Raw genomic sequence first — 66322 nt, 5'->3', positions numbered from 1 at the left:
AGTCTTGGGTAGGGTAGCTGGGTTCCTGCCTCCCGTGTCGGGGCGTGGATGGAGCTCCTGGCCCCTGGTGTTAGCCCTGGTTCAAACCGGCCATGATAGGCATTTGGGGAGTGAACCAGTGGATGGAGCTGACTCACACACTCACTCTTTCTCATAGCCTCCCAAATTTTCAGAATTTAAAAATAGAAGATCAGAAACTCATAGGAAACCAGAGGTGGACCCCCGCACCACCCCAGGAGATTCCGTGGGGACATTGGCCTCGTCCTCACAGTGACAGGGGTTGACTCCATAATGATGGTCTGTGTTTGGAGAGAGTTTGTGTTGGCGGAGGTGTGGGGAGCCGGTCCCTGTGCCCCAGGACAAGAGAAGAAACCCAGTCTCAGGTGTGGACTCCCAGAGCTAGAGCGGCCCTGCCACGGTCCCTGACGCTGTCTCTGAAATCCAGCCACTGACATCTCCCCCAAGGTGAGTACTCAGGGCTCTGGGGGCACGAGCCAGGGCAGATGGGCGGGGCCTTGTTCGCCATCACTTTCAGGGAGCACAGAAAACCCGCCTTCCCGCCCCCACCCTCCCTCCTGCACCTGCAGGGAGATGGCCGTGGTCCTCGCAGTTCTGTAACTCAGAAAGAAGACGGAGCCCGCGCTCCCTTTTCCAGACAGGGGGAGGTGCTGTGCAGAGTCCCACATCTCTCCACGGCCTTAAGGCATTAAAGCAGGGGACACGGAACCCCCGTTCCCTCCCTCGTCTCCCCTGCATGTGGACAGCACGGTGGACCTCCCAGGGCAGCCCCGCGACTGCGCCCCTCGGTCTGATCCCCGCGTTCCGGAGCTGCAGATGCGCTGTGAACCCACGCGGGGTCCCTGCATTCACCTCCTGCAGCAGAGGAATGCACTCCCGGCTGCTGGAGGTCTGGGCTCTGCTAAGTGGAGCTGTGTGGATCTCCCTTGGAGCGCTGACGGGAGTTCGTGTGTGGACCACGAACCTGCGACCTGACGGTGACCAGTGAGGGCAGTTTCTGGTTGAGACGTTGGGTTCTATTTAGGTAGGATGACGTCATCAGCAAAGAGAGGTAGTCTTAGGTAAGATGGCGTCATCAGGAAAGAGCCGACATGGCTTCTTCCTTCCCAATTCGGACGCTTCTGCGGCTTCTTCTCGCCCACCTGCTCTGGCGAGGACGTGCAGGGCCGCGCAGGCAGCAGTCAGGGTTCACGTTTCCTACAAGGACCCGCACTCTTCCTCCACGGAGACAGCGGCAAAGCAGCGCGCACTCCCCTCAGTGACGTGTGAGCGCCGCATGTCGGTGTGCACCTTTGCAGGCATGTGTAAGTGTGCGCCTGCGCAGTCACGTGTCGGTGTGCGTCTGCGAATCACGTGGCTGGCAGCGCCTGCGCAGTCCAAAGTCCCTGTGCGTCTGCCCAGTCGCGTCATGATGCGCCTGCGCAGTCCAGAGTCGGTGTGCGTGTGCGCGAGGCCTCCTCAGGTGAGTCCGTGTCCGCCCACACGGGGAAGCTGAGGCTCAGGGCAGAGGGGTGTGTGAGGGGACGCAGTGAGGGCGCCTCCCCCGGGAGTCAGGGCAGGCGGCAGGGAGGGGGCGGCGCAGGTCCTGGGAGGCCTCAGGGCCCTGCAGCGGGGTGGTCGGGTCAGGGGAAGCTGTGGCTGAGGGGCGTGGGAGCGGCGTCCGCGGCGGAGGGGGCGTCCGGGCCTCCCCCGCCCTGGGTCGGGCCCCGGGACCTCCGGGCAGGGCGGGAGCGGGGCTGTGCCCACCTGCGTCCTCCGGAAGTGGCCGGGCTGCGACCCCACAGGAGGGGCTGAGGGCGGGGACGACCCCAGGGCGCATCAGCCCACCTGAGGGGCGACTCCGGGAGGCCCCGTGTCCTTGGTGCTGGGTCCTGGCCCTGGGAGAGGAGGGCGGAGCCGGCTGACAGGGCGGGGCGGGGCCTCATCCCTGCAGGGCGCCTGTGCCCCCATCCTGGGGACTGAGGGCCTGGCTGGGGTGGGGGCGGTGCCCCTTCCTGTGGGGCTGCGGGCGGAACAGCCCTGCGATGCTGGGAGGACCCGGCCTCCGAGCGTCCACACCCGGTGTGTGTCCGTGCCGCGGGCGCTGTGCCGGGGCTGGCGGAGAGGACGCCATGATCCCTCCCTCGTGGGCCTGCTCTGCCTGGGGAGACTGGAAGATGGGGAGGGGAGACCCTGCTCTGGGAGGGACCCTGCCCCCGCCCACCGCCCGCCCCCGCCCACAGCCAGGCCCTGCTCCCTGGAGACCCCAGGCTCAGGAGCCCCGGGGAGGAGAGGACCTGTGCAGGGGCAGGGGAAACCCCTCATGGGGAGCTCTCCTCCAGGGCTGTGCGGGCCCAGGACCCGAGTGCAGGCAGGTGAGAGTGCCCCCACTCTGCCGGTCCCCTCCCCCGCCATGGGACAAGGGCCACCCCGGGCTGCTGGGAGGGGACAGCAGCCCTGTCTGGTGAGGAGGGCGTCTGGGAGGGTCCTGGCCTGCGAGGGGACATGGTCCTGGGACCTAGCCACTAGTTTCCTTCCAGGGACCCTCCCCAGACCCAGCCTCCGGGCTGAGCCAGGCTCTGTGATCACCCTGGGCAGGCCTGGGGCCCTGTGGTGTTGGGGACCCTGGAGGCCCAGGAGTGCCGTCTGTATAGAGAGGGAATCCCAGAGCCCTGGGACAGAGCGATGCTCCTGGAGCCCGGAAACAAGGCCAAGTTCCCCACCCTCTCATGGCTGAGGTGTATGCGGGGCGCTACCGCTGTGTCTGCCTCAGCACTGCTGGCTGCTCAGAGCCCAGTGCCGCCCTGGAGCTGGGGTGACAGTGAGGAAGCCACACCTGAGCAGGAGCTGGGTAGGTCACGGGGACGCTGAGAGGAGGCGTAGATGGGAATTGGGTGCGGGGCCTGGGCTCCTGGGCCAGACACCCAGAGTGAGGGCGGTGGGACTGCAGGGCAGGAGGGAGAAGTGTGTGGGCGGAGCCAGGGTGCAGCCCCGCCCCTCTTCCCTCCTGACCCAGCAGGCCCTCGGTGGTCCCTGCAGAGGGCCTGACGGGGTCACACATGGACTCTGGGTCGGCCCAGCACCCTGGCCGGCTGCCCCAGGCCGGGCTCCCACAGGGGCCGGAGTAGATGCAGCGCTGGACAGGACCCCGCCCAGGACGGGCTTCACACCCCGGGGGCTGTGGGCCTCTAGACCAGACCAGGACTCAGACTTCTCAGGGCAATGGGCCCTGGCCTGACCTGCTCCTATAGGGAGAATCTCGCCAGGCTGTGGGTGCTGTGCGGCCCGGCCCCTGCAGAGCTCCGTTGAGGCCCCGGAGCACAGGGCAGCCCGACAGAGACCCGGAGGCAGCTCACCCAAGAGCCATGCTGAGCTGCGTCGTGAGACATGGGGGCCGGGAAGCACTGAGTATGGACCAGGCCGGTCTCCTTCTCCTCACTATCCCATCCCTGTGCTCAGGGGGACCGGAGCCCAGCAGCCCTCGCACCCCTAGCCAGGCTCCCCCGCAGGTGAGTGAGCTACAGGCTGGACTTAGGGCTCAGGCTGCTGCGGGGAGGTGGGACTCGGGTGACTGGGTCTGCCCCTCCTCAGTGACACCTCTTTGCACACCCCCAGCCCCAGCACCCAGGACCACACCCTGGAGAACCTCATCCGCATGGGCGTGGCGGGCTTGGTCCTGCTGGGCCTCGGGCTTCTGCTGGCGGAGGCTTGGTACAGCCAGAGAACGACCCGAGCCGCAGGCCAGCGATGACCTGGAGAGAGGACAGCGCTGGGTCAGAGAGGCTGTGCCCCAGGGAAGGCGGGAGGCCGGAGGCCAGGCATGCATGGTGAGAAGCTGTGGGGAAGTGGGCGGAGCTCACCTGGGGTTGCAGGAATCCTGCTCAGGGGCAGGGACCCTGGTGGGCCGCTGGCAGTGCTGCTTCCCCGGGCTCCCACGCGCATTCTGGGAAGGGGCCCCGGCCTCCCGCAGCCCTGCCCACCGCCCTGCAGGCTCCCGTGCGGTTCTGTGCTGTTCCTCTCCAGGGACCGCACACAGCTCAGTGGCCCTGAGTGTCCACAGGAGCGGGGTGGAACGGCCCATCGATAGGGCAATGCCGGGATTCGCTCCCCTTGACCTTCAGCAAGTGGGCAGGACGTGGGCGGGACACCTGTCACTCAAGATGGATTCACCATTCCACTCACCAAAAGGAGGCGATGACACGTGGGGTCAGATATGGGAGGTCACAATTAATGGATCTGGGCTGGCTCTGTGGTGTAGTGGGTAAAAGCTGCCACCTGCGGTGCCGGCATCCTCTGTGGGCACCGGTTCGACACTCAGCTGCTCCACTTCTGATCCAGCTCTCTGCTATGGCCTGGGAAAGCAGCAGAAGATGGCCCAAGTCCTTGAGCCCCTGCATCCATGTGGGACACTCAGATGAAACTCGGGGCTCCTGGCTGGGGATCAGCCGAGCTCCGGCTGTGAGGGCCCATTGGGACTGAACCAGCAGATGGATTCCTCTCTCGCTCCTTCTCTCTGTAACTCTGACTTTCAAATAAATATTTTAAAAAACTTGTGGCTCATCAAACTGTAAGGTAAAATCCCAGATGACCATGGGACTCCACCCTCCAAGAGGACGACTCAGAAGAGAAAGACTGAAAGTGTGTGCAGGGTTTCTTCCGGCACGGAACGTTCAAGGTCACCTGGATTTCTCAGTGCTCACCTAACATAAACCCCACAACACGGCGGTTCTGGCGGACGGCAGCACCTGGTGTTCTGGAAGAGTGCAGATGCCTGCCCGGCTTCCTCTGGTGGCTGATTACTCTGCTTGTCTGTGCGGTGCAAGTCTGCGTTTCCCACAGAGTTCAGTGAGGCGGGGTGGAGGGTGCGCCTGGATACTTCTCCCGTGTTTCCAGTTATGGGCTGGGGACTCCACCCCACCAGAGCGTAGCTTAGGGAGTAAAGCCAACACCAGCAGTGCCGGCATCACATATGGTATGGCCAAGTTGGAGTCCCGGCTGCTCCACTTCTGATCCAGCTCCCTGCTAATGCGCCTGGGAAAGCAGTAGAGAACGACCCAAGTGCTTGGGTCCCTGCACCCACGTGGGAGACCCAGAAGCTCCTGCCTGGCTCCTGGCTTCAGCCTCGCCCAGCCATATGGGAAGTGAGCCAGTATATGGGAAACCTCTGCCTCTGATTCTCCTCTCTCCCCATCTCTCCCTCTGAAATAAATAAATCAGTCTTTAAAAAAAATTTTTAAGCACTCCTAGAAGGAAATACCTGGCTAAATATGACCTCAGACTTCATCACAGTGTCTAAGCTATGATTCCGAAAGTACAAGGAACAAATGGGAAAATGGCTGATTTGATCATCCCCAAAACTTCAGAACTCTGTGCACCATGGACAGCTATCAAGGGAACAGAAAGACAACGAACACATTGTGTAAAGATCTGGAAGCCACAACAGGAAAAGCAAGGGTTCAGCTCAGTGCAAGAGAAGGGAAGTGAAAATAATGCCACAGAGAGTCACCCCCCACGCCCACCACACTGCTCACTTCTGGAAGACACAGTAGGCAGAGTGTGGTCAGGGTGTGGGGAAATCGCAGCCCTGAGACGCGGCTGGAATGTGCAGGGTTCGGCCACTGCGGCAAGAGGCTCATAGTTCCTCAAAGCACCAGACCCAGCGTCAGCACAGCACAGAGCAACCCACCCCCTGCATGGAGTCAGGCGCTCCCGTCGACCCACATCCTGGCAAGGGTCAGGGTCAGGTGAAGCGCTCACCAGTGTGCTGAGTGCAGGCTCCGTGGAGCGTTCTCACCACCGAGGGCCAGGACGAAGCCCTGACAACCATCCAGGGACTGTGCACACAGGCATCCATCCAAGCACGGCCGGCCAGGGACAGGAGCCGGATGTGCACCGGGGATGCTGGGCTCGGGATGGTGGGTCCCTGGCTCCGTGGGAACTCTGCTGAGCCCCAGTGTCGCTCCCCCTCTTCGTGGAGGAACGACACAGGACCCTGGACTGTTCTTTCGTCTGCTCGGCCCTCCCCGGGTTTGCTGCTGGTTCTTCCCGGGTTGGCTACTATCCCTTCCACCTCCGTGGAAGGGCAGTTCCCCCTGGCCACATTCCCCACTTCCGCAGGGGAGCGGCACACCGCCGGCCGGCTTTCTCGGGGGCTGCACGGGTTCCCTTAGATGTTCCCCATAGATGTTCCCGGTGCATGCCGTCTCTCTCCTCCTTTATAGTCCTCCTCCGCCAATCCTAACTCGGCTGCCCACACGCCGAGTACGCTGCTCTCCTCCAATCAGTAGCAAGTCCTACAGTTTATTGGTTGAACTGGAGGCAGCTGTGCGGAAGCTGTTTACTTCTCTCCCAGCGCCATATTGTGGGAGAGCAGATGCATAGAATAAGTCTTAATTCCAGTAACTTAGTACAGTCCGGGCTGCTCCCCACAGATCCCCCTTTCTTTTTATTTTTTGGCGTTGATACGCGCCTGTCTTCGGTGTCCCGCGGCACACACTCTGCTCTACTTGCTAGAGTTGCCACAGGCTCTTACAAGTCCTATCAATCAGGAAAACTGAATCCGGGTCCTCTCTTCGCCATTGTGAGGAGGTTTTTAGGCGCTGATGCGTGCCTGTGTTCGGTGCCCTGCAGCGCATGCTCTGCTCTGCCCGCAGGGGCTTACAAAACCTATCAGGCAAACCGAATCCAAGCCTTCTCATTGCCGTATTGTGGGGGAGACTTATTAGTGTTGGTTTGTGCCTATCTTCGGTGACCTGCAGCTCATGCTTTGGTCGAGCTGCTTGCTGGCGCTTACCGTCTTAAATCAGGCAGACCGAATCCAAGCCTCCTAATTGTTGCATTGTGGGGAAGCTTTACTGATGTTAATTCGTGCCTGTCTTCGGTGACCTGGGTGCATAAGCTGCTAGCCACCCAGGTGCTCATCGCCTCACTTAATCAGGCAGACCGAATCCAAGCTTTCTCGTTGCCATGTTGAGGGGAGGCCTTATTTTTCTCTATTTCTCTATCTCCGGGTATTCCTATTTCTCCCATTTTACTTCTATCTTCCAGCATTCCCATTTCTCTCACTCCACTTTTCTCTTATCCCTGCGGCTTTCCGGCACCTCGCCCTGCCGGCAGGCTCCGCCCCGAGGCTATTTCTCCGAGGCTTTCCAGCTGAGCCGCTTCAGCCCGCGCCTCTTTCATCTGCGCAGCTTCCCGGCTTTGCGCGGCTTGGCTTCGCGCGCTCCGCGGTCTCCACGCCCTTCGCGTCTGCACCACGGCCTCGCGCCAGCCCCGTTCCCTATCTATTCACGCCCCGTGCTCTCTCTGCACGCGGCGGCTTCCGCGAGTAACACAGCGTAGCTTACGTGTCCGCCACTAGCATTCAATCTAAGTTCCCCGGGCTAGCCTGGCGAATTCAACCCAGCATACGTCTCCGCCCCACGATCTGGCTTCCGTTTCAGCTTCTGGTTTCAACTTTTCGCCCCCTATTCCCGGGCTAACTTGAGAATCCCAAAGTGGCTTTCGTATCCGCCTCGGCCTGCACTCGCGGCTTCATTTTCCCTAACATTTTTCTCTACCCGGTATATTTCCCCCAGCTTTCCTCCAACAATATTCCTCCCTCATTTCTCCTGGCCTCTCCCCACAGTCCGCGTCCGAGTCTGTTTGTTCTAGCTTTCACTTTCGCTTTCGACCTTAGAGATTTCTCCCAGCTTCCCCCCGTAGTCCGTATCCGAATCTATGCCTAGGCTTTCAATAGCTTCTTCCGGCACCCTTTTCGTCCGGCTTTTCCCTAGGATGTTTGCTAGTCTCTCTCTCCGGTATTTTCCCAGTTCTTCCCGTTTCTTCCCTCCTAAGTTTCATATCCGTCCTAAGTTTCCTATCCGAGCTAGGTTTCCTATCCGAGTCACGGCACCATTATGTCGCTCCCCCTCTTCGTGGAGGAACGACACAGGACCCTGCGCTGTTCTTTCGTCTGCTCGGCCCTCCCCGGGTTTGCTGCTGGTTCTTCCCGGGTTGGCTACTATCCCTTCCACCTCCGTGGAAGGGCAGTTCCCCCTGGCCGCATTCCCCACTTCCGCAGGGGAGCGGCACACCGCCGGCCGGCTTTCTCGGGGGCTGCACGGGTTCCCTTAGATGTTCCCCATAGATGTTCCCGGTGCATGCCGTCTCTCTCCTCCTTTATAGTCCTCCTCCGCCAATCCTAACTCGGCTGCCCACACGCCGAGTACGCTGCTCTCCTCCAATCAGGAGCAAGTCCTACAGTTTATTAGTTGAACTGGAGGCAGCTGTGCGGAAGCTGTTTACTTCTCTCCCAGCGCCATATTGTGGGAGAGCAGATGCATAGAATAAGTCTTAATTCCAGTAACTTAGTACAGTCCGGGCTGCTCCCCACACCCAGGAAGCCATAGAGTGAGGATGCATGTGGCAGGAGGTGCAGCCACACACACAGGGCCCCACATAGCACCCTTCCCAGAAACACCCAGGGCAGGGAGCCCACAGAGCCCTGGGTCTGGGCAGGGCTGGCGGGGCTGATGGCTGCATGGTGTGGGGCTTCCTCCTGGGGTGAGGCCAGAGCAGGTCATTGAATGTCTGGGGCTTTACCGTGAACGCCACTGAGTGCATGCTTTGCCAGCTCCTGTTTGTGGGAGGGGGACTTCCTCCAACCAGACGCAGGGCTAAGTCAAGGACAGATGCCTGTCAGTGCCTTTGCACCCAAGGCTGTGACGAGCTGCCATAGTTCTCTCCTGGGTCCCCACCCCAGAGCAGGCAGCTGAGAGCCTGCCCTCTGACCTCCACCCCAAACACGGCTGAGGATGGGGTCTTCCATTCTGTCTGGGACCCGGGACCGCTTCTCATTCACCTCTGGGGACGGCGGGTGCTCCTAGGGCTTCTGAGGAGGGGTGCCTACCAGAACGGTGCTGTCCCCACGTCTGAATCTGGAAGGGACACTGCAGGACCCTGAGACTGGAGTGCTGCGGCCACGGCCACCCAGAGACGGGAGGTCTCGGGCATCCCTCCACCACAGAGACGCTGGGGGACGACGTCACCTGTTCAGGTCGCTCAGGAAGCGGCACCCCCATGTCATCCAGGAGCATGGAGCCCAGGTGCTCAGATCAGGGGAGGAGAGGCCGTGGGGGACTCAGGAAGCAGGTGCCGGGAATCCCCGGCCCCACGTGAGTGTGTATCTGCACACGGGCCCAGTGCCCTGCTCCCAGTCCCCTCTACCTAATGAGAAACCCGGTACAGTGCAGGCAGCACAGGGTGTGCGGCACTGGACCCCGGCTGGGCTGGTCAGGGCACCACCATATTCTCAGTTCCTAGGGTAGCTCGGGGCCTCTGCCCTCAGACACCCTCCCCTCCTCACAGCTGCTCGCCAGGCCCTGGGCCCACCAGCTCCCAGCAGGACCCCGCCCCAAGGCCGTGTCCCCTGTTGTGGGCCCTCCTGCACCTGCCACAGCCACAGCTGGGCTGCAGCTCAGCCACACCTCTGCAGTGTCTGTGCCTTCTTCATCCCCTCCTGTCAGCACCAAAGGCCTGGAAGGTTCTGTCACCCTCCCAACGGGATCCAGACCTCCCCCTCCCCTCCCCCCGCGCCAGCCCCCACAACTGCACTCAACAGCTCAGGAAGGAGAAGTGTGTGTCTCGGCCACCCGGCCTATGCAGGGAGAACCAGAACCCTAACCAGGCAGCTCCTAGGCCCCGCCCATGAGGGGCACCCCCTGGTGGGGCTGGAGTGGGGGGGGCGGAGACCAGGCAGGCACAGCACAGGGGGCAGCAGAGGTGGAGGCCTGGTCCCATGGTCCCCAAAACCTTTTCTGTCCTGGGCCCGTCCTCAGGGGAGGGGCTGCTCCCTTCCTGTGAGGCCGCAGATGAGGAACCCGTGACGTCTCCCCGGTCATCTCCAGCCGGGCTCTGGGCCTGCGCCCCTCACAGCTGCTCTGCTCCACGGGACCATGGGCGGCAGGGACAAGACCCCGGCCCTCACTGCCCTCCTCTGCCTGGGTGAGCCAGGGACACGGGGACAATGGGACCCCTACAGGTGCGGGAGGGGACAGCGCCCTGCCCAAGCTGGGACCCCAGGGCTCAGAGGACCAGGGCGGGCCTGGGCATCTCTGAAGGGGTGGGGAGTGGGGAGCAGCTCTCACGGGGACCTCTCTTCCAGGGCTGTGCTGGGCACCAGGGGATAAGGCACAGGCGGGTGAGTCCTCCCCTGACTGGGCTCAGCCCAGGGTCCCAGGCAGCTCAGGGTTAAGGAGCCTAGTGGGCTGTGCTGATGGTGATGGCTGGGAGGGGCTGGGAGTGGAGCTGGGGAATGGGGCGGGGGAGGGGCGGCACCCGGGGTCTGCAGCTCTGATTCCCTTCCAGGGACCCTCCCCAAGCCCTCCATCTGGGCCGACCCAGGCCCCCTGGTCGCCGTGGGGAGCCCTGTGACCCTCTGGTGCCAGGGCTCTCTGCAGGCTGAGATCTATCTTGTGTATAAAGAGGGCAGGCCTCTGGGCCGGGGTCGAGTTGGTTCTGAGCAGAGCCCACCCCCGCTCACACCACACTCATCTCCCGAAGCCTGCAGGATGCCAGCAACTCATTGGCAGGTCCCTCCAAGTCAGAGTTCCAAAACCGCCTCTTCTCATGTCCGTCTCTTGCTGGACAGCTCCTTCGGAGTCGGAAGCTCAGGCAGGTGCAGCTGTCACCTGGGGTGCACGACCCCCCTTTCCGCTCCAAAACCCTGTGGCCACCAGCATTGAGGCCACCTTTGAGGCAGAATGGCTGCTGTTGCTCCAGCCATCACCTCTGCTTTCAGGCTGGAAGAGAAGGAAAGGCAGACAGGATAAGAAACAGGCCCTAGGGGCGTAATGCTGCCCTTGAAGCCCCCTTTCTGGGAGTCTCAACAGTAAGGCTCTGTCTCACTGGCACAGACGTGGTCTCACGGCTGCACAGAACCGAGTCCAGGGTTCGTGAGCACGGCACCCCCAGAGGCAGGCTCGGAGCCCTGGGCAGGAATGGGGTGCACTCCTTCCCTTCCGCCCCTCACGAGCGGGACGGGCGGCTTCCTCCAAGGGGCGCTGAGCTCCCGTCTGCTCCCTCCTAGAGGCCTGGCCCAGTCCCTCCATCTCCGCTGAGCCAGGCCCCACGGTCCTCCTGGGGCAGCCCGTGACCATCATGTGTCGGAGCCCTGCTGGGTTTGACGCTGTCCGCCTGGAGAAAGAAGGAATATTGGTCAAGAATGAGTGGAGCGCGTCGCCTAACCAGAGGGAGGCGCGGTTTCCCCTCCTCACCATGGACGCAGACACGGCTGGGCGGTACCGCTGCCTCTACCATAAATCAGGCGCCTGGTCTGAGCGCAGTGGAGAACTGGAGCTGGTGGTGACCCGTGAGGACGTCCCCCGGGCCTCCGACCCCGGCCCCGTCTCAGCTGTGCCCTCAGGTCTCTGCCCAGTCCTGGGCCCTGGGCTGTCCTAGCAGCCACCTCTGTCTGCAGCCTCCCCGCCCCCACCCCCGCTCCACAGCCTGTCGTCCCCTCCTTGTACACGCGTGTGTTTCCTCTGCCTCCCACGCTGGAGCCCTGCCCTCCTCTGCTCACAGCGGTGGCCTGCACACAGCCCAGAGGCGTGGGCTTGTGGCCGGCCCTTCTTTTTTTTTTTTTTTTTTTTTTTTTTGGACAGGCAGAGTGGACAGTGAGAGAGAGAGACAGAGAGGAAGGTCTTCCTTTGCCGTTGGTTCACCCTCCAATGGCCGCCGCGGCCAGCGCACCGCGCTGATCCGATGGCAGGAGCCAGGTGCTTCTCCTGGTCTCCCATGGGGTGCAGGGCCCAAGCACTTGGGCCACCCTCCACTGCACTCCCTCGCCACAGCAGAGAGCTGGCCTGGAAGAGGGGCAACCGGGATAGAATCCGGCGCCCCAACCGGGACACTAGAACCCAGTGTGCTGGCGCCGCAAGGCAGAGGATTAGCATAGTGAGCCGCAGCACCAGCCTTGGCCGGCCCTTCTCACAGTCCGGGGGGCTGGGTCTCCAGATACGGGGCGGGGACTGACCCACTCACAAGCAAGCGCGTGTCTTTGAGCTCAGGGTCATGTGTCAACGGCACTTCCCACTGCCGTGGCCTTGGTTCCCCTTGGCGGCCCGGGCACTCTGTCCCCTCTGCCGTGGGGCGGGTGCCGGGGTGGACAGCCCCTGGCCGTGAGGGGCTGCTGCTTGGGGAGAAGCAGGGGGTGAGGTCCGGAGGGAGGGGCGAAGCGTGGGAATGGGGAGAAAGCAGAAGGGGCCGGAAGTGAGGGCGGTGGGGGCTCTGTCCCTGCGGCCGCCTGTCCCTGCGCCTGTGCGTCGTGCGTCTCTATCTCTGCGTCTGTACAGATGCACAGGTGCGATTTTAACTCACGAGGAGCCGCACAAAGACCGCAATGCTGGAGAGACGGGAGACACCATGAACGGGGGTGACAGGAACACCGCCTCCCTGTCCGTGTCCGGGCGGTGGAGTGGCCCCCGTCTAGACCGCCTGCCCAGCTGTCTGTGCCATTGGAAGGGAGCCTTCCCCACCCCCACCCCCACCCCCACCCTGGGGGGGCCTCAGGCCAGAGCAGGACCTACTGATTCGTGACGGTCTCCACCCCACGGGATCGGCTTCCTGGGCCATCCCTGGGGCTGGGACCCTGCACAGGAGCCGCCCCCCACCGCAGCCCTGGGCTCCATGTTCCCAGGAGACCCTGGATGTCGGGACGGGGGAGAGTCCCCGAGGGGAGGGTGAGCAGGGGTCTCACCAGGAGCTGAAGCTGACAGCTGAAGCCGGGGGAGGGGCAAGGGGATGGAGGAGGGACAGAAGTGCACCAGCAGGGCAGGGGCGCCCCGCCCCGCACCCCGGAGCCAGGCCCGCGGGCTCCGAGCCATGAGGGGCCCTGGCCAAGCCTGGCCTCCTCGCTGAGGGGAGCAGGGACTCTGCCTCCCGCGGAGGGGGTGGGCGCCACCCAGCCGTGAACTCTGTCCTTTTGTCCCCCAGCCCCGCTTTACTCCTGAAGAATCTGAGATCCAAGAGGGGGTGAACCACTCTGGCTCCGAGCTGTGGGCCTGGGGCTGGGAACCCAGGGATCTCTGGGTGCTGGGGTGGGGTGCGGAGAGAGCCAGGCCATGCTGGGCCACGTGCTCCCGATGAAGACGCAGCCTTGGGAGCCGTTGTCAGCCCCTCACCCGCCCGACTCCCAGGGGTCTCCCTCCCCAGGAGCGGGCCCCCGACTGGTGAGCCACCTGGGGACCCTGTCCAGGGGATGTGCCCCGGGGGGCAGTCTAGTCAAGAAGGCAGGGGCCAGCTCCTATTCCAGGAGTCCTGGGAGCGGCCGGATGCCGCCCACTGCTCAGTAACACCCCCTTTTGTTCCAGCCCCCACTTCCCAGGAGTACCCGGTGCTGAACGGCGTCCGCCTGGGCCTGGCCGGGGTGGTCTTGCTGATCCTGGCGGCAATCCTGGCAGAAGCTTGGCACAGCTTGCGCAGGGCCCGGCAGGGGTGTCTGGGATGGACACAGCAGGGCGCCCTCCAAGGAGTTTAGCCCCCAGGGCTCCAGGAAGGACAGCCAAGGGCTCTGGGCCAGGGGCCAGGGACAGGGTGCCCCAGGTGCACCTGCCAAGTCCAGACGGAGAGCAGCAGCGACGCCTCCCAGCCTCTCCTGAGCGAGCGTGTGCCTCGGCATCGCCACAGCCCCTTGCCCACTCCTTCCTGGGTCTCACCTCCTCCCCGTCCCATGGGGGACACCCTCTGCCCCGCCCAGGTCATTGCCTGGGTCCTCACGCCTGTCTGTGGCATCAGCACTTGGGGCGTCCCTGTCCCAGCTGTGCAGGCGACGCCCGCGCTGGAATCTCGCCCGTCTCTCGCTCCTCCTGGCACTGGACATTTGCAGCTGCTGGGAATGGGGGCCTTGTGACTCAGAGCCCTGAGTGACACCTGTCGGAGCGGCCCCAGAGTGCAGCTCTCTGTCATCAAGCGATGGCTTTTCTGTTCTGTCTGATACAAGTATAGCCGTCCTCGCTCTCTTTGGTTTCCATTTGCATGAAATAAAATGTTCACCCACTCACTTTGAGCCCAAGTGTGTTCCTGAAGGTAAACTGAGTCTCTTGTAGACGGCCTAGCAGTGTCTTCTTGTCTGAACCCAGTCAGCTGTTCTGTGTGTCTTTTGATGGAGAGTTTAATCCGTTTGTATTTAACATAACTATTAGATTTTCATGGTACCTTTGTTCCATGTTGCCTCTCTTGCTGCCTTATTGTGATTTGGTGATTTTTTTTTGTAACAGTAAGTTTTGATTTCTTTCTTTTTGTCTTTTGTGTATTTAGTGCAAGGTGGTGTGTGTGTGTGGTTATGGTGAGGCTTCCATGAAACATCTCATAAACGTAAGTACATTTCCACCACGTGAACTCTACACCTCAGCTTCCCCTCCTTCCACATCTTATGCTACTGCTGTCACAACTTGAATGTTTAATGTATTGTGTTGGGGTCAGCGCTGTGGCTCAGCAGGTAAAGCCGCTGCCTGCAGCACCGACATCCCATGTGGGCGCCGGTTTGAGTCTCGGCTGCTCCACTTCCCATCCAGCTCTCTGCTCTGGCCTGGGAAAGCAGTGGAAGATGGCCCAAGTGCTTGGGTCCCTGCACCCACATGGGAGACCTAGAGGAAGCTTCTGGCTCCTGGCTTCAGATCGGCGCAGCTCTGGCCGTTGCGGCCAATTGGGGAGTGAACTAGAAGTTGGAAGACCTCTCTCTTTTTCTCTCTCTCTCTCTCTCTCTCTGCCTCTCTTTCTCTCTGTGTGTATCTCTTTCAAGTAAACAAATAAGTAAATAGAAAAAAGGGCAGTTTCTGTGATGTTTACAGAAAATATTGTGTCCCATTAACAAACACAACAGCTGCAGTCACTTTTCAGCACTTTCGTCTGTTTACTTGTAGTTCCAGGTAAGAGCGGTACCGGCACCGTGATGCACGGTCAGGCTGTTCCCAAGCTGACTGCATTTCACCTTTGCGGTGCGCTCCATACCTTCTAGTTTTTATATTGCATGTATTCTGTTTTTATGACAAAATATTTATTTATTTCTTTTTATTTGAATTCAGAGTGACAGAGAGAGGGAGAAAGAGACAGAAAGATCTTCCATCTGCTGGTTCACGCCCCAGAGGCTGCAACGGCCGAGCCTGGAGCCCCATGCAAGGGCCCCACGAGGGCACAGGGACCCAGGCACTGGGCCGTCTGCTGCCGCCTTCCCAGGCACATTAGCAGGGAGCTGGGTGGGAAATGGAGCAGCCGGTGTTCCCAAAGGCTTGGTCCCTGTCCGCTGTGCTAAGTCAAAATCATGAGCAAGAGTTGAGGGTAAAGGAAGAAGAGTTTAATCTGTCATCAGATGAGGGCGACGGGAGACTGACGTCTTACTGATGCCTTCCTGCGTGGCTGGGCTGGGGCTGACCACAGGGCCGTCTCAGGCGCCAGCGCAGCTGCCAGGAATCTTGCTTGTGGGCTTGGCTGAGAGCAGAGAGACGCAAAGAACCGAGTGAGGAGATCCCAGGTTCCGGCTGTGGGGACGAAGCCCTCCCAGCCTGGAGCCCTTCCTGGCTCACCCCTTTGCGTTTTGTTCCGACACATTGAGACCGCGGCCTCGCTGACCGGGAGCTACGGCCAGATCCCGCAGCTTCCGCAGCCGGCTCTCTGCAGGCCGGATCCTGGAGTCCCAAGCAGGCCTTCTCTGTTTATACACATCAGCATCAGCGAGGCTCAGGATGCGGCAAGGAAAAGATGGATGTATTCGGTCCCGTTGCACGGACACTCAAACCGGCCCTCTGATGTGGGCCGCCGCCAGTGGAAGTAACGTGGACCCCCGCCCGTGGAAGTGACGTGGACCTCCGCCAGTGGAAGTGACGTGGGCCGCCGCCAGTGGAAGTGACGAGGGCCGCCGCCAGTGGAAGCAGCAGCCTAACCTGCGCACCAGCCCCAGCCAGCGCTCTGGTCCTGCTGCCCCGACTCCCGCTCACTCCCCGCGCAGGCCGGGTCTAGTGTGATGTGCTCCCTCCCTCGCTTTCACCAGGGAAACCTTTATCGCTTGTGTATTCCTGATGGACAACCTTGCTGGGCACAGAATTCTCCTCCCCCCCCCCCTGTTGCTAAGAAGTTTGCTTGCATCTCGCAGGGGCTCCGCTGGGGGAGGGGCCGCCAGTTGCTGCTCTCTGCTTTCGCATCTCCATTTGTCTGTCACTCTGCAGAGTCTGCTTACGGGGACACCCAGCGGAGACCCCGCCTTTCATCTCCTAGTTCCGCTCCTTCGTGGATCCGGACATTCACCTTGCTCTTCAGATTTATCAAGTTTCCGCCATTCTTCTTCTTAAAAGATCTCAATTTCAGGGGCTGGCGCTGTGGCTAGTGGGTAAAGCTGCCGCCCGCAGTGCCGGCATCCTGTGTGGGCTCTGGAGACCCAACTGCTCTACCTCCGATCCAGCTCTCTGCTGTGGCCTGGGAGAGCAGTGGAAGATGGCCAAGTGCTTGGGCCCCTGCACCTGCAGGGGAGACCTGGAGGAAGCTCCTGGCTCCTGGCTCCAGGTCAGCACAGCTCCAGCCATTGAAGCCATGTGGGGAGTGAACCAGCAGATGGAAGACCCCTCTCCCTCTCTCTCTCTCTCTCTCTCTCTCCACCTCTCCTCTCTCTGTGTAGCTCTGACTTTCAAGTAAATAAATAAATCTTAAAAAAAAACAAAGCGCTGGTGACTCGCTGAGCCCCGGGAGCTCTGTGTCCTACAATCACAGCCTCCTTGTGTTGAAGACACCGGGGAGGGCCTGCACCTGTTCAGGCTCGCGGTTGGGAACGTCACCCCCACGGCCGACTGCAAACCTGTGTGTCCCCTCGAACGTTATCACCCAGACCTGGAGAAGGAGCCCAGGGAGCCAGAGCAGAGCCGTGGGCAGGGCAGGAGAGGCACTGAGGGGCAGAAAAGACTGGGAGGTGGCGATGGAGGGAGGAGGAGGAGGCGCTGAGGAGGTCAGAGGGAGGGGGCTGGGAGAAACCAAACCACACGCCACGCCCTCTGAGTCCGTGGCTGTCATAGCAGCACCGCCCAGGGTCCCCTCCTCGGGGGCCCCGTGGACCCCTGCGTGGAGCAAGGCAGGCAGGGGCCCCTCATCACACCTGCTTCACCCGTGAACCCCGCCAGACAGCTCCACCCCAGCGGAGACACCAGTGTCTCTGCCCCTCGTTGCTGGTGATGGAGCCCCCACACGCCTGTCCCCGCCCCCATAGCAAACCCAACCACAGCCACGCCCTGGGCCCACGTGAACACTGGGGGTGCTGGCAGCCCCCTCATGGGCGGCTCCGTGCGGGGGTGGGGCAGAAGGGTCCTCGGACTGGACTCACGGCTGCTTCCTCCCCTGATGCACGGAAGGATGCACGTGGAGGCCTCGAGGGGTGCAGGAACGCAGGGTTCGTGAGTGCACCCCAGGAATCAGGCCAGCTGGAGCGAAAGAGGTGAGTACAGGGGCACAACACACACGCCATAGAGAAAACCCTCCATGGGGGCCTCAGCGATCCAGGTCATCCAGGGCAGGGGAGCACGCAACCTACAGGCCGCAGGAGACCAGGAAGTCCCGTGGTCGGGCCCTGCCACGGCCTCCATGTGGGGTCAAGATTCAAATTCCAGTGAGTCTGCAGCAGGCTGATAATCAGGTAGGGCCCGGAATGATGCTGCCAACATCCAGATGGCCCTTGGGAGAAAAAGCGTCCTCACCCACTCCCATCCCCACGCCCATCCCCCAGCCAGAGGCATAGGGCTCATTCTGGGGTGTGGCTTGATTGAGTATTCAAAGAGGGGTGGAGTTTGGGGCGGGGCTGCAGCACCACCCATTTCCAGGCCCTCTTTGGGAAAAGCCAGAAGTGTCAGGGAGCCCAGGTGCATGATGGGAGTGAGAGGATCCCCCCACACAGGAATTTCGTGGGAGGACCCCATGGTCGTCCCGGGGGTCCCCTCAGGCGGCCCTCCTGGCTGTTTCCAGCTGGCCCAGTTCTGCCTGTGCAACATCGTGGAACTTGTGGTTTCCCCGTAGGAAGGCAGCGCCTGGTGGCTCGGGAGCTGCTTGTGCAGGCCTGGCCCGAGCGGCCAGGCGGCAGGCAGCCTGTGGCTTGGAGCTGGCCAGCAGCGGTTGGGTTGGGGCCCTCGGACCCCAGCTGCTTCCCCCAGCCGCCCACCCTCCTCCCACCATAGCTGACTGTGGCAGCTTCAGCCCCAGGCCGCCCACTGCCCACTGCCTGCTCCTGTCTCAGCGCCCCTGAGAGCCCAGAGATGCCTGCCGGGCGGGGACACTGGGGCTCCGAGCAGCTCATCCCTGGATGCGGCTGGGCTTGTGCGGCCGATCCCCCCCCCAAAAAAGCCCCTCCCCCACACTCACCTGTTCTTGTGGATCCAGGCCCCTCTTTCTCCGACACAGCAACCTACAAAACCGTAGGAGGGTTCTCCACCATCTGAATCTGTTTTGTTAAAGATGTGTTTGGAAGGCAGAGTTAGAGAGAGGCAGAGAGGAATGTCTTCCATCCGCTGGTTCACCCCCTAAATGGCTGCAACGGCCGGAGCTGGGCCGATCCAAAGCCAGGAGCCTGGAGCTGCTTCTGGGGCAGGGCCCAAGCACTGGGGTCACCTTCCACTGCTTCCCTGGCCATGGCAGGGGGCGGGGTCGGAAGAGCAGCTCTGGACCAGGAAGCTGTGCCCATATGGGATGCCAGCGCACTACGCCACAGCGCCAGCCCCCACCACCCGAGTATTTGTCACAGCTCCCTGCAGGAGTCTTGGGCCCGGGAATTCCAGGAAGGATCCTGTCAGTTTCAGCCATGAAATGTCACACCTGGCACATGGCTACACATGGAGGTGCCCTGTGCCCGCTGGGGACGTGGTACCCGGACACGGCAGGAAGGAAGTTGGCCCTTGCGAAACATCTGGCGGGAAATGTGCCTGGGGCTGGGATCCTGCATGCTGTGTGCACAGCAACTGAAGGCGGAGACAAGACCCCCCGGGGCAGGAGTCAGCCCACTAGGAGGGCCACTAGGGAGGCCCCGTGTCCTTGGTGCTGGGTCCTGGTCCTGGGGAGAGGAGGGCAGAGCTGGCTGACAGGGCGGGGGCGGGGCCCCATCCCTGCAGGGAGCCTGTGCCCCCATCCTGGGGACTGAGGGCCTGGCTGGGGTGGGGGCGGTGCCCCTTCCTGTGGGGCTGCGGGTGGAACAGCCCTGCGATGCTGGGAGGACCCGGCCTCCGAGCGTCCACACCTGGTGTGTGTCCGTGCCGCGGGGGCTGTGCCAAGGCCAGCGGAGAGGACGCCATGACCCCGCCCTTGTGGTCCTGCTCTGCAGGGAGGGGGACTGGAAGACGGGGAGGGGAGACCCTGCTCTGGGAGGGACCCCGCCCTGCCCACAGCCAGGCCCTGCTCCCTGGAGACCCCAGGCTCAGGAGCCCCGGGGAGGAGAGGACGGGCACAGGTGCAGGGGCAACCCTCTCACGGGGAGCTCTCCTCCAGGGCTGTGCGGGCCCCAGGACCCGAGTGCAGGCAGGTGAGCGTGCCCCCACTGTGCCGGGTCCCCCCGCCGCCATGGGACAAGGGCCACCCCGGGCAGCTGGGGTGGGGACAGCAGCCCTGTCTGGTGAGGAGGGCGTCTGGGAGGGTCCTGGCCTGCGAGGGGACGTGGTCCTGGGACCCAGCCTCTGGTTTCCTTCCAGGGACCCTCCCCAGACCCAGCCTCCGGGCTGAGCCAGGCTCTGTGATCGCCCTGGGCAGGCCTGGGGCCCTGTGGTGTTGGGGACCCTGGAGGCCCAGGAGTGCCGTCTGTATAGAGAGGGAATCCCAGAGCCCTGGGACAGAGCGATGCCCCTGAAGCCCGGAAACAAGGCCAAGTTCCCCATCCCTCTCATGGCTGAGGTGTACGCGGGGCGCTACCGCTGTGTCTGCCTCAGCGCTGCTGGCTGCTCAGAGCCCAGTGCCGCCCTGGAGCTGGGGTGACAGTGAGGAAGCCACACCTGAGCAGGAGCTGGGTAGGTCACGGGGACGCTGAGAGGAGGGTAGATGGGAATTGGGTGCGGGGCCTGGGCTCCTGGGCCAGACACCCAGAGTGAGGGCGGTGGGACTGCAGGGCAGGAGGGAGAAGGGTGTGGGCGGAGCCAGTGTGCAGCCCCGCCCCTCTTCCCTCCTGACCCAGCAGGCCCTCAGTGGTCCCTGCAAAGGGCCTGACGGGGTCACACAGGGACTCGGGGTCTGCCCAGCACCCTGGCCGGCTGCCCCAGGCCTGGCTCCCACAGGGGCGGGAGTAGATGCAGCACTGGACAGGTCCCGCCCAGGACGGGCCTCACAGCCTGGGGGCTGTGGGCCTCTAGACCAGGACAGAGACTGCTCAGGTCAGTGGGCCCTGGCCGTGGCCCACGGTGGGCCCCGGAACTGCTCCTATAGGGAGAAGCTCGCCAGGCTGTGGGTGCTGCGCGGCCCGGCCCCTGCAGAGCTCCGTTGCGGCCCCGGAGCACAGGGCAGCCCGACAGACCCGGAGGCAGCTCACCCAAGAGCCATGCTGAGCTGCGTCGCAAGACATGGGGGCCGGGAAGCACTGAGTATGGACCAGGCTGGGGTCTCCTTCTCCTCACTATCCCGTCCCTGTTCTCAGGGGGACCGGAGCCCAGCAGCCCTCGCACCCCCAGCCAGGCTGGTGAGTGAGCCCTGGAATCAGGGCTCAGGGCTCAGGCTGCTGCGGGGAGGTGGGGTCCTGGGTGACTGGGTCTGTCCCGGCCTCGGTGACCCCTCCGTGCCCGCCCCCAGCGCTAGTGCCCCAGGACCTCACCCTGGAGAACCTCATCAGCATGGGCGTGGCGAGCTTGGTCCTGCTGGGCCTCGGGCTTCTGCTGGCGGAGGCTTGGTACAGCCAGAGAAGGACCCGGGCTGCAGGCCAGCGATGACCTGGAAGAGGACAGCGCTGGGTCAGAGAGGCTGTGCCCCGGCGGCGGGGGAGGGGTGAGGCCGGGCATGCTCAGTGAGAAGCTGCGGGGAAGTGGGCGGAGCTCACCTGTGGTTGCAGGAATCCTGCTCAGGGGCAGGGACCCGGGTGGGCCACTGGCGGTGCTGCTTCCCCGGGCTCCCACGCGCATTCTGGGAAGGGGTCCCGGCCTCCCGCAGCCCTGCCCACCGCCCTGCAGGCTCCCGTGCGGTTTTGTGCTGTTCCTCTCCAGGGACCGCACACAGCTCAGTGGCTCTGAGTGTCTACAGGAGCGGGGTCGAACGGCCCATCGATAGGGCAATGCCGGGATTCACTCCCCTTGACCTTCAGCAAGTGGGCAGGACGTGGGCGGGACACCTGTCACTCAAGATGGATTCACCATTCCACTCACCAAAAGGAGGCGATGACACGTGGGGTCAGATATGGGAGGTCACAATTAATGGATCTTGGCTGGCTCTGTGGTGTAGTGGGTAAAAGCTGCCACCTGCGGTGCCGGCATCCCCTGTGGGCACCGGTTCGACACTCAGCTGCTCCACTTCTGATCCAGCTCTCTGCTATGGCCTGGGAAAGCAGCAGAAGATGGCCCAAGTCCTTGAGCCCCTGCATCCATGTGGGACACTCAGATGAAACTCGGGGCTCCTGGCTGGGGATCAGCCGAGCTCCGACTGTGAGGGCCCATTGGGACTGAACCAGCAGATGGATACCTCTCTCGCTCCTTCTCTCTGTAACTCTGACTTTCAAATAAATATTTTAAAAAACTTGTGGCTCATCAAACTCTAAGGTAAATCCCAGATGATCGTGGGCCTCCGCCCTCCAAGAGGACCACACAGAAGTGAAAGACTGAAAGTGTGTGCAGGGTTTCTTCCGGCACGGAACATTCAAGGTCACCTGGATTTCTCAGTGCTCGCCTAACGTAAACCCCACAACACGGTTGGCTCTGGCGGACGGCAGCACCCGGTGTTCTGGAAGAGTGCGGATGCCTGCCCGGCTTCCTCTGATGGCTGATTACTCTTCTTGTCTGTGCGGTGCAAGTCTGCGTTTCCCACAGAGTTCAGTGAGGCGGGGTGGAGGGTGCGTCTGGATACTTCTCCCGTGTTTCCAGTTATGGGCTGGGGACTCCACCCCACCACAGCGTAGCTTAGGGAGTAAAGCCAACACCTGCAGTGCCGGCATCACATATGGTATGGCCAAGTTGGAGTCCCGGCTGCTCCACTTCTGATCCAGCTCCCTGCTAATGCGCCTAGGAAAGCAGTAGAAAACGACCCAAGTGCTTGGGTCCCTGCACCCACATGGGAGACCCAGAGGCTCCTGCCTGGCTCCTGGCTTCAGCCTCACCCAGCCATATGGGGAGCGAGCCATTGGATGGGAAACCTCTGCCTCTGATTCTCCTCTCTCTCCATCTCTCCCTCTGAAATAAAGAAATCAGTCTTTAAAAAAATTTTTAAGCACTCCTAGAAGGAGATACCTGGGTAAATATGACCTCAGACTTCATCACAGCGTCTAAGCTGTGATTCCGAAAGTACAAGGAACAAATGGGAAAATGGCCGATTTGATCATCCCCAAAACTTCAGAAGTCTGTGCACCATGGACAGCTATCAAGGGAACAGAAAGACAACGAACACATGGTGTAAAGATCTGGAAGCCACAACAGGAAAAGCAAGGGTGCAACTCAGTGCAAGAGAAGGGAAGTGAAAATAATGCCACAGAGAGGCACCCCCACGCCCACCACACTGGTCACTTCTCGAAGACAAGGAAGGCAGAGTGTGGTCAGGGTGTGGGGAAATCGCAGCCCTGAGACGCGGCTGGAATGTGCAGGGTTCGGCCACTGCGGCAAGAGGCTCATAGTTCCTCAAAGCACCAGACCCAGCCTCGGCACAGCACAGAGCAACCCACTCCCTGCACGGAGTCAGGCGCTCCCGTTGACCCACATGCTGGCAAGGGTCAGGGTCAGGTGCAGCGCTCACCAGTGTGCTGAGTGCAGGCTCTGTGGAGTGTTCTCACTGCTGAGGGCCAGGACGAAGCCCTGACAACCACCCAGGGACTGTGCACACAGGCATCCATCCAAGCACGGCCGGCCAGGGACAGGAGCCGGATGTGCACCGGGGATGCAGGGCTCGGGGTGGTGGGTCCCTGGCTCCATGGGAACTCTGCTGAGCCCCAGGAAGCTGTGAAGTGAGGATGCATGTGGCAGGGGGTGCAGCCACACACAAAGGTCACACATAGCACTGTTCCCAGAAACACCCAGGGCTGGGAGCCCACAGAGCCCTGGGGCTGGCGGGGCTGGTGGGGCTGGCCTCTGCATGGTATGGAGCTTCCTCCTGGGGTGAGGCCGGAGGTGGTCCTAGCATTTCTGGGACTTTACCATGAACCGCACTGAGTGCACGCTTTGCCAGCTCCTGTTTCTGGGAGGGGGACTTCCTCTCTACCTGATGCAGGCTAAGGAAAGGACAGATGCCTGCGGGTGCCTTTGTAACCAGAGGCTGTGGCGAGCCGCCATAGTTCTCTCCTGGGTCCCCACACCAGAGCAGGCAGCTGAGAGCCTGCCCTCTGACCTCCACCCCCAAACATGGCTGAGGATGGGGTCTTCCATTCTGTCTGGGACCCGGGACCACTTCTGATTCACCTCTGGGGACGGCGGGCGCTCCTAGGGACTTCTGAGGAGCGGTGCCTACCAGAACGGTGCTGTCCCCACGTCTGAATCTGGAAGGGACACTGCAGGACCCTGAGACCGGAGTGCTGCAGCCACGGCCACCCAGAGAGGGGAGGTCTCGGGCATCCCCCCACCACAGAGACACTGCGGGATGAAGTCACCTGTTCAGGTCCTTCAGGAAGCATCACCCCCATGTCATCCAGGAGCACGGAGCTCAGGTGCTCAGATCAGGGGAGGAGAGGCCGTGGGGGGCTCAGGAAGCAGGTGCCGGGAATCCCCAGCCCCACGTGAGTGTGTATCTGCACACGGGCCCAGTGCCCTGCTCCCAGTCCCCTCTACCTAATGAGAAACCCGGTACAGTGCAGGCAGCACAGGGTGTGCGGCACTGGACCCCGGCTGGGCTGGTCAGGGCACCACCATATTCTCAGTTCCTAGGGTAGCTCGGGGCCTCTGCCCCCAGACACCCTCCCCTCCTCACAGCTGCTCGCCAGGCCCTGGACCCGCCAGCTCCCAGCAGGACCCCGCCCCAAGGCCGGGTCCTCTTTGTGGGCCCTCCTGCACCTGCCACAGCCACAGCTGGGCTGCAGCTCAGCCACACCTCTGCAGCGTCTGTGCCTTCTTCATCCCCTCCTGTCAGCGCCAGAGGCCTGGAAGATTCCGTCACCCTCCCCACGGGATCCAGCCCTCCCCCTCCCCTCCCCCACCCCATCCCCACAACTGCACTCAGCAGCTCAGGAAGGGGAAGTGCGTGTCTCGCCCACCCGGCCTGTGCAGGGAGAACCAGAACCCTAACCGGGCAGCTCCTAGGCCCCGCCCACGAGGGGTACCCCCTGGTGGGGCTGGAGTGGGCAGGGGGGGCGGAGACCAGGCAGGCACAGCGCAGGGGGCAGCGGTGGCGGAGGCCTGGTCCCATGGTCCCCAAAGCCTTTTCTGTCCTGGGCCCGTCCTCAGGGACAGCGGGGGAGGGGCTGCTCCCTTCCCGTGAGGCCACAGATGAGGAACCCGTGACGTCTCCCCACTCATCTCCAGCCGGGCTCTGGGCCTGTGGCCCTCACAGCTGCTCTGCTCCACGGGACCATGGGCGGCGGGGCCCAGACCCCAGCCCTCACTGCCCTCCTCTGCCTGGGTGAGCCGGGGACACGGGGACAATGGGACCCCTCACAGGTGCGGGAGGGGACAGCGCCCTGCCCCAGCTGGGACCCTAGGACTCAGAGGACCAGGGCGGGCTGGGCATCTCTGAAGGGGTGGGGAGTGGGGAGCAGCTCTCACGGGGACCTCTCTTCCAGGGCTATGCTGGGCACCATGGGTTAAGGCACAGGCGGGTGAGTCCTCCCCTGACCTGGCTCAGCCCCCGGGGCCCAGGCAGCTCAGGGTTAAGGAGCCCAGTGGGGCTGGGCTGATGGTGATGGCTGGGAGGGGCTGGGAGTGGAGCTGGGGAAGGGGGCGGGGGAGGGGCGGCACCCGGGGTCTGCAGCTCTGATTCCCTTCCAGGGACCCTCCCCAAGCCCTCCATCTGGGCTGACCCAGGCTCCCTGGTCGCCGTGGGGAGCCCTGTGACCCTCTGGTGCCAGGGCTCTCTGCAGGCTGAGGTCTATCTTGTGTATAAAGAGGGCAGGCCTCTGGGCGGGGGTCGAGTTGGTTCTGAGCAGAGCCCACCCCCGCTCACACCACACTCATCTCCCGAAGCCTGCAGGATGCCAGCAACTCATTGGCAGGTCCCTCCAAGTCAGATTTCCAAAACTGCCTCTTCTCATGTCCGTCTCTTGCTGGACAGCTCCTTCAGAGTCGGAAGCTCAGGCAGGTGCAGCTGTCACCTGGGGTGCACGACCCCCCTTTCCGCTCCAAAACCCTGTGGCCACCAGCATTGAGGCCACCTTTGAGGCAGAATGGCTGCTGTTGCTCCAGCCATCACCTCTGCTTTCAGGCTGGAAGAGAAGGAAAGGCAGACAGGATAAGAAACAGGCCCTAGGGGCGTAATGCTGCCCTTGAAGCCCCCTTTCTGGGAGTCTCAACAGTAAGGCTCTGTCTCACTGGCACAGACGTGGTCTCACGGCTGCACAGAACCGAGTCCAGGGTTCGTGAGCACGGCACCCCCAGAGGCAGGCTCGGAGCCCTGGGCAGGAATGGGGTGCACTCCTTCCCTTCCGCCCCTCACGAGCGGGACGGGCGGCTTCCTCCAAGGGGCGCTGAGCTCCCATCTGCTCCCTCCTAGAGGCCTGGCCCAGTCCCTCCATCTCCGCTGAGCCAGGCCCCACGGTCCTCCTGGGGCAGCCCGTGACCATCGTGTGTCAGAGCCCTGCTGAGTTTGACACCTTCCGCCTGGAGAAAGAAGGAAGAGGGGTCAAGATTGAGAGGAGGGCGTCGCCTAACCAGAGGGAGGCGCGGTTTCCCCTCCTCGCCACGGACGCAGACACGGCTGGGCGGTACCGCTGTCTCTACTATAAATCAGGCGCCTGGTCTGAGCGCAGTGGAGAACTGGAGCTGGTGGTGATCCCTGAGGACGTCCCCCGGGCCTCCGACCCCGGCCCCGTCTCAGCTGTGCCCTCAGGTCTCTGTCCAGTCCTGGGCCCTGGGCTGTCCTAGCAGCCACCCTCTGTCTGCAGCCTCCCTGCCCCCACCCCCACCCCCACCCCCACCCTGGGGGGGGCCTCAGGCCAGAGCAGGACCTACTGATTCGTGACGGTCTCCACCCCACGGGATCGGCTTCCTGGGCCATCCCTGGGGCTGGGACCCTGCACAGGAGCCGCCCCCCACCGCAGCCCTGGGCTCCATGTTCCCAGGAGACCCCGGATGTCGGGACGGGGGAGAGTCCCCAGGGGAGGGTGAGCAGGGGTCTCACCAGGAGCTGAAGCTGACAGCTGAAATTGGGGGAGGGGCAAGGAGATGGAGGAGGTACAGAAGTGCACCAGCAGGGCAGGGGCGCCCCCGCCCCGCACCCCGGAGCCAGGCCCGCGGGCTCCGAGCCATGAGGGGCCCTGGCCAAGCCTGGCCTCCTCGCTGAGGGGAGCAGGGACTCTGCCTCCCGCGGAGGGGGTGGGCGCCACCCAGCCGTGAACTCTGTCCTTTTGTCCCCCAGCCCCGCTTTACTCCTGAAGAATCTGAGATCCAAGAGGGGGTGAACCACTCTGGCTCCGAGCTGTGGGCCTGGGGCTGGGAACCCAGGGATCTCTGGGTGCTGGGGTGGGGTGCGGAGAGAGCCAGGCCATGCTGGGCCACGTGCTCCCGATGAAGACCCAGCCTTGGGAGCCGTTGTCAGCCCCTCACCCGCCCGACTCCCAGGGGTCTCCCTCCCCAGGAGCGGGCCCCCGACTGGTGAGCCACCTGGGGACCCTGTCCAGGGGATGTGCCCCGGGGGGCAGTCTAGTCAAGAAGGCAGGGGCCAGCTCCTATTCCAGGAGTCCTGGGAGCGGCCGGATGCCGCCCACTGGTCAGTAACACCCCCCTTTTGTTCCAGCCCCCACTTCCCAGGAGTACCCGGTGTTGAACGGCGTCCGCCTGGGCCTGGCCGGGCTGGTCTTGCTGATCCTGGCGGCAATCCTGGCAGAAGCTTGGCACAGCTTGCGCAGGGCCCGGCAGGGGTGTCTGGGATGGACACAGCAGGGCGCCCTCCAAGGAGTTTAGCCCCCAGGGCTCCAGGAAGGACAGCCAAGGGCTCTGGGCCAGGGGCCAGGGACAGGGTGCCCCAGGTGCACCTGCCAAGTCCAGACGGAGAGCAGCAGCGACGCCTCCCAGCCTCTCCTGAGCGAGCGTGTGCCTCGGCATCGCCACAGCCCCTTGCCCACTCCTTCCTGGGTCTCACCTCCTCCCCGCCCCATGGGGGACACCCTCTGCCCCGCCCAGGTCATTGCCTGGGTCCTCACGCCTGTCTCTGTGGCATCAGCACGTGGGGCGTCCCTGTCCCAGCTGTGCAGGCGATGCCCGCGCTGGAATCTCGCCCGTCTCTCGCTCCTCCTGGCACTGGACATTTGCAGCTGCTGGGAATGGGGGCCTTGTGACTCAGAGCCCTGAGTGACACCTGTCGGAGCGGCCCCAGAGTGCAGCTCTCTGTCATCAAGCGATGGCTTTTCTGTTCTCTGATACAAGTATAGCCTTCCTCGCTCTCTTTGGTTTCCGTTTGCATGAAATAAAATGTTCACCCACTCACTTTGAGCCTAAGTGTGTTCCTGAAGGTAAACTGAGTCTCTTGTAGACGGCCTAGCGGTGTCTTCTTGTCTGAACCCAGTCAGCTGTTCTGTGTGTCTTTTGATGGAGAGTTTAATCCGTTTGTATTTACCATAACTATTAGTTTTCATGGTACCTTTGTTCCATGTTGCCTCTCTTGCTGCCTTATTGTGATTTGGTGATTTTTTTTGTAACAGTTCAGTTTTGATTTCTTTCTTTTTGTCTTTTGTGTATTTAGTGCAAGGCGGTGTGTGTGTGTGGTTATGGTGAGGCTTCCATGAAACATCTCATAAATGTAAGTACATTTCCACCACGTGAACTCTACACCTCAGCTTCCCCTCCTTCCACATCTTATGCTACTGCTGTCACAACTTGAATGTTTAATGTATTGTGTTGGGGTCAGCGCTGTGGCTCAGCAGGTAAAGCCGCTGCCTGCAGCACCGACATCCCATGTGGGTGCCGGTTTGAGTCTCGGCTGCTCCACTTCCCATCCAGCTCTCTGCTATGGCCTGGGAAAGCAGTGGAAGATGGCCCAAGTGCTTGGGACCCTGCACCCACGTGGGAGACCTGGAGGAAGCTTCTGGCTCCTGGCTTCAGATTGGTGCGACTCCAGCTGTTGCGGCCAACTGGGGAGTGAACCATCAGACAGAAGACCTCTCTCTCTCTCTCTCTCTCTCTCTCTCTTCCTGCCTCTCTTTCTCTCTGTGTGTATCTCTTTCAAGTAAATAAATAAGTAAATAGAAAAAAGGGCAGTTTCTGTGATGTTTACAGAAAATATTGTGTCCCATTAACAAACACAACAGCTGCAGTCACTTTTCAGCACTTTCGTCTGTTTACTTGTAGTTCCAGGTAAGAGCGGTACCGGCACCGTGATGCACGGTCAGGCTGTTCCCAAGCTGACTGCATTTCACCTTTGCGGTGCGCTCCATACCTTCTAGTTTTCATATTGCATCGATTCTGTTTTTATGACAAAATATTTACTTATTTCTTTCTTTTTATTTGAATTCAGAGTGACAGAGAGAGGGAGAAAGAGACAGAAAGATCTTCCATCTGCTGGTTCACGCCCCAGAGGCTGCAACGGCCGAGCCTGGAGCCCCATGCAAGGGCCCCACGAGGGTACAGGGACCCAGGCACTGGGCCGTCTGCTGCCGCCTTCCCAGGCACATTAGCAGGGAGCTGGGTGGGAAATGGAGCAGCCGGTGTTCCCAAAGGCTTGGTCCCTGTCCGCTGTGCTAAGTCAAAATCATGAGCAAGAGTTGAGGGTAAAGGAAGAAGAGTTTAATCTGTCATCAGATGAGGGCGACGGGAGACTGACGTCTTACTGATGCCTTCCTGCGTGGCTGGGCTGGGGCTGACCACAGGGCCGTCTCAGGCGCCAGCACAGCTGCCAGGAATCTTGCTTGTGGGCTTGGCTGAGAGCAGAGAGACGCAAAGAACCGAGTGAGGAGATCCCAGGTTCCGGCTGTGGGGACGAAGCCCTCCCAGCCTGGAGCCCTTCCTGGCTCACCCCTTTGCGTTTTGTTCCGACACGTTGGGACCGCGGCCTCGCTGACCGGGAGCTACGGCCAGATCCCGCAGCGTCCGCAGCCGGCTCTCTGCAGGCCGGGTCCTGGAGTCCCAAGCAGGCCTTCTCTGTTTATACACATCAGCATCAGCGAGGCTCAGGATGCGGCAAGGAAAAGATGGATGTATTCGGTCCCGTTGCACGAGACTCAAACCGGCCCTCTGACGTGGGCTGCCGCCAGTGGAAGTGACGTGGGCCGCCGCCAGTGGAAGTGACGTGGGCCGCCGCCAGTGGAAGTGACGAGGGCCGCCGCCAGTGGAAGTGACGAGGGCCGCCGCCAGTGGAAGCGGCAGCCTAACCTGGGCACCAGCCCCAGCCAGCGCTCTCGTCCTGCTGCACCGACTCCCGCTCACTCCCCGCGCAGGCTGGTTGTAGTGTGATGTGCTCGCTCCCTTGCTTTCACCCAGGAAACCTTTATCGCTTGTGTATTCCTGATGGACAACCTTGCTGGGCACAGAATTCCCCCCCCCCCCCGTTGCTAAGAAGTTTGTTTGCATCTCGCAGGGGCTCCGCGGGGGGAGGGGCCGCCAGTTGCTGCTCTCTGCTTTCCCATCTCCATTTGGCTGTCACTCTGCAGAGTCTGCTTAGGGGGACACCCAGCGGAGACCCCGCCTTTCATCTCCTAGTTCCGCTCCTTCGTGGATCCGACATTCACCTTGCTCTTCAGATTTATCAAGTTTCTGCCATTCTTCTTCTTAAAAGATCTCAAATTCAGGGGCTGGCGCTGTGGCTAGTGGGTAAAGCTGCCGCCCGCAGTGCCGGCATCCCGTGTGGGCTCTGGAGACCCAGCTGCTCTACTTCCGATCCAGCTCTCTGCTGTGGCCTGGGAGAGCAGTGGAAGATGGCCCAAGTGCTTGGGCCCCTGCACCTGCAGGGGAGACCTGGAGGAAGCTCCTGGCTCCTGGCTTCAGGTCAGCACAGCTCCAGCCATTGCAGCCATGTGGGGAGTGAACCAGCAGATGGAAGACCTCTCTCTCTCTCTCTTTTTCTCTCTCTCCCTCTCCTCTGTGTAGCTCTGACTTTCAAGTAAATAAATAAATCTTAAAAAAACCAAAGTGCTGGTGACTCAGCCCCGGGAGCTCTGTGTCCTACAATCACAGCCTCCTTGTGTTGAAGACACCGGGGAGGGCCTGCACATGTTCAGGCTCGCGGTTGGGAACGTCACCCCCACGGCCGACTGCAAACCTGTGTCCCTCTCGAACGTTATCACCCAGACCTGGAGAAGGAGCCCAGGGAGCCAGAGCAGAGCCGTGGGCAGGGCAGGAGAGGCACTGAGGGGCAGAAAAGACTGGGAGGTGGCGATGGAGGGAGGAGGAGGAGGTGCTGAGGAGGTCAGAGGGAGGGGGCTGGGAGAAACCAAACCACACGCCACGCCCTCTGGGTCCGTGGCTGTCATAGCAGCACCGCCCAGGGTCCCCTCCTCGGGGGCCCCGTGGACCCCTGCGTGGAGCAAGGCAGGCAGGGGCCCCTCACTCACACCTGCTTCACCCGTGAACCCCGCCAGACAGCTCCACCCCAGCGGAGACACCAGTGTCTCTGCCCCTCGTTGCTGGTGATGCAGCCCCCACACGCGTGTCCCCGCCCCCATAGCAAACCCAACCACAGCCACGCCCAGGGCCCACGTGAACAGTGGGGGTGCTGGCAGCCCCCTCACGGGCGGCTCCGTGCGGGGCAGGCAGCAGGGTCCCCGGACTGGGCTCGGGCTGCTTCCTCCCCTGATGCACGGAAGGATGCACGTGGAGGCCTCGAGGGGTGCAGGAACGCAGGGTTCGTGAGTGCACCCCAGGATCAGGCCAGCTGGAGTGAGAGAAAGAGGTGAGTACAGGGGCACAACACACACGCCATAGAGAAAACCCTCCATGGGGGCCTCAGCCATCCAGGTCATCCAGGGGAGGGGAGCACGCAACCTACAGGCCGCGGGAGACCAGGAATTCCGTGGTCAGGCCCTGCCACAGCCTCCACGTGGGGTCAATATTCAAATTCCAGTGAGTCTGCAGCAGGCTGATAATCAGGTAGGGCCCGGAATGATGCTGCCAAAATCCAGATGGCCCTTGGGAGAAGAAGCGTCCTCACCCACTCCCATCCCCACGCCCATCCCCCAGCCAGAGGCATAGGGCTCATTCTGGGGTGTGGCTTGATTGAATATTCAAAGAGGGGTGGAATTTGGGGCGGGGCTGCAGCACCACCCATTTCCAGGCCCTCTTTTGGAAAAGCCAGAAGTGTCAGGGAGTCCAGGTGCATGATGGGAGTGAGAGGATCCCCACACACAGGAATTTCGTGGGAGGACCCCATGGCCGTCCCGGGGGTCCCCTCAGGCGGCCCTCCTGGCTGTTTCCAGCTGGCCCAGTTCTGCCTGTGCATCATCGTGGAACTTGTGGTTTCCCCGTAGGAAGGCAGCGCCTGGTGGCTCGGGAGCTGCTTGTGCAGGCCTGGCCCGAGCGGCCAGGCGGCAGGCAGCCTGTGGCTTGGAGCTGGCCAGCAGCGGTTGGGTTGGGGCCCTCGGACCCCAGCTGCTTCCCCCAGCCGCCCACCCACCTCCCACCATAGCTGACTGTGGCAGCTTCAGCCCCAGGCCGCCCACTGCCCACTGCCCACTGCCTACTCCTGTCTCAGCACCCCTGAGAGCCCAGAGATGCCTGCCGGGCGGGGACACTGGGGCTCTGAGCAGCTCATCCCTGGATGCTGCTGGGCTTCTGCAGCCGCTCCCCCCCACCCAGAGAGCCCCTCCCCCACACTCACCTGTTCTTGTGGATCCAGGCCCCTCTTTCTCCGACACAGCAACCTACAAAACCGTAGGAGGGTTCTCCACCATCTGAATCTGTTTTGTTAAAGATGTGTTTGGAAGGCAGAGTTAGAGAGAGGCAGAGAGGAAGGTCTTCCATCTGCTGGTTCACCCCCTAAATGGCTGCAACGGCCGGAGCTGGGCTGATCCAAAGCCAGGAGCCTGGAGCTGCTTCTGGGGCAGGGCCCAAGCACTGGGGTCACCTTCCACTGCTTCCCCGGCCATGGCAGGGGGCGGGGTCGGAAGAGCAGCTCTGGACCAGGAAGCTGTGCCCATATGGGATGCCAGCGCACTACGCCACAGCGCCAGCCCCCACCACCCGAGTATATGTCACAGCTCCCTGCAGGAGTCTTGGGCCCGGGAATTCCAGGAAGGATCCTGTCAGTTTCAGCCATGAAATGTCACGCCTGACACACGGCTACACGTGCAGGCGCCCTGTGCCCGCTGGGGACGTGGTGCCCGGACACGGCAGGAAGGTAGTTGGCCCTTGCGAAACATCTGGCGGGAAATGTGCCTGGGGCTGGGATCCTGCATGCTGTGTGCACAGCAACTGAAGGCGGAGACAAGACACCCAGGGGCAGGAGTCAGCCCACTAGGAGGGCCACTAGGGAGGCCCGTGTCCTTGGTGCTGGGTCCTGGCCCTGGGAGAGGAGGGCGGAGCCGGCTGACAGGGCGGGGCGGGGCCCCATCCCTGCAGGGCGCCTGTGCCCCCATCCTGGGGACTGAGGGCCTGGCTGGGGTGGGGGCGGTGCCCCTTCCTGTGGGGCTGCGGGCGGAACAGCCCTGCGATGCTGGGAGGACCCGGCCTCCGAGCTTCCACACCCGGTGTGTGTCCGTGCCGCGGGCGCTGTGCCGGGGCCAGCGGAGAGGACGCAATGACACCCGCCCTCGTGGTCCTGCTCTGCCGGGGGAGACTGGAAGATGGGGAGGGGAGACCCTGCTCTTGGAGGGACCCCGCCCCCACCAACAGCCAGGCCCTGCTCCCTGGAGACCCCAGGCTCAGGAGCCCCGGGGAGGAGTGGACCTGCGCAGGGGCAGGGGCAACCCTCTCACGGGGAGCTCTCCTCCAGGGCTATGCGGGCCCCAGGACCCGAGTGCAGGCAGGTGAGTGTGCCCCCCACTGTGCTGGGTCCCCCACCCCGCCGCCATGGGACAAGGGCCACCCCGGGCAGCTGGGGTGGGGACAGCAGCCCTGTCTGGTGAGGAGGGCGTCTGGGAGGGTCCTGGCCTGCGAGGGGACGTGGTCCTGGGACCCAGCCTCTGGTTTCCTTCCAGGGACCCTCCCCAGACCCAGCGTCCGGGCTGAGCCAGGCTCTGTGATCGCCCTGGGCAGGCCTGGGGCCCTGTGGTGTTGGGGACCCTGGAGGCCCAGGAGTGCCGTGTGTGTAGAGAGGGAATCCCAGAGCCCTTGGACAGAGCGATGCCCCTGGAGCCCGGAAACAAGGCCAAGTTCCCCACCCTCTCATGGCTGAAGTGTACGCGGGGTGCTACCGCTGTGTCTGCCTCAGCGCTGCTGGCTGCTCAGAGCCCAGTGCCGCCCTGGAGCTGGGGTGACAGTGAGGAAGCCACACCTGAGCAGGAGCTGGGTAGGTCACGGGGACGCTGAGAGGAGGCATAGATGGGAATTGGGTGCGGGGCCTGGGCTCCTGGGCCAGACACCCAGAGTGAGGGCGGTGGGACTGCAGGGCAGGAAGGAGAAGGGTGTGGGCGGAGCCAGGGTGCAGCCCCGCCCCTCTTCCCTCCTGACCCAGCAGTGCCCTCGGTGGTCCCTGCAGAGGGCCTGACGGGGTCACACAGGGACTCGGGGTCGGCCCAGCCTGCAGCCCATGCCAGGCTCCCACAGGGGCTGGAGTAGATGCAGCACTGGACAGGACCCGCCCAGGACGGGCCTCACACCCTGGGGAATGTGGGCCTCTAGACCAGGACAGAGACTGCTCAGGGCAGTGTGCCCTCGCCGTGGCCCAGGGTGGTCCTTGGACCTGCTCCTGTAGGGAGAAGCTCGCCAGGCTGTGGGTGCTGCGCGGCCCGGCCCCTGCAGAGCTCCGTTGCGGCCCTGGAGCACAGGGCAGCCCGACAGAGACCCGGAGGCAGCTCACCCAAGAGCCATGCTGAGCTGCGTCGCGAGACATGGGGGCCGGGAAGCACTGAGTATGGACCAGGCGGGGGTCTCCTCCTCACTATCCCGTCCCTGTTCTCAGGGGGACCGGAGCCCAGCAGCCCTCGCACCCCCAGCCAGGCTCCCCCGCTGGTGAGTGAGCTACAGGCTGGACTCAGGGCTCAGGCAGCTGCAGGGAGGTAGGACTCAGGTGACTGGGGCTGTCCCGGCCTCGGTGACCCCTCCGTGCACAGCCCCAGCCCCAGCACCCAGGACCTCACCCTGGAGAACCTCATCAGCAGGGGCGTGGCGGGCTTGGTCCTGCTGGGCCTCGGGCTTCTGCTGGCGGAGGCTTGGTACAGCCAGAGAAGGACCCGGGCTGCAGGCCAGCGATGACCTGGAGAGAGGAGAGTGCTGGGTCAGAGAGGCTCTGCCCCGGGGGCAGGGGAGGCGGGAGGCCAGACATGAGTGCTGAGAAGCTGTGGGGGAAGTGGGCGGAGCTCACCTGTGGTTGCAGGAATCCTGCTCAGGGGCAGGGGCCCGGGTGGGCTGCTGGCGGTGCTGCTTCCCCGGGCTCCCACGCGCATTCTGGGAAGGGGCTCCGGCCTCCCGCAGCCCTGCCCACCGCCCTGCAGGCTCCCGTGCGGTTCTGTGCTGTTCCTCTCCAGGGACCTCACACAGCTCAGTGGCCCTGAGTGTCTACAGGAGCGGGGTCAAACGGCCCAACGATAGGGCGACACCGGGATTCGCTCCCCTTGACCTTCAACAAGTGGGCAGGACGAGGGCGGGATACCTGTCACTCAAGATGGATTTACCATTCCACTCACCAAAAGGAGGCAATGACACGTGGGGTCAGATATGAGAGGTCTCAATTAATGGATCTGGGCTGGCTCTGTAGTGTAGTGGGTAAAAGCTGCCACCTGCGGTGCCGGCATCCCCTGTGGGCACCGGTTCGACACTCAGCTACTCCACTTCTGATCCAGCTCTCTGCTATGGCCTGGGAAAGCAGCAGAAGATGGCCCAAGTCCTTGAGCCCCTGCATCCATGTGGGACACTCAGATGAAACTCGGGGCTCCTGGCTGGGGATCAGCCGAGCTCCGGCTGTGAGGGCCCATTGGGACTGAACCAGCAGATGGATACCTCTCTCGCTCCTTCTCTCTGTAACTCTGACTTTCAAATAAATATTTTAAAAAACTTGTGGCTCATCAAACTCTAAGGTAAAATCCCAGATGACCATGGGCCTCCGCCCTCTGAGAGGACCACACAGAAGTGAAAGACTGAAAGTGTGTGCAGGGTTTCTTCCGGCACGGAACGTTCAAGGTCATGTGGATTTCTCAATGCTCACCTAACATAAACCCCACAACACGGTTGGCTCTGGCGGACGGCAGCACCCGGTGTTCTGGAAGAGTGTGGATGCCTGCCCGGCTTCCTCTGATGGCTGATTACTCTGCTTGTCTGTGCGGTGCAAGTCTGCATTTCCCACAGAGTTCAGTGAGGCGGGTGGAGGGTGCGCCTGGATACTTCTCCCGTGTTTCCAGTTATGGGCTGGGGACTCCACCCCACCACAGCGTAGCTTAGGGGGTAAAGCCAACACCAGCAGTGCCGGCATCACATATGGTATGGCCAAGTTGGAGTCCCAGCTGCTCCACTTCTGATCCAGCTCCCTGCTAATGCGCCTGGGAAAGCAGTAGAGAACGACCCAAGTGCTTGGGTCCCTGCACCCACGTGGGAGACCCAGAAGCTCCTGCCTGGCTCCTGGCTTCAGCCTCGCCCAGCCATATGGGGAGCGAGCCATTGGATGGGAAACAACCTCTGCCTCTGATTCTCCTCTCTCTCCATCTCTCCCTCTGAAATAAAGAAATCAGTCTTTAAAAAAAAATTTTAAGCACTCCTAGAAGGAAATACCTGGGTAAATATGACCTCAGACTTCATCACAGCATCTTAGCTGTGATTCCGAAGTACAAGGAACAAATGGGAAAATGGCTGATTTGATCATCCCCAAAACTTCAGAAGTCTGTGCACCATGGACAGCTATCAAGGGAACAGAAAGACAACTAACACATTGTGTAAAGATCTGGAAGCCACAACAGGAAAAGCAAGGCTGCAGCTCACAAGAGAAGGCAAGTGAAAATAATGCCACAGAGAGGCACCCCCACGCCCACCACACTGGTCACTTCTGGAAGACAAAGCAGGCAGAGTGTGGTCAGGGTGTGGGGAAATCGCAGCCCTGAGACGCGGCTGGAATGTGCAGGGTTCGGCCACTGCGGCAAGAAGCTCCTAGTTCCTCAAAGCACCTGACCCAGCCTCAGACCATCACAGAGCAACCCACCCCCTGCATGGAGGCAGGCGCACATCCTGGCAAGGGTCAGGGTCAGGCGCAGTGCTCACCAGTGTGCTGAGTGCAGGCTCTGTGGAGTGTTCTCACCACCGAGGGCCAGGGGGAGGCTCTGACAACCATCCAGGGACTGTGCACACAGGCATCCATCCAAGCACGGCCAGCCAGGGACAGGAACCAGATGTGCACCGGGAATGCGGGGCTCGGGGTGGTGGGTCCCTGGCTCTGTGGGAACTCTGCTGAGCCCCAGGAAGCCATAGAATGAGGATGTGTGCGGCAGGAGGTGCAGCCACACACACAGGGCCCCACATAGCACTGTTCCCAGAAACACCCAGGGCTAGGAGCCCACAGAGCCCTGGGGCTGGGCGGGGCTGGTGGGGCTGATGGCTGCATGGTGTGGGGCTTCCTCCTGGGGTGAGGCCAGAGCAGGTCATTGAATGTCTGGGGCTTTACCGTGAACGCCACTGAGTGCACGCTTTGCCAGCTCCTGTTTCTGGGAGGGGGACTTCCTCTCAACCTGATGCAGGCTAAGGAAAGGACAGATGCCTGTGTGTGCCTTGTAACCCGAGGCTGTGACGAGCCGCCATAGTTCTCTCCTGGGTCCCCACCCCAGAGCAGGCAGCTGAGAGCCTGCCCTCTGACCTCCACCCCAAACACGGCTGAGGATGGGGTCTTCCATTCTGTCTGGGACCCGGGACCACTTCTGATTCACCTCTGGGGACGGCGGGCGCTCCTAGGGACTTCTGAGGAGGGGTGCCTACCAGAACGGTGCTGTCCCCACGTCTGAATCTGGAAGGGACACTGCAGGACCCTGAGACCGGAGTGCTGCAGCCACGGCCACCCAGAGGGGAGGTCTCGGGCATCCCCCCACCACAGAGACGCTGGGGGACGACGTCACCTGTTCAGGTCCCTCAGGAAGTGTCACCCCCATGTGATCCAGGAGCACGGAGCCCAGGTGCTCAGATCAGGGGAGGAGAGGCTGTGGGGGGCTCAGGAAGCAGATGCTGGGGACCCCCAGCCCCACGTGAGTGTGTATCTGCACACGGGCCCAGTGCCCTGCTCCCAGTCCCCTCTACCTAATGAGAAACCCGGTACAGTGCAGGCAGCACAGGGTGTGCGGCACTGGACCCCGGCTGGGCTGGTCAGGGCACCACCATATTCTCAGTTCCTAGGGTAGCTCGGGGCCTCTGCCCTCAGACACCCTCCCCTCCTCACAGCTGCTCGCCAGGCCCTGGACCCGCCAGCTCCCAGCAGGACCCCGCCCCAAGGCCGGGTCCTCTTTGTGGGCCCTCCTGCACCTGCCACAGCCACAGCTGGGCTGCAGCTCAGCCACACCTCTGCAGCGTCTGTGCCTTCTTCATCCCCTCCTGTCAGCGCCAGAGGCCTGGAAGATTCCGTCACCCTCCCCATGGGATCCAGCCCTCCCCCTCCCCTCCCCTCCCCCACCCCAGCCCCCACAACTGCACTCAACAGCTCAGGAAGGGGAAGTGCGAGTCTCGGCCACCCGGCCTGTGCAGGGAGAACCAGAACCCTAACCGGGCAGCTCCTAGGCCCCGCCCATGAGGGGTACCCCCTGGTGGGGCTGGAGTGGGCAGGGGGGGCGGAGACCAGGCAGGCACAGCGCAGGGGGCAGCGGTGGCGGAGGCCTGGTCCCATGGTCCCCAAAGCCTTTTCTGTCCTGGGCCCGTCCTCAGGGACAGCGGGGGAGGGGCTGCTCCCTTCCTGTGAGGCCGCAGATGAGGAACCCGTGACATCTCCTCACTCATCTCCAGCTGGGCTCTGGGCCTTTGTCCCTCACAGCTGCTCTGCTCCACGGGACCATGGGCGGCAGGGCCCAGACCCCAGCCCTCACTGCCCTCCTCTGCCTGGGTGAGCTGGGGACACGGGGACAATGGGATCCCCTACAGGTGCGGGAGGGGACAGCGCCCTGCCCAAGCTGGGACCCCAGGACTCAGAGGACCAGGGCAGGCCTGGGCGTCTCTGCAGGGGTGGGGAATGGGGAGCGGCTCTCACGGGGACCTCTCTTCCAGGGCTGTGCTGGGCACCAGGGGATAAGGCAGAGGCGGGTGAGTCCTCCCCTGACCTGGCTCAGCCCCCGGGGCCCAGGCAGCTCAGGGTTGAGGAGACCAGTGGGCTGGGCTGATGGTGATGGCTGGGAGGGGCTGGGAGTGGAGCTGGGGAAGGGGGCGGGGGAGGGGCGGCACCCGGGGTCTGCAGGTCTGATTCCCTTCCAGGGTCCCTCCCCAAGCCCTCCATCTGGGCCGACCCAGGCCCCCTGGTCGCCGTGGGGAGCCCTGTGACCCTCTGGTGCCAGGGGTCTCTGCAGGCTGAGGTGTATCGTGTGTATAAAGAGGGCAGCCCTCAGCCCTGGGAAATGCGGGCCCAGCAGGACTCCAGACACAAGGCTGACTTCCCCATCACCATGTCCATGAGCTCCTACCACACAGGGCAGTACTGGTGTGTGTATCGGACCCCGCTCGGCCCCTCCCAGCCCAGTGACCCCCTGACCCTGGTGCTGACAGGTAAGGGGTGTCCCCTGCCTAGAGTGGCTCCAGGTCACAGAAGGAAGCCAAGTGGGGTGCACGGGGCGGCAGCCCCCCAACACAGCTCTGCCCTCCCCTGCAGGGATGTTCCCGGCACCCTCCCTGTCAGCCCAGCCAAGCCTCGTGGTGGCGTCAGGAGGGAACATGTCCCTCTCGTGTGGCTCAGATGAGGCGGGCACTGCCCATCTGCTGAAGGAGGGCGGAGCCGGCCCCCTACACAGCCCGGAAGCCAGGTTCTCCCGTGGGGCTGGGGTGTGGCAGGCCACCTTCCTCCTGGGCTCCGTGGACAGCACCTACGGGGGCATCTACAGGTGCTACCGCGCTTACAGCAGCCAGCCCTATGTGTGGTCCCTGCCCAGTGAGCCCCTGGAGCTTCAGGTCACAGGTGAGGGGCCCAGTGCCCAGGGAGCCTGGGTGGGGGTGGGCGATTCGGGAAGTCTGACCCCGTGTGGGTGGTGATCAGCTCAGACCCTGCTGGCTGTGGGATGTGTGGCTGAGCCTGGCTCCATCCCCCTCTCAGGACTGCACAGGGAGCCCTCCCTCTCAGCCCTGCTGCTCTGGGGACAGAGCCTGACTCACTGCTGTGAGCCCAGCTGTGACAGATACGCCTGACCAGGCCCCAGCCCCGACTTCCTCCTGGGCCCTGTGAGCGGCTCCCTTGGGGGCGGGTACAGGTGCTGCGGTCGAAGCCAGCGTCCCCCTGGACATGCTCTTGCATGTGGGAAGCCCCGCCCGTCCTGTCCTGTCTGCCCCAGGCTAGGCCCGGGTTGTGCCCTGGGGCTGTGGAGTGCAGAGATTTCTGGGCCAGAGGTCCAGTGGGGCTGTGTCTCTGGGAGGGGAGTGGAGCCAGCAGGGACAGGGACCCCAGGAGGCCCACACTGTGCTGAGGGGAGGGAGGGACTGCTCACTCCACACTCCGTCCTCTCTCCCAGGGATGTACAGGAAACCCTCCCTGCAGGCCCAGCCGGGGCCCTCGGTGCCCTGGGGAGTGACGGTGGCCCTGCGCTGTGGCTCTGAGGAGGCGATGGACACCTTTCTCCTGTACAAGGTGGACTCAGGCGCCCCTCCCCAGCGCCTGCGTGTCTTGGGCTCGGCCACAGTTGCTCAGGCCACCTTCATGCTGGGGCCTGTGACCTCGGCCCACGGGGGCACCTACAGGTGCTACAGCGCCCACAGCACTGACCCCTACCTGTGGTCATGGCCCAGTGACCCCCTGCAGCTCGAGGTGTCAGGTGAGGGCCCCAGCCCTGTCCCCACGGTGGTCCTGGTCAGTGCAGGGCTGTCCCCAGGAGAGGGCTGGGCTGGGGAGGGGCCTCAAGGGAGGTCACCAGGGAGCAGGGAGCAGCAGAGGTCTCCAGCTCCGGGGCCCAGGTCACCCTCTGTGGTATGGGGTTTGGGTGGGCAGTGGAGTGGATGGATCAGGGGCCCTAGAGTTGAGATGGGAACTGGGCTGGGTGCACAGGCCTCTCATGGAGCCCACAAGGGCGAGGGGACTCCCTAGACACAAAGGTGTGCAGCCCTGGGTCACCCGGCCCCTGGCGGGGACTCCTCTGGGTCCAGGTCCCTGGGGAGAGGGGAGGGGTGGCCGTGTGGGCTGTGAGGTGGTGGCAGCTCAGGGGGTGAATGCAGAGACCCAGCGTGTGCCTGGGTCACAGTAGTGCTCAGTGCACGGTGCTGTTTCCCACTCACAAGGGCACCTGGACACAGGGGCGCCCTCCCTGCCCTGCGCCTCAGGTCAGAGAACTGGCAGAGCCAGGCCCAGTTCTGCCCATACTGCGCCCTCATCCGGGGAGGGGTGGGGACCTGCAGGTGCAATGGCTCCCAAGCCCCGCCCCCTGTGACAACCCTCAGGGAGGTCTGGGCCCCTTATTCTCCTGAAGAGCAGCTCAGTGGAGGAGCAGCAGTGGAGCGTTTGTTCCTGTGGGGACTCCTTCCCCCGACCCTGGTTGGGCTCTGATTTCCTGACAAAGTTCCCATCAGCCCAGAGGGAAGGGAAATCTCACTTCCTGGCTTCCCGATCCCTGGGCAGCCTGGCCTGTTTCAGTATGCGCACGTCTGTAGCTGCGTCCCTGCACAGTGCCCGCTGTGATGTGTGCTGTCTGTGTCCATGTTCACTGTGAGTTGTGTCCCTGAGCTTGTAACTACCGATAGTCACCGAGGTCTACACTGTGACCTGGTTGTTCCAGGTCTGCTCACTTAGGAATACTGATTGTGGAACACAGTGGAGCACCACCGCTTAGTAAACACGTGTGTGTGTGTGTGTGTGTGTGTGTGTCCCATGGTGGCTGTGTCAAGATAATGAAGACTTAGTTGACCACAGATAAAGAGGGCGGAGCAGCAGGTGCACAGGCTGAGGTGTGGGGGAGGGGAGGCTGCCCTGGACGTTGCCCCTCTGTGTCTCTGACACTCAGGAGCCCCTGATGGCCCCCGCCAGCTGTGGGCCCGGGTCCTCAGTGCTGAGTGCATGGGGAGGGTGGGGTCTCCTCCTCCTCACCGTCCCGTCCCTGTTCTCAGGAGGACCGGAGCCCAGCAGCCCCTTGCACCCCCAGTCAGGCTCCCCCACTGGTGAGTGAGCTACAGGCCGGACCCAGGGCTCAGGCTGCTGCGGGGAGGTGGACTCCGGTGAGCCAGCCTAGGTGACCCCTCCGTGTACGCCCCCAGCCTCAGCGCCCGAGGACCACTCCCTGGAGAACCTCATCCGCATAGGCGTGGCGGGCTTGGTGCTGCTGGGCATTGGGCTTCTGCTGGCAGATGCTTGGTACAGCCACAAGAGGACCCGGGCTGCAGGCCAGCAGTGACCTGGAGAGAGGACAGCCTGGGTCAGAGGCCGCTCCCTGGGGGCGGGGAGGGGGGAGTCGGGTGCACAGTGGGGAACTGTCCCCTCTAGTGTGGGTGCTGGTAGCTGTCTGGGGGCGTCAGGGGCTCTTCCTCCATTCAGCTGTGGACTTCTGCCCTGTGGCTGTGTCCTGTCCTGCCTGGCTCTCCGGTGGGACAGCGCCACCTGCAGACCGCATGTAGACCCGCACCCATCTCCCGCCTTGCTCCACTCTCATGGAGCCTTTTGCTCTGTTTCTGGTGCATGCAGTTCCCAGTGCGCATGCGTGAGAATCCGCGTTTCCAGCCAAGAACACGAAGCTTGGCCAAGTAACAGAATAAACGAGCGAAATCGGATTTCAGGGTGGGCGAGGTCCATCCCACACGGGACGCTCACGGCCTCTCAGGCCCCGAGTCCTTCCCTGGGCTTGGGACGCCTTGCGTGTGGGGGCTCAGAAGGGTCACACGGGAACCGGTGCCCGGGAGTCTGACGGGCGGGTGTCTGGGCACTGCTTAGCGGCCGCTCTGAAACAAGCAGCTTTCTGTGGGGGTGCCGCTAGCCGTCATACGGCCACCCTCCAGGAGCCCTGTGAGGTCTGTGATGCGGGCTGGGAAGAGACGCCCCAGCTGCCTTCTGGGTGCCGGGGGCTCCTCCGTCAGGGCCCCGCTGTGCACCTCGGGTTCCTGCCGCGGAAGGCAGTGCTACTTCCTAGTCAGGGTGACGGCACCAAGTACAAGGAGTCCTCCCCTGCTTCGATGGACAAAGTCGGCTCCGTCGGCCCCACCTGCACCAGGTGTGTCTGCCTCCCAACCGTCCTGGGGCACGTGGCACACTGCCCTCGGTCTCTGCACAGAGCTCAGTCGGGCTCGGTGCTAAGGGGCTAACAGAGAAGCACGTGGATAAGGGGAGGCAGCGTGAGGTGGGCGCCTCCCCTGGGTCGGGGTCCAGCTGAGAACAGAGGGCTTCCAGACGCGGAGTCCCTGTTCAGGGCTGGCGGCTTGAATGACTCAATCCAGGCTGCTTGCTTGCCTCCTGGCCTCCCGCAGCCCGGGCTGAATCCTGCTCCTGGAACTGTGCCGTCCCCACGCCCCACCCTCTGTCCTGTCCCAAAGCGCGAATCACACTTGTGCAGGCCCTGTGTTAGTGGTTCTGACTGTGCCAGGACTGGGCGCGCCCCCCTTGCCGAGTAGAAAGCTCAGAATCTGGACTGAGATGTCCCCAGTTTCCAGCCCGGGCTTGCGTGGTCTCAGCTGTGGTACTGAGCGAGTGGCGAGGGTTCTCCAAGCGCCAGCCCCGCCCTCTGAGAGTGCAGAGCAGAGTCGGGCATGGGGAGGGATTCCCGGGGAAGCAGAACTCCAAACTCCATGGAGGCCAAGCAGTGCCTTAGGGACGAGGAGGGACTGGGAGCAGCTTAGTGAGTGTGGGCATTTGGGGGGATGACAATGGAGCTAGAAGAGTTCATGTGGGGCCGGCACTGTGGCAGTGCAGGTTCAATCCCAGCCTGCAGGGCTGCCATCCCATAGGGGCCAGGGTTGGAGTCCCAGCTGCTCCACATCCGCTCCCGCTCCCTGCTAATGCACCTGGGAGAGCAGCAGAAGGTGGTCCAAGTCCCTGGTCCCTGCACCCGCAGGGGGGATGGGGAGAAGATCCTGGTTCCTGGCCCCAGATAGCCCTGGCTCTGCACGTTGTGGCCACTTGGGGAGTGAACCAGCAGATGGAAGACCTCTCTCTCTCTCTCTCTCTCTCTCTCTCTCTCTGTCGTCTCTATCTAGCTCCGTAACTCTTTCAAATAAATAAAACATATTTTTAAAGAGTTAATGGTGTACAACATTGTTAATGTAGTAAGTCAGCACAGTATATACTTTAAAGGGCTGGTTTAATGTTATTTGAATTTCGGCACACTAAAGAAGGAAAATATTGTTTCTCATCAGTGCCTGACAGTCCAACAGTTCCTCTCCTGCACATATAACCACAGGGATTGAAGCAGGAACCCAAGCAGGTGTTTGCATCCACGGGTTCATAGCAGCCTCATTCACATGAGCCCAAAGATGCCAGCAACCAGAATAAGCACAACAGGTGAGTGCGTCCACAACAGGCGGTGTTTGTAGACACGGCTGACACTCTCCTGTTAGAAAAGAAGGAGGGTCTGGATAATCGTGGAGAAACCCTGAAGATATGACAATACAGAAATCAGCCGGTATCACAAAGAGACCATGGTCTGATTCTGCTCTGAGAGGTGCCCGGGGGTGCAGATTCAGAGGGCAGAACGTGGACTCGGGTGTGGGGAGGGAGCGTGCAGGTGCCTGCTGAGTGGGTCTGGGGTTTCTGTCTCTGCTAATGAGGATGTTTGTGACAGGTGCTCGTGGGTACACGACACAGTGAATGTGAGAGGTAGCTGCAGCATGAATTAAATTTCTGTCAGGTCTGTAATCTGTGCTCTGTGAATTTCAGCTCGACAAAGGAGGAAGACACAGACACCAACAACATTTTTGCCACCTATTTTTCCCTTTAACTGAACACGTAATAATTTGGGAGGTGCAGCGTGGGATTTGAAGGTGTGCTGATCACACCAGGGCGTTCCCATCTCGTCATGTCTTGTGTTTGGGCCCCAGCTCCTCTCCTCGAGTTCTTCATAGAAACACTCAACAGGTTATGTGAGCCATGGGTGCCTCCTGTGCTGTGCAGACAGAGCCGTTCCTCTATCTGACTCCACCTTGGGACCTGGGGACCAAACCTCCCTCATCTCCCCCCCAGACCCTTTTCAGCGATAGTGGTCACCATCCTACTCTGCTACTATGAGACCAACTCTTCCTACTTCCGCGTAGAAGGGAGAACTTACACTGGATTCCTGGGAAGGCGTATTTCACTTAATGTTCTCCAGTCCCAGCCATTTCTCCACAAATGACTGGGTTTCACTAACACTTTTTGAGAACAGAATTATAGGGTGGGAGTTGGTACAGCAGTTAAGTCCCTGATTGGATGCCTGAATGCCACAGCAGAGTGCCTGGGTTAGGTCCAGATCTGCCTCTAAGGTGGCTTCCATTACTGCACACCTAGGAGACAGGCAGTGGTTCAGTGCTTGGTTCCTGCCCCAGGAGGGAGATTGGCTGCAGCTCCAGGCTCCTGACTGCTTAGCACAGCCCTGGCTATTGCCAGCATTTGGGGGGTGAACCAGCAAACAAAAGATCTCTCCCTCTCTCTTCCCCTATCAAATAAAAGTATAAGTATTTCAAAAGAAAATGATAGGCCTTTCATCTTAATTTATTTCTGCCCCACCCCCCAAGAACAGGGAAAAATGGTGTCTCTCTGACAGTCCATCGAATCTAGGCTGCATTTTTTCTAAGGCATATTGCCAGTCCTATCATATCTACCATACTAGGTTCACCAATTCCCTTGAGTGGGTGTGTGAAGATCCCGTGGCAGGAAACCCCTGTATGTTCCTTGTCCCAACTGGAGATCCTGGGAAGTCACACCTGAGGTGGTGGACAAGGAACTGGGGTTGCAGAAGGAGGCTGATTCATCAGGACTCCCATGGATACAACCATGCAGGGTGTTCCCAGTACGGACAGATGGATTTCCATGAATACAATACTGCAGGGTGTTATCAGTGCCGACATAGGGAGGACTCCCATGGATACAACACCCCAGGTGTTACCAGTATTGACAGAGGGAGCGTCACCTGGGCAGCCCCCAGTGTTGCCCTAGAGTAGGTGGTGCTGGGTAAGGAGACAGCCAGGGTCTTCAGCCCTCATGTGGGAATCTTACCTGATTTTTAATAGACTTCTAGAACGGTTTTAGGGAGCAAATGTGAAGTTACCACATGGGGTTGCTATAGACCCTTCACCCAGCTCCCCATTAGCATTGTAGGTTAATATGGGACATTTCTTCCCAGCACCCTTAGCTCAACTAGTCCATGGTTTATTTAGATTTCCTGTGTTGGAACCTAATCCTTTATCTTCTCCAGGATCTCACACTGCCTCTGGTTCTCTCTGTCTCTTTAGGCCCTTCAATTCCCTTGTAGGCGTTGACCTTGATGACAATTTTCAAGAACATGTGCAAGACCTTCAAGGATGCCCCGCCCTGGGAAGCTGTGTGACAGGACTGGGTGATGGGTCACTACGCAGAAGATGGGAGAAAAGAGCTGTCCCCAGCACAGCCCAGCAGGGACCAGAGGATCCAGGAGCCTGGCTGCTGCTGCGGATCTGGGGCACCTGGTTCCCAAGAGAGCGTCCCCCTTCCTCCCGCCACATTCTGCGTGGAAGGAAGTCTACGTCAACCCACACCTGAGAAGTGGAGCGCAACGCACCTGCTCCGGGCCAGCCTTCACTCTAGCTCTACCCCCAGGGCGGCCCAACCTGCTGTATCTGGAGGGGGCGTCTAGGCCCCCTGCTTTCCGGAGGAGCACGTCTGGGGTTTCCGGAAGAGAAGTGCAGGGTCTCTTAATTTCATGAAGTTGGTGTGTGGGGTCTCCAGAGAGCACTCGAGATTCCCGGGTTTCCAGAAGAGAACTTTTGTGGTTCCTAAAGAGAGTGTGTGGGGGTCTCCGGAAGAGCGTGTCTGATACTGCAGCTATCCAGCAGAGGGGACTGGGGTCTTTATATGCACGCCCGAGGATCCCGGGTTTCCGGAAGAGCGCATCTGGCATTTCCGGTCCATGAACCTTCTCTCTACACCGCAGCTCCCCTTCAGCCCCACCTGGCTCCTGGAATCCTTGGTACCACGCCCGCTTCCTGGTTTAGTTCTCGACGGTGGCAACTCCCTGAGCGCGTGGGCGGCTCCTTGGCTCACCTGTCCGCAACAGTGTGGGACAGAGAGGGGATTTGGGGCTGCACCACCCCTCCGGGCCCAGACCCCCACGGCTCCTTCTCCTAGGGCAGGTTGGGCACAGGGGAGGAGCTAACGGAGAGGAGACCCTTAGACACCAGCCCGCCCGCGTTCCTGCGGCGCAGCTCGCATCACTGTCATCATCAACCGAGGCGAATGGGGCCCGAAGCAAGGCGTCCCACAGTGCAATAAGACTCGGCCATGGAACGAGTGAAACCAGGACGTTTGCAGCAAACCGAGGCACTGCGGACACTGTGGGAGTGAGACAAGCCAGGCACAGAGGAGAACCCACGCGGGAAGTCACTCAGGTGTGGGCTGTGAGGGACTCGGGGAGCACCATGGTGGTCACCAGGGGAGGGCGTGGGATCCGCAGGTCAGAGTGCAGAGCTACAGAATCACGTGGGAGAAGAGGTCTAGAGGTGTAGTGTGCGTCATGGCGACTGTAGTTAATAACGCTCACTGCTTGGGCAGCTGAAATTGCTTAAAACTGTGTCAGATGCTCCCAGCACACAATACGTCTGTGAGGTAATGCACACGTTATCTAGCTTGGGTTAGCTCTTCCACTCTGTGTGTGTGTGTGTGTGTGTTTCATGTTTACGTGACAAATAGACGCAAATACAACCTTTGGCTTCAAAGTAACTATTCTTTAAAAGGAGAAAGTGTGCTGCCCTCACCCCTTCTCTCAGGCTCCTGTGACAAGCCCTGCCTGGATGTGGAACAGGGTCTGTGGTGAGGCCAGGACAGAACATTTCCTTGCCATGTTGTAACTCCTCCAGCGTCCTCTTGGATAAAGTTCCAGTGAGCCCCCAGGGCAGGGGGAAGGACTCCCTACCACAGTGCTAACACCAGGGTGGCCAGGGAACCTTGGCTCTGGTCCTGGGAACCCCCGCGTCTCTGTGGTTGCCACTGTGGCAGCCCCCAGGTGTGGCAGCCCCCAGTGGTGCCCTGGAGCTCGTGGTCACAGGTACGTGTCTCTCAGCCCCACTGTGTCCTCGGCAGAGGCTCCTGGCTGGCTGTCCAGGGCCCTGTCCACAGCAGGGGTGTGCAGAGGAGCATGGGAACACAGTAGAGGGCACCACAACTCGGGAAAGGATGAGACGTGAGTGGCTTCTCACCACCCCCCACATTCAGTTCTCGTCCTCTGCCGCCCCCCAGGCAGTATCCCTGGGGACAGGAGGTCAGCAGAGCCAGGTGGGCATGGGCACAGCACAGCAGCCACGAGCGGTGCACACGCTGGAGCATGGTCGAGTCCCAGTGGGCCAGGTGAGAGCTGATGTTTGCGTGTCACAGCGTGTCCACATGGCCCGGGACAGACTTCTATCGATTCCTCTTAGACACGTGAAAATGTGAAAACAGGCTAAGCCCACGGGCCATCCACAGAGAGGCCATGGGCTGGCTCTGGTCCTTGGGGCAGGACACAGCTGCACGAGAGGAAGTGCTGGTCAGGCCGTGCACAGGACTGCTGTGCCCATCAACACACTCACACACGCATGCACACACACGCAGACACTCACACGCAGACACACAGATGCACACAGACATACACAGATGCCTACACCCGAAGACACACATACACACATGCACACATACGTGGGTGCACACACCTCCACACAGAGACACATGCATACACATATGTACACACATCAACAGGACATATTAGAAACAATCCCATAGGTATCTGGCTTCAAGGGCACAGAAATAAAGAGCCAGTGGTGGAGACGAAGGCTTAGTTGAGAGCCTTCTGGCTCGAGTGGGAGCGGAAGCGGGTACTCGGCAGACACTGCCCAGGAGGTGGGCCCTGATGGGGTTTAGCACCTCCCAGGGAACAGAGACCCTGCCCCAAGTCCCTGGGGAGGGGGCTTTGAACCAAGGTCTCCACAGAGCTCCAGAGAGCGGGTGCTGTGGAGAGAAAGCAGTCAGGACACTCGGCCCTCAGAGAAAAGCTCCGGTCACCACCCCAGCCGGCCACATGCGGGGAGCGTGCACCTGCAGATCTGGAAGCAAAGTCCTGAAAGCCCAACACCTGCGGCCTTCACGAGAGCACGAGGCTGAGTCTGACCTAGTGGGGTGGGAACCTGCACACCCACAGCGTCCACCGGAGAGCTGCCACCTGCTGGGCACCCAGCCCCGGGGGAACTGGGGGAGACCACAGAAAGGGTGCTGGGACCCTCCTCGGGGAGTAGAACCCACTGCAGCTGAACCCTCAGCGAGAACAACCAGCCTCAGGAGGAAACAAAGAGCCCTCCCCCACCCGGGGCGGGGGTTAACTGGAACTTTATCCAAGAGGACGCTGGAGTAGTTACAACATGGCAAGAAAATGTTCTGTCCTGGCCTCACCCCAGACCCTGTTCTACGGCCAGGCAGGGCTTGTCACAGGAGCCTGAGAGAAGGGGTGAGGGCAGCACACTATCTCCTTTTAAAGAATAGTTACTTTGAAGCCAAAGGTTGTATTTGTGTCTATTTGTCATGTAAACATCACACACACACACACACACACACACACACACCCCTCCCATGATGCAACGGGAGGCCCGGGTTCGATTCCCGGCTGCAGGTCTGGGTCTGGCTACCTGCTCATTCAGGTCCTGGAGCCGTGGTCCCGGGTTGGGTAGCTGGGCTCCTGCCTCCCGTGTGGGGATGTGGATGGAGCTCCTAGCCCCTGGCGTTGGCCCTGTTCACCCCAGCCATCACAGGCATTTGGGGAGTGACCCAGCAGATGGAGCGCTCCCTCGCTCTCTCTCTCTCTTCTCTTTCTGCCTCCCTCCCTCCCAAACTTTCTGATTTAAAAATAGAAGATCAGAAACTCAGGTGAAAGCCAGAGTTGGACCCCCACCCCAGGAGACCCCGTGGGGAGTTTGGCTTCTTCCTCACGACAGCAGGGTTGACTCGAGTTCCGTGGTCGGTGTTTGGAGAAAGTTGTGTTGGGGGAGCTCGGGGTGAGCCGGTCCCAGTAACCCAGGACAGGAGAAGAAACCCACCCCAGATGTCGACCCCCGGAGCCAGAGCGGCCCTGCCTCAGTCCCGATGCTGTCTCTGAAATCCAGCCACTGTCATCTCCCCCAAGGCGAGTACTCACAGGCACAGATGTGATCAGGGCCCTGGGGGCACCAGCCAGGTCACACAGGCGGGGCCTTGTTCACTGTCACTTCCTGGGAGCACAGAAAACCCGCCTTCTCGTCCCCACCCTCGCTCCTGCACCTGCAGGGAGATGGCCGCGGTCCTCCCGGTTCTGTTGCTCAGAAAGGAGAGAGAGCCCATGCTCCCTTTCCAGACGGGGGGCGGTGCTGTGCGGAGTTCCACGTGTCTCCACATTCGCGAGGAGTTTAAGTGGGGGACATGAAACCCTGTGCCCTCCCTCGTCTCCCCTGCATGTGGACAGCACGGTGACCTCCCAGGGCCGCCCCGGGACTGGGCTCCTCCATCTGCCTTCCCCTCTGTGCCGGAGCTGCAGATGCGCTGTGAACCCACCCAGACCCGGCCCTGGGTACCCAGAGACGACAGGAGCCACCCAGGCCAGCAATGGATGGGAGCTCTGGGGAGGGAGTGCCGTGGTGTTGAAGCGGACAGGAACACCGAGGGCGCAGGTGTGGTTGGATGTCCGTGGGGCCGTGATCAGGTGGCGGAAGGAGGGCTGTGACCCCACCTGTAAGAAAGTCAGTGTGAAATCCCCAGGGTGAGTGGTGTAGGGCCTCACCCGCCACATCCTGTGCCCCTCGCCGGCCGGCCAAACACACCTCCCGCCTGAATCTGCGCCATGCCCTCCCCACTCACAGCCCTGCTCTGCCTTGGTGAGTCCTGGTACGGGAGGGCAATGGAGGCCGGGGGTACGGGTTGGGGGGCAACATGACCCATGGTTCCTGCCTCCCAGGGCTGTGTCTGAGCTGGAGAATCAGCACCCAGAAGCGTGAGTCCTCCCTTCACTGCCACAGGGTCACCCTCGAGGTCCCCAGGAAGTCACCACCACTGGGAAAACTGGGAGTGGGCGGGGCTGTTGCTGGTGGGAGGGGGGTGGGGAGGGGTCCTTCTGGAAACCTAGGTTCTGATTCCCTTCCAGAGGCACTGACCAGGCCCAGCATCTGGGCAGAGCCCGACTCCAGGATTCCAGAGGGGAAGCCGGCAGCCATCTGGTGCCAGGGGCTCCCCGGGGCCGAGGAGTACCAGCTGCTCTCTGAGGGGGGCCTCTCTGCCTGGGGAAGACCCCAGCGATCCAGAGCGAGGGGCGGAGTCCGGTTCCCCATTGCGGCCATGACCTCGCGCACTGCAGGGTGCTACCGCTGCTTCTGCCGCAGCGGGGAGCTCTGGTCGGAGCCCAGTGAGCCCCTGGATCTGGTGGTCACCGGTGAGTCTGCCCGCTGCCATGCAGTGGTGGGGGCAGGTGGCGGCCCCATCGGGCCACGCTCTGCAGGTGTCAGAACGGGGCCTGCTTCCTCTGGGAGGAGCCTGTAGGAGAGGGAAGCCCAGCAGGGCATAGGTGCAGGGCTCCTACCGAGGACGGCACCCGGGTCCCTGGGACAGGGGAGAGAAGCAGGCCGGGCAGAGAGAGAGGCTTGTCCTGTGGGAGGGCCGCTCCCACGGAGGGAAGGTGTCCGGGCCAGGGCGCTCCCTACAGCCGGGGACCTGTGTCTCAGACTGAAGCACTTGGTAGGATCTGCAGGAGGGCTCGTGACAAACACAGAGAGCTTTGGCCCCGAGTCATCGCAGCCTGGATCAGAAGGGCCGAGAGCTGCAAGGAGCCGAGTGTCCCCTGGGGAAGGCGTGGCAAACGTGGGCTGCACCACATGCGAGGGAACGGGCTGAGCTTGCAAAAGAAGTTGAGACACGGGGAGAAGCTTAAAGCTGTTAAGATGCTGAATTCTGTGTTATATATGTTTCCCCCAAAGACATAAGCAAACGGCCACCCCACCCGAGTCTCTGACTGGTGGCCCTGAGGTGGCCCCTAGCCATCGGCTGCCCCAGGCCGTGCTGGCGTTGTGGTCCTAGCGGCCAATCTCTGGGAACCCCCCGTGGACAGCGGCTCCCAGAGAGTCTGATCCTCGCTCCTGGCACTGAGCGGCTCTACCTGGGAGCACGGCTGGGGAGGGCGCGTCTGTGGCTGGGGCAGGTGTGGGGGGAGGAGGAGGGTCTGAGGTTGCAGGGGGGGAGCCTGGGAGGCAGGAAGACACCGGCCACCTTCTTGTGCAGGAATGTACGACACGCCCACCCTATGGGTTCAACCAGGGCCCATGGTGACCTCGGGAGAGAATGTGACCTTCTACTGCCGGCTAGAGACGGTGACCAACACCTTCTTCCTGCTCCGGGAAGGCGGGCCCAGCCACCCACAGGGCAGCCACGGGGCGGTGCCAGTGGAGTTCCCCGTGGGCCCTGTGACCTCGGCACGCACAGGCACGTACAGGTGTTTTGGCGCCTATAGCGGCCATGTGTGGTCCTTCCCCAGTGAGCCCGTGAAGCTCCTGGTCACAGGTGAGGAAGCCCCCAGTTCCCAGCTCCTCCCTGGGCTCCTAAAGAAACCCCAGGGTCGTGTCGAAGGGACGTCCACCCCAGGGTGCCAGGGAAGGAGAATGGGGGGGGGGGCAGAGGAAGCATCCAGACCCGACCTGTCCTCTTCATCTCTGTCTCCAGATGTGGGAGATCCCAGCCTGGAACCCACAGACCCCGCCCCTGCTGCAGGTGAGTAGCTTGCTCCTCCACGATCGGGAGAGCTGGAGCCTTCCTGTGTGTGCCCGTGGGTGCCGTGGGCTTCCCCGCCTGCACAGTGCAGTGCAGGTGCCCCAGGTGTGGTGGTGTTCAGTGCCCACAAGCCGCCAGCAGTGAAACCCGCACCCTCCCTCTCCTGCTGGTCCATATGCAGAACGCAGGTGCACTAGGGACAAGATGAGAAGTTACCCAGAGCTTGTGTCCCCGGGGCCCGTGACACGCAGGGAATCTTGTGTTTAAGACATGGGCGCAGTCTCCAGGAGACCTCACTGTGTGTATGGGAATATTCCAAATCCCAGGACAAGCCCATCTGGAGCACTTCCGGGCCCTAGCATTTTGGATAAGGGACGGGCAACCCATACAGCAGTGTCCATCAGCCAGAAAAACCTCCTGGTCTCTGGGGCACAAGCGTCCTGGCTGAAGTGGATGGAGCGTCCATGAGAGATGTCAGGAGAGAGAAATGTGTTATATGAGGGCAGTTCAGAGAGCTCATGGAAAGTGCAGGGGTAAAAGGACTGGGCCATCTTCTGCTGCTTTCCCAGGCACATTAGCAGGGAGCTGGAGAGAAGTGGAGCAGCGGGGACTCGGACCGGTGCCCATAGGGGGTGCTGGTGCTATAGGCAGAGGGTTTAGCCCATTACACCACAGCGCTGGCCCCATAAACTTCTCTTTTAACTCCGTGTCCTGTGAAGTTTTAGAAGCCCCCTGGCGTCGCACACAAGGAGCAGTGGTGACCTGGAAGGGGGACCTTGGAGGGCTAAGCAGAGCCGCGTGGCTGGGCACACGCAGGAGACATCTGGGTGAACACTGGCCGACTGAGCCCGTTAGTCGATTGGTTCTCAGAATGAAGAGATTTCCAGAAAGACAGGGGCGGGAACCAGCAGTGCCAGAAGTCAGGAAGGGGAGGTGACAAGGGACTGGCCAGGAGGCTGGTGGGCAGGGGGCTGGCTCAGGTCGCCAGGGGAGTGCCTGGCTTTCGATTTGACGCCTTGTGGAGAAAGACCCACGTGAGGGGGGCGCAGAGCCCCCTTCGGGGTGGGAGGCACGGAGACGCATGCGCAATAGTGCAGCGCCAGCTTCTGCCTGGGGCCTGGGGGCCCTGCCCGCGGGGTGAGGCCGCTGGGACCCCTGTGAGGCATGGGGTGGAGAGGCTGGGTGGGCGGAAGCTAAAGCCGACCCTCCCTTCCCACAGCAGGCTCGCGGAAACCCCGTCTCGGAACCACAGTGTCCAGAGTCCAGGACGGTGAGTAGCCGGGCTCGCGCGGGGTGGGGGCAGGAGGAAGGTCTGGGAGGTGAGGGGAGAGGAGCGGGTGGGTGCAGTGCTGCATCCCATCAGCGGCCCCTCTGCTCCAGCCCCAGCCCCCTGGGATCATACCATGCAGAACCTCCTGCAGATCGGCCTGGCTGTCCTGGTCCTGGTGGCTCTGACGTGGCTCCTGGCTGAAGACTGGCTCTGCACATGGAGGACCCAGGAGGGAGCTGGCCGTGCCCAGGCCGGCATAGACTGCGACGTCTGCGTTATGCCGCAGAGCGGGGGTCACCTGCACGGAGTGGGGGGCGGGGGTGGAGGTGACAGCCTGCTGATGCAGATCCGCTCCTTGGCATGTGCACCTGCTCGGCCACCACTGACCCACTCTGGTCTCCCCTGACAAAGCAAACAGCCCTGTCCTCCATAGCAAGGCTGCGGCTGAAACTTCACGCACACTCAGAACGCAGTTTGGGTTTCTGTGAACTATTTGAGGTCGCTTCAGGGCTGCTTCCTGTCATGCGCTATGTCCTGATCTCTCCCTCCCTTGGCCTGCGGGGTGCCCCCCCAGTCTCTTTCCCGCCGCTGTACCCGAGTGCCACAGGCTGGGAGATGGACAGAGGCTCGTTTAGCTGCTACCCTGGAAGTCCAGTGATGATCACCCAGGGCAAGGGATGGACCCTGGGACTCCCTGAGACTGGGGCTTCCCTCCTCCCCTCGTGCTGAGACCGGAGCTCGGGACCCCAAACCCGTCCTCCAGGGACCCTTTGTGCCCCATGAGGTGGGGAACGGAGTTACCTGGTGGCCCTGGAGTCTGCAGCCCTGACACAGCCCAAGTGCCAGAGCTTCTCCCACCCCGGCGGGGTCTCACCGACAGTGGTATGGTCCCACCAACGTGAGTGTGGTCTCACCGTCCTGGCTGGGGTCCTACTGTTATAGGTTTGGTGTCACTGACCTGGTGGGAGGGGTCTCACCATAGTGGGTGGGGTCCCACTGACCTGGGTGGGGTCTAACTACCCAGGTGGGGTGTCACTGATGTGGGTGGGAAGGGTCTCACCATAGTGGGTTTGGTTTCACTGTCCCGGGTGGGGTCTCACTATCTTGTTGGGGTCTCCCCAATATGGTTGGGGTGTCACCGACCTGTGTGGGAGAGGTCTCACCGATGTGGGTGGGGTCTCACTGCCCCAGGTGCAATCTCACTGGCAGATTCAGGGGGTGGGGGTGAGGGTGGGGGCAGAGGGGCCGCTTGGGGAGGGGGCTCCTGTGCTGGATGCAGACGCTCTCAGAGTGGGCGGGGCGATGGAGCTGTGCTGTGAACGCCTAATGTCCACTGTTCACCTTGAAGCCCTGAGTGTGGCGAATCTCCTGTTCTGTTTTACCACAAAACCTGTCCCCAACAGTGACCCCCTAGGGAGCAGAAGTGTCCCTGGTTGAGGACCACTGTCACATTCTGTAACAGGGTATCTGGAACCTTCCGTGTGGTGTGGTTTTGGCCAGGGCCTTCTGTGCACTGAGGCGTGGGTAGCAGCAGCCCACAAGCATCCCCAAGCACCACCCGGTGTCCCACAGGTGGCAAAGACCACCCCTGCTGAGCCCACGGACCCGAAGCGTCCCGGCCCGTATGCTGGTTTGCTCCAAATTTCAAAGGCTTCTTTCGGTCTTGCAAAGACAAGCCGTGGGCACAGGATCTGGGGAGCACTGGTTTCCTGGTCTGCTCCTGACCAGGTTAAAGAATGTGGGGCCTGGAGACGGGGTCATGGCCCAGGTTAAAGCCGCCAGCTGCGATACCAGCGCCCCATAGTGCAGCACCAGTAGGAGTCTCAGCCTCTCTGCCTGCAGTCCAGCTTCCTGCTATGCAGCTGGGGGAAGCAGCAGAGGATGGCCCAAGTGCTGGGGCTCCTGCACCCACACAGGAGACCCGGAAGAAGCTCCCGGCTCCTGGCTTCCGGTCAGTTGGATCGGAAGTGGAGCATTCGGGACCCCTCTTCGAGCTCTGGTACAGGATGCTGGTGTTGTGGGCGGCGGCTTCACCTGCTGCATCCAGCACCAGCCCCTTGATCTCAGCGCCCAAAATGGGATTGGGGAGTCCGAGCGTGGTCCCACTTAAATTCTTGCAGGAAGCTGCAAGTTCTTTCCCTTAGCAGCTGCGCCATCCCAGGTCCCCTCAGCAGCACCCGAGGCTTCCCTCTCCACCACACCAACGCTGGCACCCGTGGCCTCGCCCGTGGCAGCCCTCCTGCGGGGTGCGATTCAGTGACTCCCCTGGTGCTGGCATCCTCTCCCTCCCTGCGGCCGCTTGATTCTGCGTGAGAGATGCCCATCCAGTCCCGCTCCCCTCTGTAGCAGGGTGTGTTCTCTGCGTGCAGCAGATGAAACCCTGCCTGTATACAGACACAGGGTGACCTCATGGATGTGGGTCATCACAGGAAGAGCGAACACCTTAGGATTCAGAGAACTGAAAATGAAACAAAAAATGACCTACATGAAGGATCTCTGTGGGTGAGATCCCGGTGGAAAGAAGGGGCCATCTAAGAAGGATGCGCCTTTCTCTGAAGGGAGGAGAGAACTCCCACTTTGCTCATGGCCCTGTCTAAATACAGACAGTTTGCGGACTCAAAAGGCTTTCTTAAATCAAAAAAAGAAAGATTATTTATTTATTTGAAAGTCAGAGTTACATGGATATTGAAGGAGAGGCAGAGAGAGAGAGGTCTTCCATCCACTGGTTCACTTCCCAATTGGCCGCAATGGCTGGAGCTGCACTGATCTGAAATCAAGAGCCAGGAGCTTCTTCCGGGTCTCCCATGCAGGTGCAGGGCCCAAGGACTTGGGCCATCTTCTACTGCTTTCCCAGGCCCTGGTAGAGAGCCGGATCAGAAGTGGAGTAGCCGGGACTCGAACTGACGCCTATATGGAATGCCGGCACTGCAGGCAGCAGCCTAACCCACTATGCCACAGCGCTGGCCTCCAAAAGGATCTCATAGCCAAGGCAGCTCATGTCAACAGCCCCGGATGATCACTGATGTCATACATAAGAGTGTTAATTGTTAAATCAACAACAGGAATCCCCATGCAAGACCTCTGATCTTCATGAATTGTATTATAAGAATTAACTGTAAAACTAGTTCTCAACACTGTGTGTGCGCTTGTGTGTGTGCAAATTCTTTAAATATTTACTAGAGTTGGTCTGCTGTAGAAAATTGATTGAAGAGGATGGCACAGTGGCACAGTGGTTTAACACCCTGGCCTGAAGCGCCGGCATCCTATATGGGCTCTGGTTCAAGTCCTGGCTGCTCCACTTCCAATCCAGCTCTCTGCTATGGCCTGGGAAAGCAGTAGAAGATGACCCAACTCCTGGGCCACTGAACTCATTTGGGAAACCTAGGGGAAGATCCTGGCTCCTTGCTTCAGATCGGTGCAGCTCTAGCTCTTGTGGCCAATTGGGGAGTGAACCAGTGGATGGAAGACCTCTCTCACTCTTTCTCTCTGCTTCTCCTTCTCTCTCTGTGTAACTCTGACTTTCAACTAAATACATAAATCTTTACAAAAATAAATTTGATAGAAAATGAATCTTAGTGGAGAATGGGACTGGGAGTGGGAGAGGGTAGAGGAGGAGGAGTGAGAGTGTGGGAAGAATCTCTCTATTCCTAAAGTTGTACTTATGAAATTTGTATTCATTAAAGGAAAGGTTTCTTTGGGAGAAAAATAATAATTGAACCTGGGCTGGCATTGTGACTCAGTGAGTGAAGGTGCTGCCTGAGACGCCAGCACCCCACATGGGAGCACGGGTTCGAGTCCCAGCTGCTCCACAGAATCCAGTTCCTGGCTGATGCACTTGAGAAAGCAGCAGGAGAAGTCCACGTGCTTGGGCACCTGCACCCATGTGGAAACCTGGATGGAGTTCCAAGCCCCTGACTTCAGCTTGGTCTACCATAACCACAGCAGCCATCTGGAGAGTGGACCAGTGGATGGAAGACCACATCCCCCGCCCCCCTTCTTCCCCGGTAACTCTGCCTTTCAAAAATATAGATAAATAAATCTTTAATACATAAATAAAAGGAACCGAACTATGGGAACAGGGAGTTGTCGTAAATCCACCCACATGTCCTGTACTGGTGGGGATCGGCTCTAGGAACCCTGTGCCGGGAGAGTCTGGTCATGGGACATCAAGGAGTCCCGGCACACACCTGCATGATGGCGCCTACTTCACTCTGGACTCTGAACTCCGCCGTTCACTCCTGGGCTGGGAATGGCAGAGCTCGCTGCTGTATTCCTATGAGAATATCCACCGGGGGCCGGGCGTCCTCCTGCAGTGGTGCAGACCTGCGTATCTAGGACTCTGCCTGCAGAAGCCGTGCAGCAAGAGTATGATCAGGCCGCCAGCTGTCAGCTTCATTAGAATGTTGGGGGCACCAGCATTCAGGTGGTCTATAGCTGACCAAAATGTGCCTGAGACACCTGACGACGCCGTGACTCGGGAATCCAACATTCTCCCTCAGTCTAAACGCCAGGCTGCAAAGCTTCATTGGAATTCCTTCCACACATTTACGCAGGTAGGAAACACACATACACATGCATGCCCACACACTCCAAAATTTACATACACTGTTCCCGAGGACAGGAAAAGGAACGTTTTATCAGGCAAGGAGAGAGTGCTATCAAAACCAGAGACGGAAACAGTCAGATGGGGAAATCCTGGGACGGATGCTCCCGTAAACTTAGACTCCCAAGAAAACGCTCACAAAGAATACTCGTTCCTATAAGAAGAGAGGAATAAAGGGGACATGACCACACCGGTTGGTTGTTGGTGGTGAAGGCAGGCACCGGTCGCTTGATACTAAAGAATCGATGGCGTTCAATACATTACCAGAAGTCACAGCTCATCAGACACAGACAGAGCTGTTTTGTCTGGGAGATTCTGCATCCACCTGTCAGTCATCACATCTTCTCTCCGGAACGTCAATGCAAGTCCTTTGCCCACTGCCCCCATGCGCAGCCTGTTTCTTGGCATGAGTTGCTGAATTCCTTCTGTATTTTGAGGTGACCCCTTAACAGCTGCATGACCTGCGAATATTTTCTCCACACTCTGGGTCTCCCTCTGCTTCTCCTGACTGTTCCTTTGCTGTGAAGCAGGTTTTAATTGAAATTATTCCAATTTTTAAATCTATCATTTATTTATATGAAGGCAGAGAGAGAGGGGAAGGAATCTTCCTTCTGTGACTCAGCCCCCCAAAAGGCTGCAGCAGCGCATGCTCAGCCAGGGGCCTGGAGCTCCATCCTGCTTCCCTCGCGGGTGCCAGGGCCCGAGTCTATGCTGTCTCCTGCTCCCTTCCCAGGCCCATCAGCGGGACGCTGGGTCTGAAGCGAGGCAGCCAGGCCGGAAGCTAGCACTCGGACTGGGATGCCAGCATCGCCAGCAGCTGCCCCGCATTGACCTCCTCCACCCGTGGGATTTTGCTTCTGTTGTCTGTGCTTCTGTGGCCACAGCCAACCAATCACTGCCCAGACGTCGTCACGGGGTACCCCTCTGTTTTCTAAAAGGAGTTTCATTATCTCAGGTTTCACGTAGTTCTCTTCCACATAATTTAAAATGATTGTGGTAAGACCTAAAGATATTTAAGTGACACAAATATTACTTATACGTATGGGGAGTCCTGTCATGTTTTGACCCACGTCTGTATGCGGACCAGAGGGAGCGTATCTAAGTCCTCAAACATGTATTCATCCTTGGTGGCTAACAATAAAAATGCCATGACTTTTGCACACACGATGAGACAAGGCTGTCATTCCGTCTTCTGCAGATGGAAACAGTTTTCAAACCACACCGCAGGTCCTCTCCTTTCCCAGTGTGCATTCTCGATGCCCTTGTAGAAACCAGTAGACTGTAACACGTGACCGTCCGTCTGGGTTCTCTCTGCTGTTCCCGGTCCCTGTGTGTTTTTATTTGCTGCCATGCTGTGTGGACACCGCAGCTGTGTCGTGTGTCTTGAATCAGACTGTGAGACACCTCGGCTTGGGGCTTTAGTCTCAGGGTGGTTTCAATATTTGGGGCTTTTGTGGTTCCATGTAAATCATGAGTTTTGTTTTACTCCAGGCTGCTGGAGGTCTGGGCTCTGCTAAGTGGAGCTGTGTGGATCTCCCTTGGAGCGCTGACGGGAGTTCGTGTGTGGACCGCGATCCTGCGACCTGACGGTGACAGTGAGGGCAGTTTCTGGTTGAGACGTTGGGTTGTCTTTAGGTAAGATGACGTCATCAGCAAAGAGAGGTAGTCTTAGGTAAGATGGCGTCATCAGGAAAGAGCTGACATGGCTTCTTCCTTCCCAATTCGGACGCTTCTGCGGCTTCTTCTCGCCCACCTGCTCTGGCGAGGACTTGCAGGGCCGCGCAGAGCAGCAGTCAGGGTTCACGTTTCCTACAAGGTCCGCACTCTTCCTCTACAGAGACAGTGGCAAAGCAGTGCGCACTCCCCTCAGTGACGTGTGAGCGCAGCATGTCGGCGTGCGCCTGCGCAGTCACGGGTCGGTGTGTGTGCAGTAGCGTGTCATCATACGCATGCGCAGTCCTGTTTTGTGCGCACGTACAGTCACGTGTCAGGCTGTGTCCGTGAGGCCAGTGGCGGTGTGCGCCTGCGCAATCCCTTGACGACGTGCGCATGCGCAGTCCAGAGTCGGTGTGCATCTGCGCGAGGCCGCCTCAGGTGAGTCCGTGTCCGCCCACACGGGGAAGCTGAGGCTCAGGGCAGAGGGGTGTGTGAGGGGACGCAGTGAGGGCGCCTCCCCCGGGAGTCAGGGCAGGCGGCAGGGAGGGGGCGGCGCAGGTCCTGGGAGGCCTCAGGGCCCCGCAGCGGGGTGGTCGGGTCAGGGGAAGCTGTGGCTGAGGGGCGTGGGAGCGGCGTCCACCGGCGGAGAGGACGCCATGACCCCGCCCTGGTGGTCCTGCTTTGCCTGGGGGAGTCTGAAAGACGGGGAGGGGAGACCCTGCTCTGGGAGGGACCTCGCCCCCGCCCGGCCCCGCCCACAGCCAGGCCCTGCTCCCTGGAGACCCCAGGCTCAGGAGCCCCGGGGAGGAGAGGACGGGCACAGGGGCAGGGGCAACCCTCTCACGGGGAGCTCTCCTCCAGGGCTGTGCGGGCCCAAGGACCCGAGTGCAGGCAGGTGAGCGTGCCCCCACTGTGCCGGTCCCCTCCCACCCCATGGGACAAGGGCCACCCCGGGCAGCTGGGGTGGGGACAGCAGCCCTGTCTGGTGAGGAGGGTGTCTGGGAGGGTCCTGGCCTGCGAGGGGACGTGGTCCTGGGACCCAGCCTCTGGTTTCCTTCCAGGGACCCTCCCCAGACCCAGCCTCTGGGCTGAGCCAGGCTCTGTGATCGCCCTGGGCAGGCCTGGGACCCTGTGGTGTTGGGGACCCTGGAGGCCCAGGAGTGCCGTCTGTATAGAGAGGGAATCCCAGAGCCCTGGGACAGACAGATGCCCCTGGAGCCTGGAAACAAGGCCAAGTTCTCCACCCTCTCATGGCCGAGGTGTACGCAGGGCGCTACCGCTGTGTCTGCCTCAGCGCTGCTGGCTGCTCAGAGCCCAGTGCCGCCCTGGAGCTGGGGTGACAGTGAGGAAGCCACACCTGAGCAGGAGCTGGGTAGGTCACGGGGACGCTGAGAGGAGGCATAGATGGGAATTGGGTGCGGGGCCTGGGCTCCTGGGCCAGACACCCAGAGTGAGGGCGGTGGGACTGCAGGGCAGGAGGGAGAAGGGTGTGGGCGGAGCCTGGGTGCAGCCCAGCCCCTCTTCCCTTCTGACCCAGCAGGGCCCTTGGTGGTCCCTGCAGAGGGTTGATGGGGTCACACAGGATCTCGGGGTCTGCCCAGCACCCTTCCCGGCAGCCCTGGGCCAGGCTCCCACAGAAGCCGGAGTAGATGCAGCACTGGACAGGCCCCACCCAGGACGGGCCTCACTCACACCCCTGAGGCTCAGTGGGTCTCTAGACCAGGTCAGAGACTGCTGGGACGCAGCGGCACAGGCCCTGCGACCGGCTGCTGTAGGGAGAAGCTCGCCAGGCTGTGGGTGCTGCGTGGCCCGGCCCCTATGGGGCTCCCCTGGTGACCCAGCAGCACAGGGCAGCCCGACAGGGTGATGTGGAGGCGGCTCATCAGAGGGCCACGCTGAGCTGCGTCGTGAGACATGGGGGCCTGGAAGTACAGAGTCCGGGGCAGGGCTGGGGTCTCTTCATCCTCACGTCCTGTCCCTGTTCTCAGGAGGACCGGATACCAGCAGCCCCTCGCACCCCCAGCCAGGCTCCCCCGCTGGTGAGTGAGCTAAAGGACTGACCCAGGGCTCAGGCAGCTGCGGGGAGGTGGGGTCCCAGGTGACTGAGGCTGGCCGGCCTCGGACACCCCTCCATGCACGCCCCAGCCCCAGCACCCAGGACCACACCCTGGAGAACCTCATCAGCATGGGCGTGGCGTCCTGCTGGGCCTCGGGCTTCTGCTGGCCGAGGCTTGGTACAGCCAGAGAAGGACCCGAGCCGCAGGCCAGCGATGACCTGGAGAGAGGACAGCGCTGGGTCAGTGAGGCTGTGCCCCGGTGGAGGGGGGAGGCCGGGCATGCAAGGTGAGAAGCCTCGGGAAGCGGGCGGAGCTCACCTGGGGTTGCAGGAATGCTGCTCAGGGGCAGGGACCCGGGTGGGCGGCTGGCTGTGCTGCTTCCCCGGGCTCCCACGCACATTCTGGGAAGGGGCCCCAGCCTCCCCCAGCCCTGCCCACCACCCTGCAGGCTCCCGTGCGGTTCTGTGCTGTTCCTCTCCAGGGACCACACACAGCTCAGTGGCCCTGAGTGTCCACAGGAGCCCATCTAGAGGGTGGTGACACCAGGATTCGCTCCCCTTGATCTTTAGCAATTGTGCCAGGAAATGGGTGGAACACCAGTCACTCAAGATGGATTCAAAATTGCACTCACCAGAGGAGGCGATGACACATGGGCTCAGATGTGGGAGGTCACAGTTAATGGATCCGGGCCGGCACTGTGGCGTTATGCATAAAAGCTGCCACCTGAGGTGCCGGCATCCCCTCTGGGTACCAGTCTGGCTGCTCCACTTCCGATCCAGTTGTATGCTATGGCCTTGGAAAGCAACAGAAGATGGCCCAAGTGCTTAGGCCCCTGCATCCATCTGGGGGACTCAGAAGAAGCACCTGGCTCCTGGCTGGGGATCAGCCAAGCTCTGGCTGTGAGGGCCCATTGGGACTGAACCAGCAGATGGATACCTCTCTCAATCCTTCTCTCTGTAACTCTGACTTTCAAATAAATATTTTAAAAAACTTGTGGCTCATCAAACTGTAAGGTAAAATCCGAGATGAACGTGGGACTCCGCCTTCCCAGAGGACCACACAGAAGTGAAAGACTGAAAGTGTGTGCAGGGTTTCTTCAGGCACAGAAAGTTCAAGGTCATCTGGATTTCTCAGTGCTCGCCTAACATAAACCCCACAACACGGTTGGCTCTGGTGGACGGCAGCACCCGGTGTTCTGGAAGAGTGTGGACGCCTGCCGGCTTCCTCTGATGGCTGATTACTCTGCAAGTCTGCATTTCCCACACAGTTCAGTGAGGCGGGGTTAAGTGTGTGTCTGGATGCTTCTCCCGAGTTTCCAGTTAAGGGGCTGGGGACTCCACCCCACCACAGCATAGCTTAGGGAGTAAAGCCAACACCTGCAGCACCGGCATCATTATGGCCTCCAGTTTGAATCTCGGCTGCTCCACTTCAGATCCAGCTCCCTGCTAATGTGCCTGGGAAAGCAGTAGAATATGACCCAAATGCTTGGGTCCCTGCACCCACGTGGGAGACCCAGAAGAAGCTCCCGGCTTCTGGCTTCATCCTGAGAGTGAGCCAGCAGGTGGGAAATCTGTCGCTGTCTCTCCTCTCTATGTCTCTCCCTCTCAAATAAATCAGTCTCTGAAAAGTTTTTTTAAACATTCCTAGAAGGAAATACCTGGGTAAATATGACCTCAGACTTCATCACAGCATCTTAGCTGTTGGCAAAAGTACAAGGAACAAAGGAGAAAGTGGCTGAATTGATCATCCCCAAAACTTCAGAACTGTGCACCATGGACAGCTCTCAAGGAACAGAAAGACAACGAACACATATGTCACTCCCCCACTCACGGAGGAACGACTCCGGAGTCTGCGCTGTTCTCTTTGCCCGGCCCTTCCCGGGTTTGCTGCTGCTCCCCCCCACCCAGCCTCCACGGAGGGGTGGCACCCCCGCTGCTTCCCCCGCTTCCGCAGAGGAGCGGCACACCGCCGGCCGGCTCTCTCAGGGGTTCCTCAGATGTTCCTCCTGCATGTTGTCTCTCTCCTCCTTTATAGTTCTCTTCCACCAATCCCAACTCTGCTGGCATTCTCTCCGCACATGGTGAGCACACTGCTCTCCTCCAATCAGGGGCAGGATCAGCTCCTGCAGCTTGTTAGTCGAATTGGTGAGGCAGCTGTGTGGAAGTTGTCCACTCCCTCTCAGCACCATATTGTGGGAGATCAGGTGCATAGAGTTGTCTCAGTAGTTTCAGTACTTATTTGTCCATAGTCTCAGTACTTATTTGTCTCCCGGGTGACAGGCCCTGCAATGATACAGGAGATGGGCCCTGCTCCCCACACACATGGTGTAAAGATCTGGAAGCTGCAACAAAAAAGCAAGGTGCAACACACACAGCACAAGGGAAGGGAAGTGAAAATAATGCCACAGAGAGGCACCCCCCCACACCCACCACACTGGTCACTTCTCGAAGACAAAGCAGGCAGAGTGTGGTCTGGGTGTGGGGAAATCACAGCCCTGACATGAGGCTGGAATGTGTAATGGTTCCGCCACTGTGGCAGAGGATCGTAGTTCCTCAAAGCACCAGACCCAGCCTCGGCACAGCACAGAACAGCCCACGCCCTGCACAGAGTCAGGCGCTCCCATAGACCCCACATGCTGGCAAGGGTCAGGGTCAGGCGCAGCGCTCGCCAGTGTGCTGAGTGCAGGCTCCATGGAGCGTTACCACCGAGGGCCAGGGGGAAGCTCTGACAATCCACCCAGGGACTGTGCATACAGTCCAAACACGGCAGGGCGTGTACAGGAGCCAGATGTGCACCGGGGATGGGGGCTCGGGGAGGTGGGTCCCTGGCTCTGTGGGAACTCTGCAGAGCCCCAGGAAGCCATAGAGTGAGGATGCATGTGGCAGGGGGTGCAGCACACACAAAGGGCCCCACATAGCACTGTTCCCAGAAACACCCAGGGCTGGGAGCCCACAGAGCCCTGGGGCTGGGCGGGGCTGGCGGGGCTGGTGGGGCTGGCCTCTGCATGGTGTGGGGCTTCCTCCTGGGGTGAGGTCGGAGGTGGTCCTAGCATTTCTGGGACTTTACCGTGAACCGCACTGCATGCACGCTTTGCCAGCTCCTGTTTCTGGGAGGGGGACTTCCTCTCAACCAGACGCAGGGCTAAGGAAAGGACAGATGCCTGTCAGTGCCTTTGCACCCGAGGCTGTGACGAGCCACCATGCGACTCTCATGAGGCCCCCACCCCAGAGCAGGCATCTGAGAGCCTGCCCTCTGCCCTCCACCCCCAAACACGGCTGAGGATAGGGTCTTCCATTCTGTCTGGGACCCGGGACCACTTCTGATTCACCTCTGGGGACGGCGGGCGCTCCTAGGGACTTCTGAGGAGGGGTGCCTACCAGAACGGTGCTGTCCCCATGTCTGAATCTGGAAGGGACACTGCAGGACCCTGAGACCGGAGTGCTGCAGCCACGGCCACCCAGAGAGGGGAGGTCTCGGGCACACCCCCACCACAGAGATGCTGGGGGCGACATCACCTGTTCAGGTCGCTCAGGAAGCGGCACCCCCATGTCATCCAGGAGCACAGAGCCCAGGTGCTCAGATCAGGGGAGGAGAGGCCGGGGGGGGGGCTCAGGACACAGGGGCAAGGGACCCCCAGCCCCATGTGGAGTGTGGTTCCACACGAGCCCAGTCTCCCTCTCCAAATGAGAAACCTGGCACAGGGTGTGTGGCTAGGGACCCTGGCTGGCCTGGGCCAGGACACCCCCATAATCTCTGTTGCTGGGGGAGCTCGGGTTCTCTGCCCCAGTGGCCACCCTCCTGAAGCCCCTCACTGGGCCCCGGGCTGGGCGGCCCCAGCTGGACCCCACCCCAAGGCCCCTGTCCCCCTTGTGGTTCCTCCTGCACCTGACACAGCCACAGCGGGGCTGCAGCTCAGCCACAGCTCTGCAGCGTCTGCTTTCTTCATTCACTCCCATTAGCATCGAGAGGCCTGGAAGATTCCAGCACCTCCCCACAGGATCCAGCCTCCTCCCATCCCCCCCCACCACCCTAGCACCCATATGTGCACTCAACAGCTCAGGAAGGGGAAGTCCCTGCCTCAGGCCACCCGGCCTGTGCAGGGAGAACCAGAACCCTAACCGGGCAGCTCCTGGGCACCGCCCATGAGGGGCCACCCTGGGTGGGGCTGGAGTGGGGGAGGGAGGCCGGGCAGGCACAGCACAGGGGGCAGCGGAGATGGAGGCCTGGTCCTAGCTGTCCCCAGAGACGGCTATGTCCTGGGCCCGTCCTCAGGGACAGCGGGGGAGGTCGGGGAGGGGCTGCTCCCTTCCTGTGAGGCCACAGATGAGGAACCCGTGACGTCTCCCCTCTCATCTCCAG

At 61.1% G+C, this 66322-nt stretch overlaps 4 protein-coding genes and 1 long non-coding RNA gene across 6 annotated transcripts in view; 4 read left to right on the top strand and 1 right to left on the bottom strand.

The window, feature by feature from the left end:
- The first annotated feature begins 9770 nt into the window (after positions 1-9770).
- Positions 9771-14035, top strand: LOC138846408 (leukocyte-associated immunoglobulin-like receptor 2). The gene is made up of 4 exons (XM_070062005.1): positions 9771-9981; positions 10142-10177; positions 11066-11401; positions 13347-14035. Exons 1-4 carry the CDS (start codon positions 9933-9935, stop codon positions 13511-13513), a joined length of 588 nt encoding a protein of 195 aa, XP_069918106.1. The 5' UTR covers positions 9771-9932; the 3' UTR covers positions 13514-14035.
- A 1271-nt stretch (positions 14036-15306) lies between these two features.
- Positions 15307-16089, bottom strand: LOC138846411 (uncharacterized). Its single transcript, XR_011383884.1, has 2 exons — positions 15558-16089; positions 15307-15462 (listed from the first exon to the last, which is right to left on the bottom strand). It is a non-coding gene; the product is annotated as an uncharacterized lncRNA (long non-coding RNA).
- An 8347-nt stretch (positions 16090-24436) lies between these two features.
- On the top strand, positions 24437-27735 carry LOC127482604 (leukocyte-associated immunoglobulin-like receptor 2). Of its 2 annotated transcripts, XM_070063319.1 has the most exons (4): positions 24438-24717; positions 24878-24913; positions 25804-26139; positions 27046-27735. In XM_070063319.1, exons 1-4 carry the CDS (start codon positions 24669-24671, stop codon positions 27210-27212), a joined length of 588 nt encoding a protein of 195 aa, XP_069919420.1. In that variant the 5' UTR covers positions 24438-24668; the 3' UTR covers positions 27213-27735. The 2 variants fall into 2 exon arrangements, with proteins under 2 accessions (XP_069919421.1, XP_069919420.1); XM_070063320.1 differs by lacking the exon at positions 24878-24913 and having other exon boundaries at positions 24437-24717.
- Positions 27736-37972: 10237 nt separating this feature from the next.
- LOC138846776 (leukocyte immunoglobulin-like receptor subfamily A member 3) lies at positions 37973-54846 on the top strand. The gene is made up of 15 exons (XM_070063477.1): positions 37973-38397; positions 38559-38594; positions 38763-39050; positions 39154-39456; positions 40004-40303; positions 41586-41636; positions 41733-41865; positions 44641-44707; positions 47626-47674; positions 50504-50614; positions 50765-51049; positions 51892-52170; positions 52330-52377; positions 53597-53647; positions 53758-54846. The coding sequence occupies exons 1-15, from the start codon at positions 38349-38351 to the stop codon at positions 54051-54053; spliced, it is 2346 nt and encodes a 781-aa protein (XP_069919578.1). The 5' UTR covers positions 37973-38348; the 3' UTR covers positions 54054-54846.
- Positions 54847-66200: 11354 nt separating this feature from the next.
- The window catches only part of LOC138846409 (leukocyte immunoglobulin-like receptor subfamily A member 6), a 4229-nt gene continuing 4107 nt past the window's right edge, over positions 66201-66322 (top strand). The window contains 1 exon segment of the mRNA XM_070062006.1: positions 66201-66322. This exon segment is cut by the window's right edge and continues 98 nt beyond it. The gene's annotated coding sequence lies outside the window, so the exon portion shown is untranslated.

Source organism: Oryctolagus cuniculus, chromosome 18 (assembly GCF_964237555.1).
Source record: "Oryctolagus cuniculus chromosome 18, mOryCun1.1, whole genome shotgun sequence".
NCBI lineage: Eukaryota > Metazoa > Chordata > Mammalia > Lagomorpha > Leporidae > Oryctolagus > Oryctolagus cuniculus.
The sequence above is the reverse complement of the archived record's forward strand: the minus strand, read 5'-3'. Positions and strand labels throughout refer to the sequence as shown.

What these genes read in the sequence shown, in the direction of transcription:
- LOC138846776 (XM_070063477.1), top strand. Translation starts at nt 38,349, where the DNA reads ATGGGCGGCAGGGCCCAGACCCCAGCCCTCACTGCCCTCCTCTGCCTG. An exon ending in AGGGGATAAGGCAGAGGCGG is followed by an intron (nt 38,595 to 38,762) that starts GTGAGTCCTCCC and finishes ATTCCCTTCCAG; the next exon opens with GGTCCCTCCCCAAGCCCTCC. An exon ending in CCTGGAGCTCGTGGTCACAG is followed by an intron (nt 47,675 to 50,503) that starts GTACGTGTCTCT and finishes TGCCTTGGTGAG; the next exon opens with TCCTGGTACGGGAGGGCAAT.
- LOC127482604 (XM_070063319.1), top strand. Translation starts at nt 24,669, where the DNA reads ATGGGCGGCGGGGCCCAGACCCCAGCCCTCACTGCCCTCCTCTGCCTG. An exon ending in CACTGCCCTCCTCTGCCTGG is followed by an intron (nt 24,718 to 24,877) that starts GTGAGCCGGGGA and finishes CCTCTCTTCCAG; the next exon opens with GGCTATGCTGGGCACCATGG. An exon ending in ATGGGTTAAGGCACAGGCGG is followed by an intron (nt 24,914 to 25,803) that starts GTGAGTCCTCCC and finishes GCTCCCTCCTAG; the next exon opens with AGGCCTGGCCCAGTCCCTCC.
- LOC138846408 (XM_070062005.1), top strand. Translation starts at nt 9,933, where the DNA reads ATGGGCGGCAGGGACAAGACCCCGGCCCTCACTGCCCTCCTCTGCCTG. An exon ending in CACTGCCCTCCTCTGCCTGG is followed by an intron (nt 9,982 to 10,141) that starts GTGAGCCAGGGA and finishes CCTCTCTTCCAG; the next exon opens with GGCTGTGCTGGGCACCAGGG. An exon ending in AGGGGATAAGGCACAGGCGG is followed by an intron (nt 10,178 to 11,065) that starts GTGAGTCCTCCC and finishes GCTCCCTCCTAG; the next exon opens with AGGCCTGGCCCAGTCCCTCC.